At 45.8% G+C, this 72,089-nt stretch overlaps 1 protein-coding gene and 1 long non-coding RNA gene across 2 annotated transcripts in view; both read right to left on the minus strand.

Moving 5' to 3' along the window:
• LMO4 (LIM domain only 4) overlaps positions 1-1,608 on the minus strand; it is a 16,997-nt gene extending 15,389 nt beyond the window's left edge. Inside the window, exon 1 of the mRNA XM_002715878.5 lies at positions 1,067-1,608. The gene's annotated coding sequence lies outside the window, so the exon portion shown is untranslated. The remainder of the gene's footprint in view (positions 1-1,066) is intronic.
• A 49,147-nt stretch (positions 1,609-50,755) lies between these two features.
• On the minus strand, positions 50,756-56,981 carry LOC138850618 (uncharacterized). Its single transcript, XR_011390595.1, has 2 exons — positions 56,751-56,981; positions 50,756-51,070 (listed from the first exon to the last, which is right to left on the minus strand). It is a non-coding gene; the product is annotated as an uncharacterized lncRNA (long non-coding RNA).
• Between the last annotated feature and the right edge of the window lie 15,108 nt (positions 56,982-72,089).

Consider the following 72,089-nt stretch of genomic DNA (forward strand, 5'->3'; position numbering starts at 1 on the left):
CACTCCAAATTCCTTCTTAAAAGCGGCGAGGGAGGGAGAAGATTCAAGCTCTTCCCAACCCCCATCTTTGGTGAGAGGTAAATATATATATATATGTATTTTTTTGAAAAGGAAATATTACACTGAGAAAAGCATCCAGTAACCCCATTAGCTAAAGCTCTTAAGGACAAGCAATACCTTAATGCTGATTAAATCTAAAAGAGATGAATCAAGAGGACTGAGCAGAAACCGACTCCCCTGATAACTAAGGACGGCCCTCATCAAGTTTCATTTAGAGTTGGAAAAAAAAAAAGAAAGCTTTTAAGTTAAATAGGCTTATACTCTAGTAATTACATAGCCAAGCAATTTAGGTCCTGGGATACTCAGTGAAATAGAAAGCAGAACTGGCAGCTAGAGGCAAAATCTGCCCCCTTTAACAACGTCTCTGGTGTTTTTTAATGGAGACCAAGGGAGGGACAAACGTAGCGCTGGCAATTTGTAGTACAAAAATGGATGCTTAATTCATGTCTTGATTTTAATTAGGTGATTCACCGGATTTCTCCTGGATTGGAACAAAAGACTTATAAGCCAAGAGGAATTTTTTAAAAAGAACCAGCAATACCTAATCCTGGTCACTTAGATCCTTTCTGCCACTGTTTCAAAAACAGTGTTTACTAGAAGGGGGAGGGGGTCGTGCCTACCCCCACCCCCCAACGCACTACTTCTCCTACTTAACCCCGCATCGAAGCACCCCCCAAGCCACCCACCCACACACACACCACCCAGCCTTCCTCTTCGGACCTGGAAACATCCCCACCCCCGCCAGGGTCCCCGGCAGCCCGGCCTCCGAGAGGAACCCTTTTGTAAGAAGCAGGAGCCGCTACAAAGCGGGCGGCCCGGGGCTGCCCTCCGTGCCCTCCGCGCTAGCTCGCAGGCTGGCCTCGGTAGTTTCAGACTCGCGCATTATCTAAGCCGACGTATTGTTTACTTGCAATTTGGGACGGTCAAGGGAAGGAAGCCAAAGAAAACAGCCCCGGCCCGCCCGGGCCCCCTCCCGGCCTCCCCGGCTCCCCAGCCGCCCCCTTACCTGCTTCTCCCCTATACTGCGAGACTGCGGGCGGCGGCGGCGGCGGCGGCGAACGAGCGAGCGGGCGAGCGGGCGAGCGGAGCCGCTCGGCTTCCAGGGAAGGGGCGCCTCGGCCGGCGGCGCGGAGGGAGGGAGTTCTCGCAGATGCAGGAAAGGGGAGGAGGGGGCTGAGGGCGGCTGGGCGTTTTTGTTGTTGTTGTTTTTGTTTTTTTTAAAATCGCGCTGCTCTGGGGCTGGGGTGGGGGGGCCCCCCGCGTTCAGGGGCAGCGCGGCCGGGAGCAGAAGTGTCAGTGGCGGTGCCCGTCCTTCTCCTCAGCCTCCGGCTGCGCTCGAACAGCGGTGGGAGCCCTCGGCCCGCGCGGCGCGGCTCGAGGCGCGGCGCAGCGGCAGCAACTGCTGCAATCGCTGCTGCAAGTTTGGCAATGTGGCTTCACTTTGTATATGCCCCCGCCCCCGCCGCGCTCCGCCCGCTCCTCCTCCTCCTCCGCCGCCGCCGCCGCCTTCCTCCCTCCCGCGCGCTCCCTCGCTCGCTCCCTCGCCCGCCCGCCCGCTCAGGCTGCCGGAGGCGGCTCGGCCGCGCTCCCTGCACCTCCGGGCCGGGAGCCGCGGCGCAGACCACAGCCCCAGGAGCGGCGGCCCGCACGGCTCGGGGGGCCCCGGCAGAAGCGGGCGCGCGCTGGCAGCGGGGGGCTGCGGCCGGGCCCGGGCCCGGCGCGCTGGAGCCTGCGCCGCTGCCGGGGCGGCTGCTGCTGCTGCTGCTGCCCGGCTCGGCGGCTCGGCGGCTCGGCGGCGGCGCTGGCCTCTAGCCGGCTCGCTCGCTCCCTCCGCGGCGCTTACACATGTGTTACTGACAGAGCAGAATCCCAACTACTCCCCGGCTCTGCCGCCGACGTCAGCGACCCTCAGCCACTGGGCGGCCGGATTGTTCAGGCGGAATAATAAAACCTGCCAATCCGGGGGAGGACAAAGGGATGACTGAACCGAGCCTCGCGGGGCGGGGGAGAGAGCGAGGCGGCGGAGCGGGCCGAGCCAGCCGAAGGGAAGGGCCCGAGTCAGGTGGCGAGAAGTGAGCGGGCGCCCTGCGTCGCCGGGGACCGTGCCGGCCGCCGAGGTGCGGCCACCGCACCTGCCCAGGCGGCGCGGGGACCCCGGAGACCCCGCCCGCTGCTCCCTCGGGGCGTGCCCTCCCCTGGCGCCGTGGAGACCCTTAGGAAACTTACTGCACATCTTTCTCAGATACGGGTCTCTTCCTGTTTGGGAAGAAAAGTCGGCGGACTGCCTCTCTCTCTCTCTCTCTCTCTCTCTCTCTCTCTCTGTCGGTTTTTAAATTCACGGTGCTGGCGATTTATGAACCTTAGTGGAAGTTTAGCTCACGAGCTAAGAACAGTAAGGGAAGTAAGTATCGCCCCTACCTAGATTCTTGCCTACTTAGGCCCCTTCCATAACCCGGGTTTGAACCAAGTGTCCAGGAGGCGTTCTTGCTGTGGGACCACAAGCCCTGTTTTCACAGTCGAAGGAAACTTCCTGGAGAAAGCCTTGTCCCACTACCCTGGCCACTGTGGCCGAGAGCCGCAGTGTCTCCCAGCCCCCCAACGCAGTGGAAGTAATGGCAAGATTCGCAGTGTCACAGCCCCTGCAGAGGAAGCAGTGGAGCTCCTCGAATAAATCAAGAGCTGAGGAATGCTTTTAGGGCGCTAGGCTGGGAGTCTGCAGGGCCGCAGCCCAGCCAGGATGCTTGAATACCTAGTGGGTCCACTTTACCCGCTCTGCGGGATAGGTTTAATAAATCTCCCATCCAAGGCTCCTATTAGGTCTGATGATTATTAGTAAGTTCCAGAGAGATTTTTCTGGTGGAAATGATCATGAAAGTGCAAAGCCTTTCTACTAGGTATCATTAAATCAAACCAGCCTTGTGGGACAAGTTTTCAGATTGTGTTACGCACGGTTCGGCTGGATTGAGCAAAAGAACGGAAGGAAGGGGACTGTGGCAGGACAGTGTAGGTGTTCAGCTTCGCAGGCTTGGGTGTCTGGGGGCACGTCTGTCCTGTTTGGGACATGCCTGCCTTTCAAACTAAGGCTGCAAAAGAGAGTAGTTATCGTTTACTGAAATAGGCACAGGACATCTTAAATGCCAATTAAGATACTCACTAGTATTAAGTATTAAGATACTCACCTCAAATCCCTGGCATCCTAAAATTAAGTGAATGAATGTGATTGGTTTGTATTTAAAATTGCATTGCTACAACCAGTTCACCTCATGCACATATGAAAAAAAAAAGTTTTTTACAAAAATCATTGACACTGGAGCAGTAATCAAAATGTCCTGTAGACAGCTGCAGATGGGCATGAATAATGGACAAAAGGAAGGCCAACTTACCAAAGATGTGCTTTTCCCAGAAAGCTAGTCTAGATAACTCAGCTAACCCAAGGAGGGAAGGAACGCATGAACAAATAATGCATTTTAATTCTCTGGTTCATTTTCAACTTGTTAATAATTTATGATTGTCAAAATGAGATGATGACCCAAGATCTTAGCTACAATTAGGTAATGATTTGTTACAGATGAGTAAATATTCCCTGAACCTTAATGGTCCTTATTTTCCCTTTTCAAAATATTTATTTATTTATAGGACTGGCAGAAAGAGGAGGAGAGATGGAGAGCAAGTGAGCTTCTGTCCTCTGGTTCACACCTCAAATGCCAACAACAGTCAAGGCTGGGCCAAGCTGAAGCAGGAACCAGGAATTCCATCCAGGCCTCCCATGTGGGTGGCAGGGACCCAAGTACTCAGGCCATCAAGGGCTGTCTCCCAGGCACGTTACCAGAAAGCTGGATCCCAAGCAGGTGGTAGCAGGGACTCCACTTAGGCCCTCTGATACGGGATGTGGGCATCCCAAGCAGCAGGTGAATCTGCAGCCAGCACCTGCCCCAGTTTTTCCCTTTTAAAAGTGATTTGCTTAAACAGAGCTCGTAACACATAGATCTATAATGAATTGTGATAATGTTGGCATTTTCCCAGAGTGTGTCTACGTAAATGGAATTATACTAGTAAAATGAAAACGTTGGATTTTTAAGCAGGCACATGTTCAGGTGTCGCTGAGAGACTGTCTGAAGGAGAGAAGGCTAGATGGAAGTTTGAATGTGCATGTCTCCAGGCTGCAAGGAGCCCACGTCTTAGGAGGTGGTTTTGGCATTTTGGCTCCAGTTCTGTGTGGAATGAGGTCTTTACACATGTCCTGGTAGATCAGAGTGAGTATGACTGTATTACCAGTGTGCTTTATTTGCTGATGTTGTGGTTATAGAAATACAAAAGCGATAATGGCTAACAGTCTCTCTTCTGAGGAGTAGGAGTAAATACAGTCACTGTAATCAAAATGCAGGTGTACTTTAACCACAGCGCCACCTCTGGGTAGTCTTTATTTCTGCACCCCTTGCGTTCAGCAGTCTTTTCTCATCTGGGTGGTCTCAAAGTGCCTGCCTGAGTGAGGAAGCAGTGTCAATCTTCTATTCCCGCTGATACTAACCACACAAAAACTGTGTCAGCACGCACGAGTCGTTATGCAGAAAGGAGCTCTGTATTCTGGTTTTTTTCAAATACAAAAACAGTGCTCCATGTAATGATCGGGTTATAAAGTATAATTGCCTGAATTAAAATGATGTTATATTGTGTCCAGCAATTCTAGAAACCTCTGCTGATACCACACATTCACTTTCATCCTGCTTACCTACAATAAGAAATGAGAGTACTTTATTTTGGAAGAGAAAAATAAACTCAGTTGTTTCCTAAATGCCATAAAATGCGAGAACCATGTTGATCCTAAGTGATGTCCCCATCCCCCTCACTCACCCAAAAATGATTTGTGCACACCTTCCCTCCTTCTCATGGAAATCCTTCAATCATATCCCTTCTGTTCTCCAAGAGCCAGTTCTCTTAGCCTCTCCCACGCACAGCCAGAGGGTCAATGCCCTCAGGGCCTGGTGAAGACCAGACTGCTACACGCTGATATGGCAGCCTCCAAGACAAGCAGCCCAGCTCTTTCTTAGGGGAAAAAAAAGTAAGAAAAAGTTTTCCCTTTAATATCAATGCAAAAACTATTTTTGAAGGAAGTCATTTTTAAAGAGTTTTTTTTTTTTTTTTTTTTTTTTTTTTAAAAAAAAAGAACAAACTCATCTTTATGGGGGTTGTCACAGAGATCCCTTGGAGTCAGAAGATGCCTTCAAGGTAAATGGGGAGACTTGACTCCAGGGCAGCAATTTGGAGTGTAAAAGGAACCAGTGTGCTGCAGTGGGTTCAGCCACCGCCTGTGATGCTGGCATTCCACAGGGCCACTAGTACAGGTCCCAGCTGCTCCACTTCGGATCCAGTTCTACATTAATTCGCCTGGGAAAGCAGCAGAAGATGGCCCAAGTGCTTGGGCCCCTGTACTTACGTGGGAGACTGGGTTGAAGCTCCTGGCTCCTGGCTTGGGCTTGGGCCTGGTCCAGCCCTGCCATTGCAGCCATCTGGGGAGTGAGTCAGTGGTGGGAAGATTCTCTCTCTCTCTCTCCAGCGCTTTCAAATAAATAAATACATCTAAAAAAAGGTAGAGAGAAGAGGGGGCAACCATAGGTACTGACAGAGAAATGGCAGGTAGATCCTATGGCAGGTTTCTTTGTTGTTGACGGTGTTGGCTGGAGGTGAGGAGTGAGGGAGGAACTGTGCAGAAGAGAGAGACCAGGCACCTGTGCAGCATTTCAGAACAAGGCTCTGTGTTGAACCGAACATCTCTGAAAGACTGCATTGCAGAGAACCATATCTTGGCTGTAAAGTCTTGATAATAATACTGGGAATTTACAGATTGCCTTTTTTAGTATTTCTCAAAATTCTTTATAATATCTCACTAGACGTTTCATGTAATGAAAGGGTGGGTGGTTGCCTTGGTAGAATATTCTGGTTTTTCTTTTAAGCAATCCCACTAAACATGTTCATCGGTACTTGGGAAGTTCTATCTCAACTTCTCTTTCATAAGGGGAGAAAATAGTGAGAAAGGGTGTTATTGCAATGAAATAGAAAACTGAGGAAAACAAAGCAGCAATGACAGTGCTGTGGTCGGAAATACGACGTAAGTTGTAGATTTTGCTTTCACTTGTTCTGTGTGATTTGGACATTTAAATTTCTGGGACATTTCACTTCTGGAAAAAGTGAAAATGATGGTGTGAAAGAAGAAAACATGGCCTGACCTAACAAAGCCACTTAAAGATCATGGCAAGATATCTTCTTCATGCAGGTTTAGTTAGGTGGACAGAACTTTAGAAATCTCTAAACCTGCCTGAGAACTATGAGATCTTGATGTATGACTCTATTTCATAGAGAGGATATCGTGGGAAAAATTCATGTAACTTACTCATTCTAACTACAATACGTCTGGGACTGGATTCTGCCAGCAATATTCAAACACAGTGATATTCTGTATATGTCAGTGCAAAAAACTTCTCAGACTATATGCATGAGTATATTAGATGTTCATTAAGGTCTTTGAAATGATCTACTGGGCTGACAGGCAATGCTTATTAAAATTGAGTTAAATCTTGACGTGGATAAATTTAATTTTGTAATAGTTACAAAGAGGTTATATAGATGACTGGGCCATTTGTATATATGTGAGGTGGTTATTATCAAGAATATGTATTAAAATTATACATCCAGTAGAAAATAGCAATTCCATTTAAAATTAATTCCTGTTCCTCTACAGCTTTGGAAATGAGTGCTTATTGATAGAGAAACTAAAGCATTAAAACATAATTCATTCTCCCATATGTTCCCACTAATTTTCTTGGTAAAAGAAAGGCTAATAATTCAGAAATTTTGAGTGCCCCAAACCACAACTTTTTTAGTCAGTGTCACTTCTAATGATAGTATTGATATAATAAGATTTTTGCTGTGTAGATTTATAATAAAATCCAGTATTTTAAAGTAGAATACTAGTTTCTATTTGCTCCCCTAAAAAAGGATAATGAAAATAGGATAATATTTGTTCATCCAATTGTAATGAATGGCCCTACTGAAATTAGAGGATTACAATCCATAGCTGTCCATAGACTTGAAAAACACACATCTCTACTCAATACAGCACCATAAATTTTTTAGAAGAAAAAGAACAACTAGATATAGATTTTTTTAAATAATAAAATTGGATAACTCAATTGACTAAAATGTGTTCCCTCCATGCCGAGGTACACATTATAACGTCATCATTTATTTTTCTCAACATAAATCAAATTTCATAATAAAATTGTTTTTGATGAATCACCACTTCTTTTCTAGCTTCAAAACATTCTGACAGAGAAAGCAAATTTGTCAATTTCTCTGTATGATAAAAAAATCACTGGAAATATATTTAAGACTCTTAGTCTAAGATGATAATTTTTTTTGGAAGTTTCCTATGAAAGGAAAATATTGAAGTGAAACTATTTTCAAGTTTGGGGAAATAACTGAAGAATAGAATAAACTTTCTTTTCAGCATTTTCCCTGAGCCATCTGCTGTGGTCTCTGACAAGAAAGCCAGGAGAAGCCATTAGAGAACAATACTCTGGAAACAATTTGCTTCAAAAGGGAAAGAAAACTTCGGCAACATTACCTTTGTAGGAGTTTGTTCGAATTAGAGGGGTAACACATCCGCCAATTGTACCCAGATGCCTCTGTGGGTCCTGTTTTTATTGCCTTTCTCTGCTGAGAGAACATTTAACACTGCATTGAAATTCCTACTTACTGCTTATGTCCAGTAGTAAATCCTAGCACATTATTAGAATATCTGCCTGTTATCAGCTCCGTCAGGGAATGAATTATTGACTATAACTCATAGCTGGGAAGACTACATATGACACTCCAGTGAAGTTTTGATAATTTCTAGGAGTCATGGTAATTTATAGAAGGGAGTTTTGATTGATCTCCCACCACCTATTTTGCACCTATCAGTAAATAGGACACATATTGATGGCCTACAGGAGTGACATGAACAACAGGAGAGAATTCACAACTTAGCATTTCTTTTTTTTTCTCCTGCAGTATGATTTCTATTAAAACATTAACTCGGCTTCTATTAATTTCCTTCTGTGTGGTTTACTCATGGGAGTGGGGAATCATATATCTCAACTACTGAATGTATAATATCACTATTCTAATAATTATTTAGATAGATTCCTCATTGGTAGTTATACCAGCCTCTGACTTTCAGAAAGAAAGCCCTGAGACTATTAATTAGAACAGATGAAGGCGGAGCAAAACAAATACTGAAAGACTTGGAAGAGTTTCTGCAAGTGTTGGGATACAGCAGATAGAATAAAAGAGAATCATTTGAATTAATAGATAATGGGCAAGTTAGTTATGACATGAAAAAGTTTGTAATGTATTGATACAAAATTCACAGATAGGCTTAAAATGATGTTGGCATCACTTCAAAGTTTATTTGTCAGAATGTTAAACAGCAGTCACCTATACTCACAGCTCCCTTTTAGTCTTACATTTATTTTCCTTCTGACTCATTTTTGCTGTGTTTTCCAAATTCAATTATTTCTCAGGGTAAACTCTGCTAGACAAATGTTTCCTTTATTTCTTTATTGAGTTTTCATCATTATGATTTCATTATTGTTTTATTTACTACAACAATTGCTTCCTAGAAAAATAACAGTATTTTCAACTCTCATACAGCAAACAATATAAATAATAATTTTAAGTTTAATGGTTACTTCCTAGATGACATTTAAAAACCTGTCTAGATTTCTGGAATTTTCAACTTATACTCAAATAGTATTTAGTAATTTGATACCAAAATAATGGTGTCTGTTTTGCAAGATAGTCAAGATTGGAGGTCGGTAACTTGACTGAACATTTGGCTCAAAGAAAATAATTCTTTTTTCATTTTATCTTAATTTAGTAGCTTCTAGCAGTCATCTAAACAATCTTAAAATTAAAAGATAATGTTAATGGGAAAGACTGTTGTCATAGGATAATGGTTTCCTGCTGCTAGATTAATGCAGTGGCAATAATACTGGAGCATTTATTGAAAATAAAGGGAAAGACAAAGCCAGGAGATTTATTTTTAAAGCAGGTGTCACGGATCCTATGACACTGTTGTGTTACACTTACTTTGTTCCAATTTTGTCAAATGGCTGATGGCGAATGATCCTTTTTCCTGATGGATGTGGGGCGGCACCGACACCGGCTGGGATCCCCACAGCTGGAGAGTGCATTCTTTTTGACTAGAGGAGGTTTGTTGTGTGATTCTTCCAATCAGAAGGCAGCTTCTAAACTAAAGGCTGTGCCAGTTAAAGAAACAAATACAAAAAAAAAAAAAAAAAAAAAAAAGCACTAATAAATGTGTCCTTGACTTAAAAAAAAAAGCAAGCATCTACTTAATGTTATCCATCTTTCTAGAAACATGAATAAGCCCTGCATTGGCACCTGAATCCATTGCTGTCCACCCAGCCCGAGGAATGGCCTGCAGAACAAAGCCCTCAGTTCCTGGACGTCAGCCACCGTAGCCACCTGTCCTGGACTTGTCTTCTGTGAATGCCCGTGATTGTTTGGAGCAGAGTAACAGTGGCATCCTCGCAGGAATGGGAGGGTGGTAGTCAGGACTCCTAGATGGCCCCTTAGATTCCCACCCAGAGTGTGCACACCCTGACAACCCTCCTTGAATGTGGGTGGGCTGCGTTAATGAGGTAGCCCATGTAAAAGAGGTAGAACAGATGAAAGTAGTCAGAGAGTTTCAAAGCCAGAATGCTCTCCTGTTGGCCTAGGAGGATCTAACTGCCATCTGTGAGGGCTCCATGGAGGGAACACAAAGGAAAATACAACTCCTCCACCCCACAACAGCGGAGAGAGCTCCATCCCGCCAGTGGAAGGACTTCCATCCTGCCAACCACCAGAGCATGTGGACAAGGACCTTGAGTCTCAGAATCTCAGAAGAGAAGGCAGTCCCAGGTGATACCCTGACTTCAATCTGGTGAGACCCTGAGCCCAGACCTCAGACCTGCAGAGCCTGAGATAGTAAGTGAGTGTTGCTTTAAGCTGCTGAAATGGTAATTTGTTTTGCAAAGATAGAAAATGAATACAGATGCTGTGAGAAAAAGCCAAATAAAATATTTTGTGGCCACCTCTCTTCCTCTACCATGAATTACTCTATTTGCTTCTTCTTGTAAAATCTCCCTCCCTAGCAGAGCCGGGGGCAAAAAGTTGGCATGCCCTCACCGTGGTCCGGATGCACATCAGTTAGGACGTGGTTCATCCACAACAGATGCTAATAACTAACTCAGGCACAAGGGACTTGAACGGAAGATACTAGAGGGTTTTAGGAATAACACGAGGCCTGAGGACCAGACTAAGACAACAAACGCAGAGGCAGTGTCAAGGCTTGCAGAGTAGACATTTCCCCTGTGGCCTCCTTGCAGGAATGGGATGGTTAGGATGGTGGTGCCTGGGTTTGACTATTCCCATTCTTCCTGGACTACCTACTCAGATTGTGAAATTCCTAATGAGAGCTTCCTATTGGGCATTCTCAGGGGATGAGTGTGCCCCTTTAGAGACAAGAAAGAGCAAGCCTGGGAGAATTTACAGTGATGTCAAGCTCTGGGCATCCAGTCCCTCCAACAATCTCTAGAATGGGAGCAAGAAGGAACAGATATGAAACAGAAATGAATGAATGAATGAATGAATGAATGAAACAAGCGTCAGACAAACTGGCAGAAAGCAAAGCCTGGGGTCCTGAATGTGGGGAGGGTAGAGAGCCCATTAGACGAGCATATCCAGAACGTGTCATCAGAAAAGAGTCAGGAGTGGCAGGCAGCAGATTTCATAGCCAGTTGAAGGAGCAACCTCTGTAGCGCACAGAGGCTCACATGAGCAGATTCTAGATGCCAGGTCCCAGCTGGCTTCCTGCATGCCCAACACTTGGGTAGATTAGACCTGTGTAGAGCAGCTTGAACGTGACAGTTATCTACTCCTGCTGTGTCTACTAACCACTAATTTCTCACTTATTACCCTATCATAGACACCATATTTCTCGTCTCCTAGGATTTTAAGTGTCTGTAGCTATTAGGGGTTGAGGTGATGCTGTGCATATCAAAGTCATTATGATAACAAATGTTCAGAAGGCATTGGGGAAACTGGCCAAGCAAACAGAGGGTACTGAAGGTTCCATACCCAATGACTTGTACAAATGGGCTCATGGGTTTCTTTCTTTTTGTCTTTATCTTTGTTATCATCCTATGTTCATTCTTCCATTTAAAAAAAAGATTTGTTGAGAACCCACTCTGCTCAACCAGTGTTCAAGATGCCAGAGACACAGCCACACACAAAGCCTCTGTCCTCACAGTGTCCATAAATTACGTATGTGAGATGGTGGTGTGGGCTATAAAAACAAATGAAGCAGGGTAAAAATGACAGGGAGCAATGCAGCCAGGGTGGAACTAGTCTTGCTGTAGAGCACAATTTTACATAAGAGTATCGGGGAGGTTTCAACGATAAGACAGCATTTACCCAGAGGCATGAAGGAAGTAAAGCAGCCATGGTCAGAGGAAAGGAAGCATCATCATGACAATGACCTGAGGAGAGAGCAAGAGTTTGATGTAATTTAGATGCAGGAAGGAGGGTGGGCGGTTGGCCCATTGGTTAATACGCCACTTGAGACACCTGTAGCCCGTAAGCCTGCATGCCTGTCCTGGATCCTCTTCCAATTCCACCTTCCTGCTAATGCAGACCCTGGGAGGCAGCAGACGATGGCTCAAGTAGTTGGGTCCCTGCCACCCATGTAAGAGATCTAGATTGAGCTCTTGGCTCCCAGATTCAGCCTGGTCCAACCTTGGCTGTTGTGAATATTGGGGAAATGAATGAGCAGATGGAAACTCTCTCTCTCAATCTCTCTCTCTCTCTCTCTCTCCCTCTCTCCCTCTCTCCCTCTCTCCCTCTCTCCCTCTCTCCCTCTCTCCCTCTCCCTCTCTCTGCCTCTCAAATCAAAAGAAAAGAAAAGAAATGGAAGCAGGAGAGAGGCCAGTGGCCGGGAGTACAGAGGATGATATCAGAGTTCAGATTGGGACAGATAGGGACTTGGGCTTTTACTGAGTGCTCTTGGAGGGTTCCAAGCAGAAAAGAGATGTGATCTGATTTATACTTTAAAAGCCTCATTCTGGCTGCCTTATTGAGAACAAACTACAGAGAGGCCCAGCAGAAACAATGAGACCTCTAGGGGGGAGATTCTTCCAGTAATCAGGCAAGGGACAGGAGTGGCTTGATCTGTTGTGATAGCAGAAAGGGAGGTTAGAAGTGATCGGATTTTGGATGTAGTTTAGAACTGAGATGAGAGAATCATAGTTTCTATCTCAAAGTTTACATTGCATTCATACGCCTTTGACAAAATCTGTGTTTCCACATGTCAGGGCAGGTATAAGTCCCTTTCAGCCTCTGCAAAGTTGGACAGACAGCTCCTCTCCATCTCTCACCCCTGCAAGATCCCCCTTCTCTCAGGTGGTGATTATGTCAGAAATAGCCAGAATGTTGCTTTTCATTCAGAGCTTTCCATTTTAACTCAGAAGGGAGAAATAACCAATGCAGAACTCCTCACTGGAAGTCAAACCCGGGTAAGGTTCTTCTCAAAGAGCAGCTCACTAATGTCAATAACCACCTGATACAGTAGGCACCACCGCCTCAACTTAAAACTGAGAAACCTCAAATCGCCAGAGTGATGTGATTGCTTAAGATCAATGTCAAAACTGGAGTTAACCTTGGAATTCTACAACGCTTTACAGATTGATGAGACCTCCCATGATTGACTCCTATCTGCCAACAGATTCATATATGGGCTTTATCCGATAGGTTTCTACCACTCTAGCTTCTAGTCCAGTGAACATCAACCAGATACATGTGTCCCTTGGTGGACATTTGGCGACATCTGGAGACTTTTGATTGTCACCACATGGTGTGGAGGGTGTGGCAGAAGGAGGTATGATGAGGAGTGGCTACCGGCATGATGGGCGCATGCCAGGGTGGCTGCAGAACACATCCTACCAGGCAAGGGCATGCGTTCTACAGCAGAGAATTACACTGCCCCAAATGTCAACAGTGTCAAAGTTGAGGAACTCTTTTAAACCACTCCTTGATCATTGACTTGTCTTAGTAGAAAGAACATAAATTGTAAAACATTAGTAATCCTTCATTTAGATTTTAAAATGAGGAGGGGCTGGCCTTGTGGCACGGCGAGTTAAGCTGCCCTTGCCATGCCAGCAACCCATATCAGAGCCAATTCAAGTCCCAGGTTCTCTGCTTCCGATCCAGCTCCCTGCTAATGTGCCTGGGAAGGCAGCAGAAGGTGGCCCAAGTGCTTGGGCCCCTGCCACCCATAAGGGAGATCTGGATGGAGTTCCAGGTTCCTGGCTTTAGCCTGGCTCAATCCTGACTGTTTCAGCCATTTGGGAAGTAAACCAGAGGATAGAAGATCTCTCTCTCTCTCTCTCTGTGTATGTGTGTGTCACTCTGCCTTTCAAATTAATAAAATAAATCTTTAAAAAATTATTTTAATGAGGAGGTTTCTGTAGCCAGAACAATTTCAGTGTGTTGGCTGTGGTAAGATTTTTTCCTTTATTATTATTTTTTTGATGGATGCTACTCATTTTTTTTTAAAGATTTTATTTATTTATTTCAGAGGTAGAGTTACAGACAGGGAGAGGGAGAGAGAAAGAACGGTCTTCCTTCTGCTGGTTCATGTCCCAAATGGCCTCAACGGCCAGAGTTGCACCAATCCAAAGCCAGGAGCCAGGAGCTTCCTCCAGGTCTCCCACACAGGTGAAGGGGCCCAAGTACTTGGGCTATCTACCACTGCTTTCCCAGGCCATAGCAGAAAACTGGATGGGACGAGGAGCCACCAGGAATAGAACCGGTGCCCATATGGGATGCTGGCGCCACAGGCGGAGGATTAATCTACTGTGCCCCAGCACCGGCCCCGGCTGAAGTAAGATTTGCAGTCATCTGGGGAAATTTTACCCAGTTTGTTGTATGGTACTATGCTCGGTGCATATAAGTTTTCAAGCCCAAAAGTGTAAAAACAAAACTTTGAAATGGAAACAAAACTTATTAATTGAAATTAATAAGTATCTAGGTAGATATTTACAAAAAATAAATATGATTTAGATAGACAGTCCAAAAGTCAGATTTTTCTAGACTATCCAGAAATCAGATAATAGATCTACAGTCAACATTTTGGAAAGTGAAATCAAGAAACAAGGCAAGGCTGTACATGAATGAAGCTGGATGCCAAATGTACCAAGATTTGAATGAAATAGCAAGTGCAAAGGCTCTGGGGTGGGAATAAGTTGGGATGCTGGTGTTACAAGAATAGAGTGATAAGGACAGGGCTTGTAGCTGATGATATTGGAGAAAGAGCTGAGTCATTCGATTTTAATCTGAACATAGTGGGAAGGCATTGGAGGTGATCAAGTGCGGTTGTTTCATAGTTGGACTTCATTTTTTAAAAATCAACTAATTCTTCAGGAAGAATTTACTAAAGGTATGTGTGATAGAAATTTCTACCAGCTTATCTACAGATACACTCTTCCTAGAAATGGAACCCCATTTTAAACTATGGATATTGGTGTCTGGATCAAAAGAGTGCATTTCCTAAAGTTCTCTTGTACCTCCAAGGCCCATGTAACTAAGTTATGGCCAATAAAGCATATGTAAGGGAAAGTGTAGACAGGATATGGAGGAAAGTGCTTAAGGAGAGTGGAATTAGCTCTTCCTCCTTCTTCTTCTTGTAGACCTGAAATGTGGACCTAACGGCTAAAGCAACACCATGATAGAACCTTAAGGATGGAAATCATGTAGTAGGCCAAAGCCTTGTCCTGGGCGTAGAGCTGACAGGTTAAAGATGGAGGGCCTGGTGAAAGATAGGTTCTTGGCAACCCAGTGAAGTTGCCAAACAGCACTGGATTAGTCACTTACAAACTGATGTGAACAAGAAATAAGCTTGTACTTTTTGGGCCTTTGTTAATTTATTGTTGTTGTTAATGTTTTTTGTTGTTCTGAGTTGAAACCAATTCTAACTCACCCAAGAGGCAAAAATGGAAGTGAGAGAATAATAAAGCAATTATTGCAGTAGTCTCTGGTGGGAAAGTGACTTGAGGTGGACCCTAGGCAAATGATTGAAGTGGTGAGAAGTATGATATATATGACAAGCAGAGAGAGAGGGGGAGAGAGAGAGAGAGAGGAAAGAAGAGAGAGAGAGAGAGAGAGAGAATCTCCTATATGCTGGTTCACTCCCTAAATGCCCACAATAGCCAGGGCTGGGCCAGGCTGAAGCCAGGAGCCTGGATCTCAGTCTAGGTCTCCCATGTGGTAGCAGGGACCCAACTACTTGAGCCATCATCTGCTGCCTCCTGGGCTGTGCATTAGTCGGAAGGCGGAATGCAGAGCAGAGACAAGACTCAAACTCAAGTGCTCCGACTTGGGACATAGATGTCTCAAGCAGGAGTTTAACCCATTGCAACAAATGCCTGCCCCCAAATATGCATTTTGAGGATAATGTGAACATAGTGTGCCATTGCACTGTGAGAAGATTAGGGGAGAACAAAGTCAAAGATGTTCTCTAGTTAGTTGGCATGAGCAGATGAATGGCAGTTTGCCTTTCCTGAAGTTGGGAAGCCTGGGAAAGAAAGCTTATGGGCTAAGTCAAGAATCTTTTTTGGTCATAACATAATAAGGTTGAGATCCTCATTTAACATCTTTATGGACAAGTTGAGAAATCATGTAGATATCTAAGTCTGGACCTCATGGGAGAGGTCTGGACTGCAGAAGCAACTTGGAAAATCAGCAGCCAATGGAAAGCATTACATGCATGAATAAGACCTTATAGAGTGAGTCTCAGTAGTTAAAGAGCCAAGGATGGGGTCCTTGCATGTCCCAACTCTAGAGGTTGCAAAGATGAGGGAAAGGATAAGATAACAAAGTTAGAGGGAAGCCAGAGACCGCATGAAAAAAATGTTGCAAGGAGGACACTTGTTAAATTTGCAAACGCTGCTGAGAGGCTAAGATGCTAACTGAAACTAGGTCATTGACCTGGCAAGAGCACTGTATTGGGAAGGGAATTGCCCATCACATTTCCTTCCCCTTAATCACACTGGTCCATCACATGCTCAGCCCCAGATCTGGGCGAGAGACCTTCAGTGGATCTCTGCCTTGAAAGCATCAGGAATAGGATAAGCAGAGAAGCGTGTGTGCGTGTGTGTGTGTGTGTGTGTGTGTGCATTGTGGGGGTGAGGTGGGAGGCAGGATGGGGCGGGTGGATAGGCAGTAACAGTGCTTGACACAATGTTTTTTATTGTCATGTAAAAGATCCCAAACCTTGTCACAGTAGAGATGGAACTACTTGGGCCTATGTCATGGAGTGATCTGCAGTTCTGCTGCTGCTGACTTTGCTGTGAGGAACAGAGGGCAGGCATTTGTATATTAGTAATTGCAAAATAATCACTCCCATATTTAAGAAGTTTAACACACACCAAAGACTTTTAAGACTGAAGATGCTGCCAATTGAGAAAGGAATCAACTATGCAGATTTTTTCCCCCTTTAAAAGACTTGAATTGCTTGCTTGTGAACCTTGGAAGAATAAACACCATTTGATCACATGTAGGGGAGCTAAAAAGTTACTGCTGACCACATTTTAAGGAAAAATGATGCTAGAGGTTTTGAAGTGTCCAAGAGAATTTTGTAGGTGGACCTTAAAATGTCAGGTTCTTCAGTTTCTGTGTCTCCAGTCTCCAGTAGGAACCCTCTCACTTGCCTGTATAAAGTCCCTACAATGAAACATTCCATTGCCATTTGTCTGTAAGACCAAGGCGGGTTATGGGGACCGGTCTCCTTACTTCCTCTAACTCTGCTGCCATATATGGAAACTGCTTAGAAAACTCATGGGCGGTACTAGGGAGCAGAGAGTGCTGCCTTAGTCACAGACATTGTCATCCTGAGTGACTAGGCCTGGCTTCATCCTCATAATGATAATAAATTCAACATACTTCCACCTCATAAATGCTACTTTGCCTGTCTTAAGAACATCTAAAGACAATTCAAAACCAATTAAGGCAATGATGATGGCAGGCCCACTATGCGTGTGCTAAGTACAGTGTGCCATGCACAGAGCCAGGCAGGCGCTCAAGAAACGTCAGCTCAGTGAACACAAGCATGGCAGAGCATACGGAGAACTCTCTGTCTTGTCTGAGAAGAGAGGGTGGTATCTAGTCTTTGAATCCGATCTGAGAAGAAAGAGTTAAAGAATAAGAAATATCTGAAGGCAGGGAGAGAATTTTGGCATGCCGTTCAGATCAGCTGGAGAGTAAAGAGATGAAGAGGAGACGGACCAGATGGTAGTGAGTAAAGTGGAAAATCCATCGTTCCAAAGTGAGAAGCGATATTAGGGGTCCTCTCGTCCCGCCCCCCCCCCCCCCTTCACAGCGATGTCAGGGACATCTGAGGAGGACCGGGACTCAAGAGCAATCCCCTGGCAATTTAGTGGCAGAGCCTGCTCTGGTCCCTAGGTCACTCCCTCACTCTCATCACGCGGCCCTCTACACCCCTTTCAATGCCAAGACATGCTCCCCGTTATTGAAGGGTGACCTGTCTCAACAGGCGTGAGAGCCACAGCAGGCTGAACTCGCTGCTCAAATTTGTCTGCTGGCTTCCCAGCAGACTGGGATAATAATCCAGTGCATGACAGACACTGCTGTTTACCTTTTCAGCAGATGATCGCCACCATTCCTTTTCTGCTGTCTAGAGGAAGCACGGTTTTGTGCGGATACATCAAGAAGCCAACTGCTCCATAGGAACCTGGGACTCCCCAGGAACTCTGGGAGTGAATTGTGATTGCTCAAAGCCTGGGGCAATCCTTTCCACATTTGGGTTAGGAGAAGACTTTGACCTTGTCCTGCCCAATAAGATGTGATAGGAGGTTAGCTGTTGGTTCCTGAGAAAGATTTCCCTGCTCTGTATGACAACAAGAAGTGGTGGAAGCAGCAGCCCCATCTCTTGGGCTTGTTGTGTGAGGATAAGATGCCCGGCCTTCCTGCCTTGCCCATCTTCTGTCCAGGAAGGGCACACTGAGGCAAAGGAATGGGAAGACTGGTATGAATCTGTGGTTTTTTGTTTTGTTTTGTTTTTCTTTTTTTTTTTTTTAAAGATTTATTTATTTTATTTGAAAGTCAGAGTTACAGAGAGAGAGAGAGAGAGTGAGAGAGAGAGAGGTTTTCTATCTGCTGGATCACTCTCCAGATGGCCACAACGGTTGGAGCTGGTCCAACCCGAAACCAGGAGCCAGGAGCTTCTGCCCTGTCTCCCACATGAATGTACAGGCCCAAGGACCCAGGCCATTTTCCACTGCTTTCCCAGGCCACAGCAGAGAGCTGGATCAGAAGTAGAACAGCTAGGACACAAACTGGCACCCATGTGGGATGCTGGCACTGCAGGTGGTGACTTTACCCACTACGCCACAGCGCTGGCCCTTGAATCAGTGTTTTTAAAAAGATTGGTAAGTGCCTGAATTCAACCAGAAACTTCAGAACTCTCACTCCTTGTTATGGGAGGAAATAAAACCGCTATTTTCCTAGACACTTTAACTGGGATTTCTGACCATTACAGCCTAAAGCATCCTGATTGTTATGCAGTTGAAATCGACCTTCAGAATTTCCAATAATCCTGGGACCAGCATTCAGCACAGTGGTTACCACGCCCGCATCTCATATTGGAGTGTCTGGGTTTGAGTCCCCACTCCGCTCCTGATTCGAGCTTCTTCTTAATGCATACCTTGACAGGAAGCAGCAGGTCAGGGCTCAAGTAGCTGGATCCCTAAAACACATGTGGGAGACCCTGAGTGAGTTCTCAGCTCCTGGCACAGCCCAGGCCACTGTGGGCATTAGACATTTGGAAGATGAATGAGCAGATGGGAGCTGTGTGTGTGTGTGTGTGTCTGCTTTTCAAAAACAAAAGTAAAAATAAAATTATAAGGACAACAGAAAAAGAATTTCTAATAATCCTGGAGAGTTTTATTTTCTTTCCTGAAAACAACAATAACAACAAAGAGGTCAGAATATTTCTGCAATCGGGCTTTGCTGGTCTCAGGGCTGCCCCCGTGGCAGAACTCCACCACATGCTCCCTCTTAACACTCTTGTTTCCAGAATGCCTATTATTTTTAATGTGGGATTTTGGCCTCAGCCAAGCCTTGTTTATACCATTAGGATTTAATATGCCTCATGCTTCTATTGGGTTTCTCCTGTTTCTTACTGCCTCTTTCAGAAGGCCCATGGTAGTTTGGGAAAAAAATGTAGACACTGAGAGAGGAAGCAAATTCTCAATATCAGTCTTACGGGTCCCAATATCTATTTCCCACCAGATGGAGGAGATTTCAGGGCCTGGCAAGTCCATGATGTATACACAATGGGCGTTTATAACGCACTCCCGTTGTTTCATGAGTTTGAATGAGGGCAGTAATGATATTCCTACACTGTGTATAGTTATGAAGAGTACTTTGCTTATGTTAAGGGGACTTATGGAAGGTTTCAGCCAAACACAAAACCACTTATTAGGACAAACAGAGCTTTTAAAAGAATACTATGCTCTCATGAATAAACTAGTTTCTGATTGGCTAGAGTTGCCATTTAGCTTTTATCAGTAATTAAGGGCAAGCGTGGAGCGAACTCGTTAGTTGACACCAATTACAATTGGTCAGGAACTAATGAGTCCAAGAATAAAGTTATTTATTTCTAAACTTTTGAAGCATAATTGTTGTGTAAATCGGACAGCAGGCAAATCTTTTCCATACGTTTAGGCTGGTAATTGAGAAATAAAATGGTTACCAAATGTACTCTTTGTCAAGTTTTGTTCTGCAGTCGGGCTCTCTCTCTCGGGACTCCTTAAAGTGTAAGGAAAAGGTGATGTCAACAGCAACGTACCCTGGGCCAACGGAGCCAGGATTAATTAATGGAGATGAAAGGGAAACACTAGACCTTTCTTAGCCATCGCCTTACAGTCCCCACTGCTAGATACTTGCTGTTTTGCAGATGACCAAACACGGGGCGGAGGATGAGGGCCAGGGCCCAGAGCCTGCCTCGTGTTTAAAAAACAAAGCAGGAGAGCGAGAGCGGTGGAGGGGCCTGTCCCCTTATTTCCAGCATGTCGTCTTTAACAGGAGGAACTCTCGAGAGCCTTTCCCTTTGAAGTTTAATATGTGGGGCTTTACATCAATATAACATTTTAAATGTGTTAAACAAATTAGTCTCTGGTTACAAAAGTTTGGAGACATTTGCAAGTCGCTGTTTAACTAAATTGAATGTGTGCCGGCGAAGTTGCTAGTGGTCGTTCATCTAGAAGAAGGCCCACTTGGAATGATTAATAAATAAACCAGCCTCGCATGGCTTCAACCTCTGTGTTTATTTGAAGGCAATTTACTTTAAAAAGACATTAATATTCTTGGAATTATTATTAGAATAATATTATCAGAACACATATTTTTTTCTCATTTCCCTTCAGCACAGACAGCTTTTCACTCAGATATAAACTTCCCATTATTATTCCCCATCCCCCCAAAATGAAGAATAGGAATTATACACTTTTCACTAAGGAATAATTAATTTGTCTCAAGTATTAGAACAGAGAATTGGAGAGTGACTTTGAATGGTAGTCTCTAAGGAGTAGCATTGTTTGTTCTCTCCAGTCCTTAATGAGCTTTAGTAAATGGCCAGGAAAAATTACCTTCTCTCTGTAATATGAGAGAGGCAAAGAATGAAGGAAGCTATAGAATCCCTAAGAGAAAAGAGAACACACACACGCACACACACGCACACACACACACACGCACACACACTAGCACGCTGTCTTCCCAGCAGCAGGCCAGGCAGTTGGGAGTCCACAGTTCTGTGGCCGCATCCGAGGACGACAGATCTGGTTACTGAGTGCATTGAAACAGAAGCATGTCCCTAATTTGTATTGATTCTTGTTACCGTTACTGCTGGGGAAGCCAGCCCACCTAGAATTCCGTGGGGCTGGATACTTGTTTCACTCCCGGGGCCAGTCCCTCTTTTTCCTCTTCTGGGACTGGAAAAGAAAGAGGACCGGAGCTGTCACAGAAGAGTAGCTGTCCAGGAACTGCCCCTCCCCCACAGGTCACTGCTGTCCATAAAAAGAAGCCTCTGGACTGTGGAGGCCCTACCCCAATGAAGATTGGCCAGCGCCAAATGCCTCCCACAAAGAGCCATGTGGCTTTTCCCCATGGTTACCCTAGGCCGTGGGGCCCATACTTACAGGGAGCTGCTTTGTCCTCAAGAGACGGAAGTATTTTTAGTCCTAACATTGCTCATATGAAAGAGATGGAAGCTTTCACACTGGTTTCAGGCTGGCCCCACAGGCAGAAGGCTCAGCTCCCTCTGCCTTCTGTCCCCTCAACCTGGTGCTGGAGCCAACGGGCACCATGGGACAGCAGCCTTTCTCCACGCCTATGTCTGAATCAACAGACACACAGCATGCTGGGACAAGGCAGAAGGGGGCCCCAAGATGGCTCAGGCTGAAGAAGCCATGTCTGCGTATGAGGCTTTGGCTTCACCTGTGGGCCTGAAGCTTTAGCACAGCACGTGTTCTGCCTGGGCCACCTTCCTCTCTTGCCTCTGCAATGCAGAATGCTGCAGCTTAGCAGGGGGCAGGGCAGGGCAGGGCTTGGCCTCAGAGGAGAGGGATGCTGGAACTGTCCTTCTCTTCCCAGGCATCCAACATCACCGTGCGTGGTGCCCAGAGCGGCCCGCTCTGGGGTCAGCCCAGTTCAGTCTTCGCATATGTTCCTTGGATTCCAGGCATCTTCCTTGCCTCATCAATCATGACTGACCTGCAGTTTTATTCCAACAACACCCTTCCAAAAGTCTTAAATTACTCTTCCTAAAATTACAGTGACTAATAGAAGTTTAATTCATGAGCTGCTGTCACAAAGGATGCAGGGACCCATGGGTTTTAGAATCAGACCAACCTGTGTGAATTTCACATCCACCCCTGACCAGTTATGCACTCTTGGGCAATTTCCTTAACCTCTGTGAATGTCGTCAGCTGTAAAATGGAGCTCAAAAACCATTGTTGACCTTTGCAAGTCAAGGTGTTGGCATGATGCCTTGCACTTGGTAAATGTGCATGCCCTCCATTCACCTTCAAACGTAAGATGATCACCACGACAGCAATAGTTTCTAATGACAGGATGTGCAGAGCTGCTTCAGGCTTTCATATCAACGCTCCATAGGAGCTGGGAGGATTGCATGGTGCTCACACAGTTCCCAAGGCAGATGAGGAAACAAGAGCAACAAGAACTTTCTCAAGGTCCTCGAACTGGAAATTAACAGTATTCATGCGTGAATAGGAGTTCCCTGCCTCTAAAGCCTACATCCTTTCTGCTCAGCTAATCAGTCATTACCATGTCTGCAAAACTAAAGACTGTATCCCTACAGTAAAGGAGGCAAACCAGCAGCCCAGGGGCTGGGTCTTGCTACTACATGTGTTTGTTTAGCTGACAGAGCTTTTTAAACATTTGAAATTTTGGCTAACATTTATTTTTTAAAAATATTTTTTAAAAATTTATTTGAAAGGCAGATTTACAGGGAGAGAGAGTGAGATAGATAGCTAAATAGTCTTCCATCTACTGGTTCACTCCCCCAAATGGCCACAGTGGCCAGGGCTAGGCCAGGGCAGGCCAAAGCCAGGAGTCTGGAACTACATTAGGGTCTCCCATGTGGGTTGCAAGAGCGCAAGCTCTCAGGCCATCTTCAGCTGCTTTCCCTCATAAGCAGGAAGCTGGATTGGAAGTGGAGCAGCTGGGACTTGAACAGGCACCCAAATGCAGGCTTAGCCTGCTGCACCACAACACCACAACACCTAACTAGCATTTAAAAATTGGGATATTCTTTTAAATTACATGTAAATATAAAATAATTTATAGATTCTTTTAAAAAAAGAGAGAGAGAGACCTGGAATGTGAATGCCCACCACCTGCTGGGCCTGTGACCTTGAGAAAGCCATTCCTCTGCTCTCCCTCCTCTGTGGGAGAGAGATGGCTCCTGCCTCTAGGACGGTTGAGAATTAAATGAGATAAAACATTCAAAATGTTGGGAACAGCCCCCAGCAGGTAGGTAGACCTCAGTCCACCTTTGGTGTTATTTTTATTCCATTGACTACATCTGCTAGCACGATGGAGGCTGGAGATTGTCCTGGAGACCTTCAGACTGTACTTTTTACATCGGGAGAAATGCAAGATGGAAATGTTGCCTTAGTCTGACATACAAAACCAAAGTTGGTCTTCACACTCTAAGTGCAGCTTAACCCGGCATTAATGCCTGAGCTGTTCCAGCTGAGGTCCTGAAGAAAAGATTTGTCATGTCTCCCACTTATGATGGCAAAAGCAAACAAGGAAAACCTGACTCTGAGCTGCGTGTTGCATGGGTTTACTAGGAAGGAAGGGAGGGAGGGAGGAAGGGAGGGAGGGAGAAAAGGGGGGCGAGGAAGAATTCCTGGGTTCTGTGTGATCTATGGACGGGATCAAGGAAGGAGGCGAGGGAGAGAAGGAAGGAAAGGAGGGAGGGAGGAGTGGAGGGAAGGAGAGCACAGGAGGAGAGTGGAGGGAGGGAAAGGAAGGCAAATTCTTCTGTGTATCAGGGAAGGTGACTTTACTGGGGCTGCCAGAATATTTTAGATATGCTATGCCCTCTGGAGCAACTTGCATTCTGCTTTGTTTTGTTTTTCAGAAACTTCAAAGTTTCTCAAGGCTTCATCCTCAATTAGAACAAATGTCAGTAACATGCTTGAAGAAAATTTGTTTAGAGATGTGTGTATGGTTGGAAATTGCACATTACACATGCCCCGTGCATGATTTTCCACTAAATTTTTAACGATGAGCGGAGGTACATGGTCCCAGACAGACGAGTGAATCTGAATGTATATATCTGGTGCTTTGCACGTTGACATAAACACAGCTGCTTTTATACATTTGAGAACATTTGTGTTTATTTGAATGTGTGATGGGGAGGTCATCAAAATGAACACACTCGTTGTGTTTATTTGAATCTCACATCGCTCATAAGAATACATGCCGTGTTTGAACATACAGTCAAACACCAGCTTCTCTAAAAGGCAAATCAAACCCCAAAAGGCAACTCAGTGCAAAACCCCATTAATGCTGCATTAGAGGTAAAATTCCATTCACATGAGAGGCAGGCAATTTAGAGTTAAAGGGTTTCAATGGCAATGTTGCTTCTACCAGCTCGGGAGCAGTCCACCATTTATTTCCATTACTTTATCACAGTACATAGAATTTGTGTTTGGTAATCCAAATAATTAATAATAATAATAAAAGAAAAGGGGGAAAAAAGCAATCTCTGGCACTACAGTACCAGAATGTGTGCAGGGTGCTGAGGAATGAGATACACTCTCATAATATCAGTGACACACAGGGCACCTAAGTACACGCGCCTGCTGCCCGTGCCCATAACCAAGGTCAGTGAGGTCACAGTCCCCCGTCAGCAGGGCTGGGCTTTGAGGGTTTGGGTTATGGTGATGGTGATGAATTGAACGCATGTTTTAGTATCACTTCTCTAAGCAGCAGGTTGTTCTGGTCCACGAGAGAGACAGACAGACCGGCAGGTAGGGACAGGTGTGACACTGGGAGAGGGAGTTACATGGAAGCATGCTTGTTTAAGTGTGTGAGCAGAAGCTATGGCCAGACAAGACAGTCTGTGGGTCACAATCTTTGGGCATGCTTGGGAGGAAGGGCAGCATTAAAACTCAGCTCTGGTACTTTGAAGCCAGGCATTCTTCCAGGAGCTTGGGAGGATGGCTGCGAATGGCCAGGTTCTCCACTGTTACTCTGGGGAAAGCCAAGGCCCCCTCCAAGACGCCAGGGTAGCCTTTTCCCCTCTTCTCCCTTCCCTGCCACCATTTGGAAAGAGTGTGTAGGTTGCCGGGAGCGAGGCCTCTGCCTTAGAACCTTCAGCACAGATTCTCGGTACCTGGGGCTTGCTTTCAGAGAGGAAATACGAAAAGCAAATAAACAAACAGAAAGGCAGAGCGGGGCGCGCAGAACAGCCGCGCGAGGCTCCTCTGGACATTACACAGCATATGCAGGCGGCTGAACAAGTCAAAGCGTGTGTTTCTGTGTGCCTTAGGTGAGCTGACAAGATTACAGCCCATAGTGGTTTGGCCGGAGAGTGGGGATTTTATTGATCGAATTAATTAAAGCCGGAGGGAGTGGGAGACCAGGAGCGGGAGGTGAGCCCACGTTGCTAGAGAATGCTAGGGCCTGGCCACCAAGCAAGAGTTCAAATATGCGAAAAACTTTCAAAATACAAACAAGCAAAGAACTTGAGAAACGCCCATGTTGTGACAGAGTGTGATGAGAATAGCGTGACGTGTCCCCTGGACTAGAACAATTACAAACTCAAGCGGCTTCCCGCGTTAACGTTGGGTAAGGTCGGGCCGATGGAGCGCAGCAGCCCTGGCGGGGACTCGCCACTGCCACGCTGGCTCGCTCACTCCGCCAGGATGTGGTCCCGCCTGCCTAACATACTAGCAAAGCGTGGCGGTGTGGCACTCCACTGGCTTTCACACTCAAAAAAAAAAAAAAAAAAAAAAATCAGAAACGACAAGTGGCAAAGAGGAGAGAGAAGTTCCATTTTAAATCAAGCAATTTGCTGAGTTGTATGCGGAAAAGAGGCGGGACTGTCTCAAGCCTCACCCTTTGATGAGGCCTCAGATGTACTGAGGGATCACACTCCGTGGAGACAAAAGGAGTCTCCCCTGACTTTGGGGCGGCATCTTGTTGCACTAATGGCTCTTGACAGCCATCCTAAGACCCTTCATTTACAATCTGCAGAGCTAGGAAAGCTACACTCTGCTTAAACCTCAAGGTCTCCCAATCAGAAACAAACAGGCTGCTTCTCAGGAAGACACACAGCAGTGAAGGCGCGCCCTGGGAGACAGCAGGTGATGGCTCAAGCCGTGGGGTCCCTGTCACCCTCGTGGGAGAGCTGGATTGAATTCAGGGCTCCTGGCCTCTGCCCAGAGCAGACCCAACTGTCACAGGCATTTGGACAACTCTCTGTCTCTCTGTCTCTCTGCCTCTGATACAAATTTTTAAAAGTTGTAAAGGTAATATGCCCTATCCACGAACTTTTATTTTAAAGATTTTATTTATTTATTTATTTGAGAGGCAGGGATACAAACAGAGAGAGGGAGAGACAGATAGAAAGGTCTTCCATCTGCTGGTTCACTCCCCAGATGGCCTCAATGGCCGAAGCTGGGCCAATCCAAAGCCAGGAGCCAGGAGCTTCTTCCGGATCTTCCATGTGGGTGCAGGGGCCCAAAGACTTAGACCATCTTCTATTGCTTTCCCAGGCCATCAGCAGAGAACTGGATTGGAAGAGGAGCAAGCCGGGACTCGAACCGGTGTCCATTTGGAATATGGGCACTGCAGGCAGAGGCTCAGCCTACTACCCCACAGTGCAGGCCCCTTCATGAACTTTTTGAAGACCTTGCCTCAAAGTTCAGAAAGTTTAGTGACCAAGACCTTAGGAATGGTGCTTCATTCCTGTCAGTTAGGTTTACTGCTTTCCTATCATAAAGCATGCACTACCCTCATAACATGGAGATTCAACTATATTTTTCAATTATGAAGGTTTTAAAAATTAGCGATAGGATGATATTCAGTTTCACTCTGAAAAGACTTCAAGGCCACAGCTTAAGGCCATGTGAACTGCCCCAGTTTCAGCATCTGTAAAATGGAGATAGTGATAGATCTGTCTTACAGGGTTGTTTCAGATTTAAAAAGTTAATGAGGACTGGTGTTGTGGCACAGTGGGCTAGGCCACTGCTTGCAACACTTGCATCCCGCATTGGATAGCCAGTTCAAGTTCCAGATACTCTGCTTCTGATCCAGCGCCCTGCTAATGTGCCTGAGAAAGCAGTAGAGGTGATCCAAGTGTATGGGTCCCTGCTACCCACATGAGAGACCCAGATGGAATTCCAGCTCCTGGCTTCAACCTGGCCCTGCCCTGGCTGTCGGCAGCCGTTTGAGAAGTGAGCCAATGAATGGAAGATCCATCTCTCTCTCTCTCTCTCTCTCTCTCTCTGTGTGTGTGTCTCTCCCATTGTCATTTTCTCTTTCAAATAAGTAAAATAAATCTTTTTGTAAGAAGCGGGGTTAATATACAATAAACAATTTGCAGCCCCTGGTAAGTGTCACATAACTCTTGCTCTTACTATTAAAAAATAAGGGGACAATTTTATTTTTGCTTACCTTAAAGGAATTAAATAAAAGACATTCATTTAAAGGGAATTAATACAAAAAGGAATAAACAAAAATAAGAGTGTATTCATAAATCCTTGCTCTGAACTGTGACCAGTTGAGAGCTCTGAGGTTGAGGCCTACCCTCTGTGCAAAACGAAGATGAACTAAATTATGAAAAAGGTGTTAAAGATACATAGCACCGATTGAGACAGTCTCCTTGAATTAATTAGAAGGATTGAAAGAATTTTAAATGGAATAATTTCCTCACTAAATGAAGCAATATACTTTAATAATGGTGTCCATGAGCCAACCTCAAATCACCTTAAAAATGAGACGGTTGCACCCTAAGGACACACTGATACACCGTTCCTGACTCCTATGAAAACTGTCCTAACAGGGCACTGCGCAGCCTGCTCCAAGTACAATAGGGATCAGCTGATCAGTCAGACATACGACCCTGGACGTCCTTCCTCTGAGGTCACGGGCCTTTGGGTAGCATCGTGCTCTCCCCAGCAGTGTGGCAAGATGTGATGGAATCGTACTCGTACCTGCGGGGCAGCCACACCTTCCCGTCTCCTTACACTGCCTTTCTACTTCCCACTTGAGGACAAGGTGAGCCAGCTCCCTGCGAGAACAGAACTGCTTCCTGTCTCTGGCCCTTTATGTCCACCGTGCCCTGGATCTACCCTCTCCAGCATCACAAAGTAGCACCCAAAACAGAAGCCTGGGTGCTAGGGCCCAATGCCAGCAAAGCCCCCAACCCACTGTGGTCTGGGGCAACCCCAAAGGGGCCGGAGCACAGGGGCACTACCCTGCCTGTGGTCTAGCCCATGGCACCAGGCCTGCGAGGGGTCTGCAGGCCAAAACCTCAGCTAGCAACAAAGCATCATTTGTGTTCCATTTTTGTTCTTTCTGTCCTCAGAGAGAGGATGGGTAGCAGACTGGAAGGATTTCAGGACCCCTTGGATCCCTAATAGAACATTTTATAATACTCATCCCCTCCAACCCCAGCACTAAATAACCTACTGGGGCTTTGGGGGACTTTGCAGAGGTAGCAAATAGCCCTTGGATTTGTCTCGGACACGGGGAGCATCAGGCCTGGTGCTGGACCCTTGCAGGTGGCAAGCCGTGGTTCTGTGGGGTGGCTTCGTTCAGGGCCGTGAGCTTGCAGTGTGGTTTGGGAGGAAAGCTTCCTGAGAGGGCAATTCTGGTGGTTCTTTCACTTTTGCTACCCATTCTCTGCCTGGTAGGAGGACAGTCACGTCTCCCCTGGTGTCTGACAGAAGCGCACTGGGCCTAGGCACCAGCCTGACCAGTGTTGTCAGCATTGGAGGGGCCTCATTCCGAGTGTTTGTCAGTGCCGGGAAACTGATGCAATGTTTACAAAGTTCACCGAGTTCCTTTTGTATTCAAAATGAAAACAGTTTTATTGTGTGCCATGGAGATGACATATAGTATTTCAAGCGAGGTAGGTTATGTGCTAAGAATGTCAATAAAAGCATTGGCACTGCTTTCACTGGGCACATCCGGGTGTCTCTGGGGATGATGTGTCTCTGTTGCTTTAGAACTTTTCCATGACTTCCTGTCGTCCTTGGGACGAAGCTTAGAATCGCCACTGTACCTTCCTCTCCAGATTCGCCGCTCCCCCGCCTCTTCTCCTGTTACTGCCAGTGCTGACAGCAGAACTGGTTCACTCCTCTCAATGAAACATGCAGCAAGAGCCCTCCATTTCCCGTGTGCTTTGGGCCAGGCTCGTCACCGTGCGCCTCTGCTCGTGTGGTTGAGGACTTCTGCTTAGCTGGGCAAGCAGGAGAGTCCCATGGCCTGAGCCATGCAGCTGTGGTTGGTTTTCCAGGAGAATCCACAGCCAGGGCAACACTGCGTTCAGGTGGCGCTTCCTCCCATCAGACCTGTCGCCAGGTGTTCTAGAAAGCTCTTCCCTATAGTTGCACTTCAAACTCGAGTCTACATCTCAGCAGAAGGCAGACCCAGGCCTGAGAAAGGCAGGAAGGCAGGGGATGCTGCTTAGCGTCAGGTGACTGTTCATGTGTCCAGAGGCTTAGCGGGGGGTTCGCACCAACCTTGCCCATCTGCCTGGCCAAGAAAAAGATGCGGGCAAGAGCTGCCACCTTTCGTGTTGTCCACACGCTCACTGGAAGCCTATTTCTAAGACAGGCATGGAGAGGACCTCAAATGTCCACTCCCCAGAAATGCAGTCTACCGAAATCCTCAGTTTTCCATACGGTTACTATTAAAAAATATAAACAAACACCCCCGGGGCCAGCTGTCCAGTGCCCTGTCTTCCCCCCCAGAATTTTGCTGTCTGACTGTCGGCCTCAGACATACCGAAAAACTCCATCACTGAAAGATGGAGAGTTTCATTTGTCCCCATGTTGTTAAAGGACGGTAACTTAGAACTACTGGCTTGGAACTCATTAACAGGGCAGCCTGAAGGAGTCACGGCTGCATTTGAAATCCATTTCTGGGGGGCGCCCGATGGCCCCAGCAGGGACTTTCTCGTGGGGTCACTGAAGTCGCTGCCTTTAGAAAACAAAGTAGTCTATACACCAGCTCCGGGCTCTGGCCGGCTTCCTTTTAGGTATTTAACAGAGGATTGTATGAGGTCCAATAACTCAATTAATTAAGAGGAAAATGAAAATGGTGACTTCATATTTCTTTGGTCGGTGAGAATTTTAACATTCTCACAGCCCTTTTTATCCCCTCTTCTCTTTGTGAATGCTAATGGGAAAAGCCTTTTAAAATGGTATTTTGTTAGCAGGGGCTGTGCCGACAACGCCGCAGTATCTTCCCACAGATCACTGCTCACATCATTCAGATGTTGAAAATTTTAAATGAAATCAATACCGGCCTATTCACGTCAACAGCACTATCTGCGGCCATGTAAAAATATAGAGAGAAATTGCAACCCCAGCGACTTAACCCAGCGCTCTTTTCATTACAGGTCGCCAATTAAATTATTTCTACAATACCGTATCCGTCCACAGAATGTTGCGAAACATTCATGCGCATTACTTCAGCTACACAGAATCTCCGTAAAATAAACGAGGGCAGGTGAGAGAACTGGAGAGACCTAGTAAACTAGGAAGTGGACCAGAAGTCCACTTACATGGCTGCCAAAACTGCCCCCCCTAATGATGCTTTTATTATCACTTAGGAAGCACCAATGGTCCTGGTTCCAAACGAGCCCACAGCCTGGGAAGGAATATTCTCGAGAGATCTCCTCTAACAGTCGGTGGTGGCACAGGTTTGGAGGAATTTGGGGAGCTGGAGTATCTCCTCTTCTGCGATGGATCAGGCTGATGGGCTCTGCCTTGGGAGACGATGGATGTGTCTCTGTTTCTAGATTTGGCGGCAGCAGCTGGACTAAGAACCAGGAGGCCATTACCAGTCAAGTCCTCCAGCATTCATTGATGACACCCCAGGAGGTTCTGCAACTCCAATTGCCCCTGGCGCTGAGCAGAGGAGCCAGCCGACTGTGTGAGGCTGGGCCCGAATCAGTGATCCAGCCAAGATGCATCCCGGCAGGAGGATAAACTGATTGAATCAATAATTTCAATCACTGCCTATCCCTGATTGGAACCAGGGAGGCCAGAGGAGGATGGGGGAAGGGAAGAGCCACAAGCCAGGAGCAGAGTGGCAGGGGCCAAACCCAGCTGGAGCTGACAACAAAGAAGACACTGCCCTAAGGAGGGAGGTGCCCGCCAGCAAGAAGGGAAGTGGACCGAGTGCACGGAGCAGGTGCCTCGGAGTTGTCCTCATGCAACGGAGCCAACCTGCAAGCGGTCTGCTGCTGGAGAGCCACCTCCTCTTTCCACAGGCGTGAGGTTTTTATCCTTTTGATCTAAAGAAGATGATTGCTAAGGGCTGGGGAATGGCTCCCCGAAGCCCTCTGCTCCCTGCACCCCCACTGGCCTCAAGCCACAGGCCCAGGCTGGAAGCTTAGCTCTGCTATTGCCTCTGCTTTGGATGGCTCTGTCAAGCCATGTGGTCTTTTTAGGTATATTTCCTTAGAAGGGCGGGCTGCACCAGGAAACACTTTGAATGGCATCCTCCCAGAACTCACTTGGGAGGGTTCTGTGGGCCAGGGCCATGGGCACCTATAGGTAGGAGACCAAGGCAACAGACGCTGGGAGGAGCTGGGACTGCCTCCCTTCCCCAGACTGGCTGCTTTTGATGAGTGCTTGCCACCGAGGGGCCCACTGAAGCATTGCTCTTTGTGTGCAGAGGAGTAAAGAGGTTGCACAGGATCTCTGAGCCAGCTCCTAGCAGAGTCAGAATGGCAGCTGGGGTCTGGGTGGCCCCAAAGTCAGAGCTTTTTTTTTTTAAGATTTATTTATTTGAAAGAGAGAGATGGAGAGAGAGGGGTGGTTCACTCCCCAGATGGCTGCAATGGCTGGGGCTGAGCCAGGCTAAAGCCAGGAACTCCATCTGAGTCTCCCACGTGGGTGGCAGGGCCTCAAACACTCAGGCCATCCTCTGCTGCTGTTCCCCAGCCATTAGCAGGAAGCTAGATAGGAACTGGAACCGGCGCACCCATATGGGATGCCACCAGCTACACCACGACTCTAGCCCCAAATCTGAGCTTTCAACAGCCACTGCCTGTCTCCCTCTCTCTCCTTAATGGAGCAATGCAGGAATGAAGTTCTAGTTCCTTGTTGCGCACAGCATTCTTCATCTGCCAGCTGGAAATGCAGCAGCGGCCTGAGGACTACAAGGAAGCAGGGGGTCCCAGCAAATGTCCCCCTCACCACCCATTGTCTGTCCTCCAATCTCTGTGATTTGCTTAGGATCCTCAGTGTCTTCCCCATCTTCCATGGCCTGGCCCTCTTTGCTGACACCATCCTCTGCCTACACACCATCTACACGTAGACCCTATGGCAACAGATGCCAGTTCTCTCTGCTGTCAAGCTGCCGGCGAGCCCTGTCCAGAGGTGTTGGGCTCAGGTATAGCGTCTTTGACAGGGTGTCCCATGCCCCCTTTCTTTTAGAACACTTAGGAACATAGTGTTCTTGACCCGAGTTGTAGGTCAGAATTTCTGGGTCACAGAGAAGGTCACTTGAGAGGGACCAGGCAGAGCAGTCGGTCTGGTACCTCTGCCACCGACCCAATCGACCAGAGACGGGTCTTAGTCTGTTCAGGCTGTCATAACAAAATACCACACATTGGTGGCTTAGGGCCCACTGATATTTATTTTTCATGGTTCTGGAAGCTGGGAAGTTCAAGATCAAAACACTTACAGATTCCACATCTGATGAGGAACCCACTTCTTTCTCTCTCCTCCCTGAGTAGAAGGAGCAAGGGAACTCCCCAGGGCCTCGTTTATGAGGGCACTGATCCCATTCATCAAAGACTCCACTCTTATAAAACCAATCACCTCCCAACAGGCCCACCTCCTCATATCATCACCATAGGAGTTAGGTTTCAACATAGGAATCTGCAAGAGACGTAAATTGATCACTCGCCGGACTCACAAGACCCAGCACGGGGACCTTTCAGGGCATGTAGCAGCAATTGAACAAACCAAGAAAAGAAAGCTTTGGCCAGGACAGCTGCTGGTGGTTTCTGCCGTGGAGAGCAGAGCGGGAACAGGTAAAGCAGGAAGCGGCCTGGCTCTGTTTCTAAATCACCATAGGGAGCGACCCCAGCCTTACCCAGAGATCTGCTTGGTGCGTGTAGCACATAATGAACGGAGTCCACAATTCCAACACATTGTGTTGCAATTCAATTCCCCAGTCTTTTTTTTTTTTTTTTTAGAGTCTGAGTGCATAAGGTCCTGGGCTGGCATCTGGGGACATGGAGATGAGTAAGACATAGACTGTGACCCTGAGAACCGCGGAGTCTGGTGGGAGAGACAGACACACACAGAAGTAAGTGCCACACAAAGCAAGCAGCGCTTACTGCTAAATAGAGATACACACAGAGGGCTGGGGGGCTCGGAGGTCAGCTGATTATACTGTCCACGGAAGGAATTTGCAGAGGAAGGGACCTTAATGGGGCTTTGAGGATAAGAAATGCAAAAGCTTTGCCTCTCTTTGAACGCTTAATGCGTACACACCCAGCTTTTGACCTGCGTGGCACTGGGCAATCATCAGAGCTGGTGAAGAGGGAATTTGGCCCTCCTGACAAATAGCGAAAGCTAAGGAATAACGCAGGAAAGACCAGACCCAGGCCTGACTGCCTCCAGAGCCCAGGAGCCTTCCACAGGCCCGGAGGACAAGAGGGAGCAGAGGCTGTGTGTTTGAAAGTGCACAGTGGGCTTGCAGAAGAGAAAGGGGCAAACTCGCTGTGGCTGAGGCTCTCAGGGTGGCGCTTGGGATGGGACAGGGAGTTAGGGAACTGGAGAGGGCGTGGCAGGGACTCTGCAGCCCAGTGCTTGAGGATTGTCCCCGTTCTACCACTGTCCAGCTTCAGAACCTGGAGAAACCTGTGTGACCTCCTTCAGCCTCAGCTTCCTCATCCACAAGGGGCCGTAATCAATGGCACACTCCTCATGGACGTGTTCGCAAATAAGTGACAGCAAATACGTGTTAGGGCAGGACAGTGCCAGGAGCGAAGTAAGCGTGGTGTTCGTTGTGTCCTTGAACTGGGCACGTGGACACTTGCTTAGAGCATACATTTTGGAACTAAAGGACCTGGTGCAAATCCTGACTTGGTTACTAAATAGCTGTGTGACCTTGGTCAAGTTGCATTACGTTTCTGTACCTCAATTTTTCCTTATTTGCCAAATAGGAACACCAGTGCCTAGCTCACAGGGTCATTGTCAAGGCTCCAGGAGACACCGTTGGCTGAAACAAATCTACTGCACATAAGAAATTATTTTCTGAACCCTACCCCCACTTCTGCTTTCTCGGCTTGCGGGTTATGAGCTAAAAAGTTTCTTCCCAATCAGTCGTGCAAGTATCCTCATGGGAAATTCTATGAGCTCAACAGAAGAATTGTAAATTCTTAATTGTGGAGGATTAATAAAGCTTTATGGCAGTGAGTTTACCTCACACATGATTTAACAGGTCAAAACTACGTTTTGTAATTAAAAACCCAAGAAATCATGGACGCTCAGGATTACAACACACAGAATTTAGTCTGAAACAACTAACTCAGGGAACCATGAAAGACAAAGCAGTGGGTACAGATCGTGGCTGGGAAGAAGAGAGGTTTCAGGAGGGAGGCACATCTATTTGGGGATTTCTATCAGCTTCCTCAATACAACTTCTCAGCCTTTGAACACACGACCTGTCCAACCAGTACTGATGCACGGGTCAGTCTGAGGCAAAGCAGAAACAAACGCATGCAAAGTAGTGGCCCTGAGAATGTTGACCCCAGCCTCAGTTTCCCATTTGGTGCTGAGTCTCCTGCTTCCCGTAGTTTCTGAAGCAAAGCCTCCAAGCGCCTTCATTTAAACCACAAGATCCGCCAGTCATCTGAGTGAGGCCTATGGGTCTTTTTTGTTGAAGTGGTGAGAAAGGTCAAATTGTGATAAAGTTCTAGAAGATTCTCAGGGTAACAGAACATATTTTAATCGGAAGACAGAGCAGCATAGTGGTTAGGCAGACTGGGAGAAGAGACTGACCCATGGCTCACGGCAAGAAGGGACACATTCCCTCGGCTCTCCAAGCTAGTGTGCAATCATAGTTCCTTTCTCTTAGGGTTGTTGTGAGCATTACCTAACATTCTAAAGTCCCCTGCCTGGCCCACAGTGAGCACTTCCTGTTTCTCATGATTCCTGCTTAATTTCAGGAGAAGAAGGACCGAGAGGAAGGTGGGGTGCAGAATCAGGACCCCTAATCCCTCCTCGTCCTGTGCCTTGTCCTGAATCACAGATGTTTTATTCTCTGAAAAAGGGAAGCTTCTCTGAGTTAGAACACAAGGAAAAGAATCATTCTAAAAGTCAATAAATCATCCAATAAGTTTTGGTCTTGGTGTTAAAGGTTGAAGCTGTACTTAATGTTGTGTCTGACATTTCTCTTTACCAGAGAGAAAATTAGAAAAGTTTATTTCCAAGTTATTTTGGAAAGAAACACAAAGGAGAGGGTTAATGGGTTTGAAAGCTTTAGTGGTGAGGCATCTACAAGTTGTATTTCTAGTTCTTTTGGTTTTCAATCACATTTAGAAAAGTATATTAGTGGGTATATTATTATGCATCCACATTTGCACTTACAAGTCTGTTTGATGTCATAGAGTATACCGTTCTTCATTCATAGAAAACGCCTGTACGTGAACAAGAAGGGAAACCCCCTCACACTGTAATTTTCCTGGGATCAGGGTCATGGAGCTTCCGTGAGACCTAGCACCATGCCCTTGACCTCAGCCCTGGAGACCATTCACCGTGTCCAATGGTGGGTGAATAAATAAGCCTCCAACTATGTGACAAGACTTCCAACTGGGGTGTCATCAAATGTCACTCACTGGGGCATTGCTGTCTCTCCCCACCACCACCACCACTACCACCACCACTCACAGCTTCTGAGCTGAGGGCCTGCCTCCCCACCAGAGGACGACTGTCCCACTGCTCTAGTCCCCTTGTGCTCAGAAAGCTGTACAGGTGTGCCCTCATCTGCCCTGGCTCCTGGGCAGTGATAAGCAAGGTGCCCAGGCCATCACTGGGAAGGTAGCTCTCCTCTGCATGGCCAGCAGCACCTGTGGTAACAACTAGTATCTCCATTTCATCTAGAATGGAGAATTTTTGCTTTTGGGGGCATTCTGCAAGTAGTTACATGAGACTGGTCAAATGGACTCCAGTCATGGCTCCAGTTTTGGAGTCTACCACCAGGAGTTAATAAAATTAGATTAATTAAAGAGCCTGGAGCAGACATTTAGTCTAATAATTAAGACAATATTGGCCAGCGCCACGGCTAACTTGGCTAATCCTCTGCCTGTGGCGCCAGCACCCCGGGTTCTAGTCCTCTTCCAGTCCAGCTCTCTGCTGTGGCCCAGGAAGGCAGTGGAGGATGGCCCAAGTGCTTGGGCCCTGCACCTGCATGGGAGACCAGGAGGAAGCACCTGGCTCCTGGCTTCGGATAGGCACAGCATGCCAGCCGTAGCGGCCATTTTGGGGGGTGAACCAACGGAAAGGAAGATCTTTCTCTCTGTCTCTCTCACTATCTAACTCTGCCTGTCAAAAAAAAAAAAAAAATGCCTGTGTCCCACATCCAAGGTTCAATTCCTGGTTCTGGCTCCTGAACCCAGCTTCCTGCCAATGCAAACTCTGGGAGGGAGCAGATGATGATACGGGTACTTGGGTCCCTGCCACCCCCATGGGACACCTGGATTGAATTTCTGGCTCCTGGTTTCAGCTCCAGCCCAACCCTAGCTGTTGCAGATATCTGGGGACTGAACTAGCGGATGGAGGAGCCCTCTCCCACTCCCTCCTCCTCCTCCTCTCCCTCTCAAATAAAGAAATAAAAGTGTTTTTTTTTTTTTAAAGGCCTGGAGGCTCAGAGAGTTATAACTTACAGGAGAGAAAAGAACTAGGGGCTAAATGTGACTTCCTGTAGCAGCATCCTTGCTAAATAAATGCCAGCCCTGTGTATTTGTCTTCATGAAGGGTGGGGAAATGCTTTCAGTGAGGGGGTGAGCAGGGAGTCCACAGGATTAGAACCATCCGTGAGGAGGCTGGTGGGCGCTGGCTGCTTGTGTCAAACATTCAGGCGCGAGTACTGCACAGGTGTCTCTTCCTGAATTGACAGGCTCCTGCCCACCCCTCCCCCACTGCCTGCCTCACCCCAGCCCTGAGCACGCACCCCTCGGGGCCTTGAACCCTCACTCGGGTTTGGCTCGGACTCTGGCTATTCTTTGGCATCGCCGTAATTATGTTGGTCAAGGCCAGTGTTCTTGACAAAGAAAACATTCCTCTAACTCAACCTGAGTAATCCTTAATGAGTCCTTGTATCTTGTGATAAATTTCATAATTATTCAGCCCCTACCACTAACACCGAAATTCATCAGTCAAAGCAAATTAGCCGAGATTCATTAGAATAAGACATCTAGTAGGCACATGTACTTTATTAGCCTCTTACACCAATAGTTTTAATTAGGTACATATTTCACAGCTCTTGAGCTACTCCAGTGAAGGGCTGCCTTTATCTCTTTTATTTACAGTAACAAGCTATCAAACACACACCACCATAATTAAACTTGGATATAAAAAAAAAACTTGCTTTATTAATGGCAGTCTATTCTAGCCTTGGATTTCTGAGACCTACACTAGACAGATATTTTTATTAATTAAATAAATAAATACTATTCAATTACACTGAAGAGACAGGGTGATGTGAGAGGGGGCTGGAGCTTGATTTGAGAGTGAGAGTCTCTTCTGCCTTCCTTGCTGATGTTTCCTCTATCTCACCTTCAGCAGAGGAAAAACATCACTTCATCAGATATTTTAGTGATGAGAAAAGTGATTAAAATCCAGAACATTTTTAAATTATTAATAAGGAATTTAAATGATGTTATAAAAAAGGGAAATACAGGAGAAAATGTTACACATTCATGGAATTTTGGCTCATGCATAATAAACAGTTGAAAACACTTTACTTGTAATATTACCCGCATGAAAGAGGCAAGAAGCCAGGACATGCGCTTTTATACATGGGTAATAGTATCAATAAATGACAAACAGCGCCATCTGCTGGGCCCCAAGTTAAATACTTAATTCAGAGCCCACTCGTCAAAGCCGGCCTTGATTCTTGGGAAGTAAAAAAAAAAAAAAATACAGTGTGATAAACTGTGCCCATGGATGCTTTCATATGGTTAGACAAGAGATTGCAGTATAAGAAAGGCAAAGGTTACATTTGACTTCTAAAAGCCTCATCCAGAGGCTTCAGACAAGATGAGGTTAGGGGGATATTGCTGGCTGTTCTTGTTTCTTGAGCGTCAATGTGAGTTGAGCTCTCTTTGAGGTGTGTGCATAAGGCTCACAGCCAGATCCTTGAAAGGTCGCATGGAGGTGGGCGTTGTGCAGCGGTTAGGCTGCCCTGGGATGGCTACAGCCCGCATCAGAGTGCCTGGGTTCAAGTCCTCCGTCCATTTCTGATTCTGCTTTCCTGCTGATGCAGAACCTGGAGGCCAGCAGGTGATTACAGCCCAAGCACCGGGTCCCTGCCTCCCATGTGGGAGACCTGGATTGAGTTCTCAGCATCTGACTTCAGCCTGGCCTAGCCCTTGCTGTTGAGGGCAGTTGGAGAACTGAACCAGCAGATGAGAGCTCTCTGTCTACTTCTCAAAAAAATGAATAAATAAAGGCAATGGGACAGGACACGGACACTGCACAGCGCATCCTCAGTTGAGGGAACGATGCCGGTGAACCTTGCGTTCCCAGATCACTGTCCCACAGAAAATCACAGAGCTCTGGGAAGCTACCTCTTTCTCTTGTGGATTCTGCGACACCATAACCATCACTCCCCCAAGTCTTTCTCTGGAATGTTTGTGTCTTTACGTCCACTCCCACCTTGCTCTTACTTGTTTTGTGTCTTTGCTGCCTGAATACAAAATTCCTCACTCTTCAGATCTCCTGGGGGCTGGTGTGAAGCCAACTAAATAATGTCATTTTAATATAAATGATTTGTATTGATTAACTGAACCAGTTTATACAAATGATTGAAGAAAAATATATGTGCAATAATCTTGGAGCAAAATCGTTTGAAATTAAAAGAAGCTCTACCCATGATTCCGACCTCTGCTATGGGTCTCCAGTGAAACAGGTCTTCAAGGCCCAGGTACTTCTGGAAAATTGAAAAAAAAATCTACATTTCCAGGCACTACAGCCACTGCGACCTTTCTCCCTGGCTGCATTTTGGTGTAAAAATGTGAAATTAGATCATTTTTAAGGTTCCCTTATTGTTGTCACATTTCTCCCAAGTAACAGATAGTGGAGGAAATAATTTCCATTTTTATAGGCTATCACTTAGAGGGTATTGTGAATAAGAACGTTATTAACGGAACTTGAGTAAGCTTGTATTGCCCCTGCTCTTTCTGGTAGGACTCCGAAAAGCTCCTCCAATGGGACTGCTGTGAGCGAGTAATGAGAAGTCACCCCAGCCATAGGCGACCAGATTATAACGGGGGCTCAGCACAGAGAGCGGGGTGTGTGCGAATGAATTCCTGCAAGTCCGCCTTCTTTGGGGCTTATGTCTCCTATGAAAATAGAAAACAGCGTGGGAACGCTTCCTGCCGGCAAGTATCACCTGCGCCTGAAAATCCTCTTCACTGTGGGCAAAAAGTCCCTTTGAGGTCCACAATTTCCCTGCCAGGGTTCTTCCCGAACAGCCTTCCACCTTGATGAGAGGCCCAAAAGGACCTGCTGCGGGGGGTCCCACTGGCCCCTTCCTGACTCCTGGGTCTCCTTGGGCTTTGCTCAGTCCACTACTTTCGGAGTCCTGGGTCCTTCCCAGTCCTGGGGACTCTAGAAAGCCACTGCCTGCTCTCTTCCATCAGCAAGATCCCTACATTCCCTTTCTCCTTCCCTCATTACCTTACTGCCTCCTGACCCCAAGCACTGCCTTTAATTTTCTTTCGTATATGGGCGATAGGGTGACGTATGATCTAGGCCCTGCACTTCAAGGAGGTCCTGCCCCTTCTCAGCTCAAAGGAACAGACGGAAGTGAAGTCAGCGGACAGCACTGAATGGAGTGGACGGGAAGGAGAGGGGCTCCTGTGGGATGAACACCTGGTAGCTGCCGGCTCTGGGTTTCCTGCGGCTCTGTCAGTTTCTCATTGGAGCCTCCCATGTGTTGTATGTAAATGTAATATTATCTGCATTCTATGGACCTGGGGGCTGAGGCTCAGAGATGGGGAAACTCAGCATTGCTGAATCTGAGTTCCAGGTCCCTGCTGCTCTATGGTACCACACCTGCCCCCCGCAAGGCTCAGCAGCGAGAACTGTTTCTAGCAGGGACCCTCTGGCGAGGCTGAACACCTGCTCCTTGTAGCATTCATTCTCCCTGCCTCTTGCTACCCTTTGCCTGCTCCTTCTGTTGGGTGCACTCCTCTCTGCTACACTGGTCCTTAAACACCCGGGACCCCGAGTTCCAGCCACAATATCTGCCCCTCCACTCTATGAGCTCTCCCTGAGTTGCCTAATCCAGGCCCATGGCCAGCCAGCCCCTCCCAGACCTGATCTTCTCACACATGCAGTCAAGTTTCTGCTCAGTCTGTCTATTGGGGCCTATCACAGGCATCTCAGACCCAGCGTGTTCAAAAGGGCTCATCTTTCCACAAAGCACCACCTCCCTGACCAGGGCGGTCCATAGCCCAGCCCTCCCCAGCCCCGCACCAGGGAGATGGTTCCACTCTACTGCTTCTTGGGCCTCCAACCCAATCTGTCACCCTGCCCTGTTCACCTCCCAAGCTGGCCTTCAGTCCCATGCCCTTCCCTCTGTCCCTGCCTGCCCACGTCACACAACAGCCACCCCTTTCTCTGTTGTATTAGGTTCCTAACGAGATCTCTGCCTTGAGACTCGCCTTGTCAAATGCCCCCATTCACAGAGCCATCAAAGAACTCCTTTCAAAATGCAAATCTTTCTCTACCAGTCTGTATCTTCAGGACTGTCTTGATTGCTGGTGTCAGAAACTAGTCCCAAACTGATGCATGCACAAGGATTCATGGGTTGTTGTTCCAGGGAAAGTAGACTCAGGACTCCGGTGCTCAGAAGCCCTCCCTTTTCACCTCTGGCTTTGGTGTTGGTTTGTCCTTGTGATGGCAAGACAGCCACTGGCAGCCCCAGATGGACATCTAACTCTCGACAAGGTCAGCAGGGAAAACCTGGTTCCCGCAAGTTCCACCATCATCCCAAACTGGTTCTGCGGTGGTCCCTCTTGGCTCCTCTGTTAATCTCAGAGCCAGTCCCCGTGGCCTAGGCGATGGAACACTGTTTGTTCAAGGGCTCAGTACATGCTCAACACCACTGGACTTCACCTGTCCACAGGAACTGAGACAGCAGGAGCAGGATTCTCTGAGGAGTACCAGAGGTGTTCCCAGACAAAGGGAAGATGGGTCCTGGATATTCCAAGATTTCAACATCTCTCCACACCAAGACACACTCATTTCAGGTAGGAGCACCTGCTCCACCTCCCATTGCAGCTTCCTGCTGTGCACACCCTGGGAGATAGCAGGTAGCTGCCTAAGTACTTAGATCCCTGCCATCCACCTGGAGACCTGGTGGACTTCCAACCTGGCCCAGCCCACAATGTTGTGGAAATTTGGGGAGTGAATCAATGGATGGAGGATCTCTCGATCTCTTTCTCTCTTTCTTTCCCTGTCTCTTTGCCTTTCAACTTAATAATAGTAAAAAACAGTTTTGAAGATAGTTATTTTCAAAACAAAAACAAAAAATAACAAATGTTAGCAAGGATGTGGAGAAACTGGAACACTTGTGCACTATTGGTGGAAATGTAAAATAGTGTGGATGCTGTGGAAGACAGTACTATGGTTCTTTAAAAAATTAAACACAGAATTGCCATATGATCCAGCAATTCCAACTCTGGGTATATACCCAAAAGAATGAAAACATGGACTCAAAACAATATTTGTAAGCCAATATTCATAGAAGCACTATTCACAATATCCAAAATGTGGATGCCACCCAAATGTCCATCAATAAATGAATAAATAAACAAAAGGTAGTATATATTTGTACACACAGTGGAATATTATTCAGCTTTAAAAAGGAATGAAATACTGATGCATGCTATGACACAGACGAACCTTTATAAGTCAGACCTAAAAGGATGAGCATTGTATGGCTCCACTTATATCAGGTCCATAAAATAGTCAAATTCATGGAAAAGAAAGTAGAACAGTGCTTCCCATGGGTTGGGGAAGGGAGAGGGGGAGGTATTGTTTAATGGGTACAGAGTTTCCATCTGGGTAGAGGACACATCTGGAGATGGACAGTGGGGATGGGTGCACAGAAATACGAATGTACTACCATTGGATCAATCACTTATAAAAACTTAAAATGGCCAAATTTTGTTCAGTCTAATTCATCATAATCAAAAACATCCTGCCAACATCCCTCCCTCACTTTCTGGATGAAGTGTGAGCTCCTAAACACATTATACAAAGCCCTTCTTGACCCAATCCATGCCAGCTTCTTTTTATTTTATTTTATTTGATGGGTAATGTCATAGACAGTGAGAGAGAGAGACAGAAAGGTCTTCCTTCCATTGGTTCACTCCCCAAATGGCCGCTATGGCTGGTGCTGCGCCAATCCAAAGCCAGGAACCAGATGCTTCTTCCTGGTCTCCCATGCTGGTGCAGGAGCCCAAATACTTGGGCCATCCTCCACTGCCCTCCTGGGCCACAGCAGAGAGCTGGCCTGGAAGAGGAGCAGCTAGGACTAGAACCTGGCACTCATATGGAATGCCGGCACCGCAGGTGGAGGATTAACCAAGTGGCCCCTGCCAGCTTCTTCAATGTATGCCTTCCATACTTCACCCTAGGGAGCTATCCCATGGAACTTTCCATCATGATGAATACGTTCTATGTCTGTGTCATCCTCCATGGCAACTACCATCAGTATTAGCCATTGGCACTCTAAGTGTGTGGCTAGTATGACTAAGAAACTGAATTTAAACCTTAATTCAACTTAAATAGCTGCATTTGGACAGCATGGTCCTAAAACCTGGAGTGACATCAGGTTATGTTATAACCCTGGATCTTTTCTAATTCTCTTCTTTATCTTGATTTCATTTGCTGGCCTTCTCATTCCCAATCCTCACCTAAATACAGATAGCACCAGGAAGGTGGGGCTGGGGACAATGCCTGGACGCTAGGTATCCTGATAACTTCTCCCGTGCTTGCTCTCTTTCAAGCATTTATTCACTCATTCATTCCTACAATTTTTTCTAGGCACTGGGGATGCAAAGGCAATCCAGTTCTTGCTAGCATCCCTCTTCCAGGGACCCTGACTACCCTCATTCAATCCATTAGCCAGATCCCAACTTCCCCTTCCTGCAAGAACACCAGTAATATTGGATTCGGGCTCATTGTAATGGTTATTTTTTTCTTAATTCCCTCTTTAAAGACACAATCTCCAAATACAGTTACATTCTGAAGTATTGGAAGTTAGGACTTCAACATATGTTTTTCTCTCTTTATTTGAAAAGGAGAGAGAAGAGAGAGAGGAGAGAGGAGAGAGAGGAGAGAGGGGAGAGAGGAGAGAGGGGAGAGGAGAAGGGAAAGAGAGAGACAGAGAGGGAGAAATCTTCCATCTGGTGGTTCATTTCTCAAATGCCTGAAATAGCTGTGGTTGGGCCAGGCTGAAGCCAGAAGCCTGGAACTCCATCCAGGTCTCCCACATGGATGTCAGAGACCCAAGTACTTGAGCCATCACCCGCTGCCTTCTTAAGTGTGCACTAACAGGAAGTTGCATCAGAAGCCAAGAAGTCAAGACTTGAACCCAGGCACTCCATTCTGGAATGTGGGTTTCCTAAGAAGTGGCTTAACTGCTACACCAAACACCACCTCTGCACAGAAATTTTGAAGGGGACACAATTAAGCCCATAATACCACCCTACTCTAAGCACAAACACAATGCTTCCTTGCCCAAAGTCCATAGAGAGTCTAGGTACCCAAGCTCACCCCCACGGCAGGTTAAGCACATTTCTCTAACTTTTTCCAGAAATCTCTTCTCCTTAAGCCTGTCAAGGCCATCAAACACAAGGGAGGTCTGAGAAACTGTAAGAGATGTGGCCAACAAAGGTAGTGTGGTGTCCTGGATGAGATCCTAGAACAACAACCAAACAAAGGGACATTAAGGAAGACTGATGAAATCCAAATAAAGTATAGACTTTTATGACTAATCAGGCATGAATATCAGTGTATCAACTACGAAAAACATACTGTACTAATCCATGGTAGTAAGGACAGGGAAACTAACTGTGGGGTATGTGGGAAATGTCTGTACTATCTTCAATAATCCTAAAACTGTCCTCAAAGTACAACTTGACTTTAAAAAATACAAGGAGACAAGATGTTGGGGGACAATTAGCAGTCTTTGTCTCCACCCCAAATCCATACCCCGAAATCCAAGAGATGCTCAGGTTGAAAGGAGCCCTCTTTCCGGGAGATTGGGAGCAACCCCAACGCTGGCAAGGGAATTCCTCAGAGCCCCTGGGGAGGGTTTGCCTCTTGTTGGCCAGGCAGCTGGTGGGCAGAACCAAAGCCACGTGGCTTGACGCAGAGGCACAGGGCTAAGGGTCCCCGCCACTCTTCCCCACCATCTCCTATATTTCAAATCCCAGGAGGAGGAGGAGACTCGGTCCCCTTCATCTCTCTGTGCAACAATTTCCTCACCTTGAAGGCAGAGATAGCGCTAACTGCCCTGCTTATCTCCACAGAACCGTTGTGAGCCGAAATCTATATAAACGCCTGGCATTCCTATGTTGTAATAGCCAGCGGGAGGTGGGGGGGTGGGAGGGGGCTCTTGAAATTTCCTCACCAGGCCACGGAGCAGCCTCGGGCGTCACACGGGCTTATTCAGCATGGGGGCAGCACTGTGTGCCTTTCAGATTGGAGTACAAATCTGACCGCGCTGCCTGTACCTGCTCTAATTAACAACAGGGCCTTATTTGATGCAGGGCATTTCGATGGCTCTGTGGGACCTCTCTGCTCCTTGGCCAGCTGTGCAGGGACCCTGGATTCCCGCACAGCCAGGCTCACTCACACATCCAGTCAACCAGCAGTGACGCAAAGACATTTTAGCCATCTAAGAGGGACCCTGGGGTGATTCCCCCTTCTGCTTTGAGGGAAAGGGCACGGCTCCACCATGGCAAGGAGACTTTCCCGGCCCAGGAGGAAAGGTACAACCCTCACTCAGGGAGCAAACAGGTGGAGCCTGGTTGTGACATCTGGCGAGGCCTTTGGCTATGAGCAAACCAAACCAAACTGAAGGCCGACAACATCCCAGGCATTGTGTTGGCACAGGGAATAGAGAAATTGGACCTTAAGGAAGTGACAGCCCAGGAGAAGAAGCAGACAGGTGATCAGCATTCTGTCCATAAGTACCGCAAGAGGCTATGGGGGACGTGGTGCTAACACACAGGAGCGGCCACAACCAGTCTCGCTGAAAGCAGTGGAGGCCTGTGAGGGTCGGCGTGTGGAGGGGGCCCTTCTGGGCACAGGTGACGACCTAGGATTCAGGCAGAGGCACAGAAGTAGGTGTGGGGCTCTTCTGAGCACTAACAAAAGAGAAACCACGTGAAAGCAGAAAAAAACACAGGAAACAGGGAAGATCCCTGCATTACCCTCGATTCTCTGAGTTAAAAGTGACAGGGACTGGCGCTGTGGCATAGCGGGTAAAGCTGCCACCTCTAGTGCCAGCATCCCATTTGGGCGCTGTTCGAGTCTTACCTGCTCCCTTTTCAATCGAGCTCCCACCTAATGTGCCTGGGAAAGCAGCAGAGGATGGCCCAAGTGCTTGGGCTCCTGTACCCACGTGGGCGGTGCAGAAGAAGCTCCTGGGTCTGACTTTGGATCGGCCCAGCTCTGGCCATTGAGACCATTGGCGGAGCGAACCAGCGGATGGAAGACATTCTCTCTCTCTCCTTCTCTGTAAACTCTGCCTTTCCAATAGATAAATAAATCTTAGGGAATAAAAAGTGACAGGAGCTTGAATCCAACTAGTTTAGGCCAGTCAGAGAATTCAAGAGTTCACCATGGTCAGGAATTAGGACAGCAGCCAGGAACAGCTGGAGGTTGGCACTGAAGCACTGCCATGTCTCTCCGTCATCTTCCTCTCTCCCACAGCAGGACCAACCTCACACGGCAGGATGCATGGCACAGAAAGCCCCCGAGGCCAGCGTCCAGGGGCCGCGGCCATCAGAGGGAGGACACTCTTCCCTTGGTGCCAGTTTAGAATCTTTGAGGAAAGATTCAAGTCGGCCTGCTTGGGGTCGGTGTCCACTGCAAGGACAATAAGCCCCGGCCAGGGCTTGGGGAGGGGGTAAGGCGGTGCCATTCAGGAAGACCAGGAGGACGCTTGCTGGTGCCAGTCCTGGAGAGAAGTCAGCTGGCAGCCAGGAAGCATCCCAAAGATGACTCCTGCTCACAGAATGCTCAGGACACCAAGAAGGGAGTGAGCACTCTACTAGGAAACCGCACCCTAGGGTGTTTCTTTTTTATCATCTCATCGTGAAAATCCTAAACAAACTCTGAACTTTCAACTCAAGTAAGCTGAACCCACACAACTACAAGCATACGTGGACACTTTTCCAGTGATTTTCTAGTCAACAGAAAGTTGAAAGTGGTCAGTAAACGTGAACTGCTTACATGCATCTAACATTTTGCTAAACATTGCAGGGATGGAATGGTTGGAGGAATCAGATGAAATAAGGTTCCATGCCTGCCCCTAAGAAGCTTACTCCCCAGGGCCAGCGCTGTGGCATAGCAGGTAATGCTGCCGCCTGCAGTGTTGGTATCCCATATGGGTGCCAGTTCGAGTCCCGGCTGCTCCTCTTCCGATCCAGCTCTCTGCTGTGGCCTGGGAAAGCAGTACAAGATGGCCCAAGTCCTTGGGCCCCTGTGCCCACATGGGAGACCCGGAAGAAGCTCCTGACTCCTGGCTTCGGATCGGCGCAGCTCCAGCCGTTGTGGCCATCTGGGGAGTGAACCAGTGGATGAAAGACCTCTCTCTCTCTCTCTCTCTCTCTCTCTCTCTCTCCCTCTGCTTCACTCTTTGCGTAACTCTGACTTTCAAATAAATAAATAAATAAATAAATCTTAAAAAAAAAAAGAAAAAGAAAAGAAGCTTACTCCCCGATGGAGCCACCTTGGACCAGAGCAGGCCATGGGAACCATGTCATCCACAGTTTTCCCAGTGAGTTCTCAGGAGGCCAGCAAAGAGCCGGCGGGAGGAGTGGCAGTGGTGAGGAGGACAGGTCCTACGAGGCCAAGCAGGAGCTCTGAGTGCCTTGGCCTACTTCTAGAACATCTCTTGCTACACCCGCTCTGTATAACTTCATGTAAGACAGCGTATGTAGAAAACAAAAAAGATTTGTACTCCTATAAAAATGTTTGGACACCCCAGGTACGCAGCAGCACCGTCCCTCGGCTCCGGGAGATCTGCTGAACAGGAAGCACTTTTCTCACAACCATGTTAAGGTCTGGCTGGCTAAGGCACACCTGCTCCTGGAGCCCTCTCCTCCTGACCCCCTGCCCAGCCACTGTTCTACCACCCACCCACCCTTCACTGGCATGAAACAGCTGGGGAAAACCATCACCCAGAGGTCTCATAGGAGGATTCGGAGAAGAGAGATTATTCTCTGGAATTTTTGCTCACTAATCAGCAGTGGGTCAAACAGCACCGCTTTTTGGGGGGTGGGCCAGATGGAGAAGTGGAAGGAGAGGGATGCTGGCACAGCTGAGACTGTGCACCACGCATGGCGTTAGGGGCTTGGCATGTGAAGGTGGGTGAGAAGGCAGCTCGGAGAGGAAAAGGAAGGCTGCGGGGGCGGGGGGCGGGGTGGAGCAGGGCGAAGCGTATGCGAGAGATTCGGAGGTGAGGCCAGCCAGGCCGTTTCTTCCCTGGCCTTTGTGTCGCACGTTTGAGGCCCCGAAGCCACTGACTCCACATTTGCTCAGAAATTCATAACCAGGCGCTTTACAACAGGTTGCTCTCTATGCAAATACAGGTATTCCAGTAGTAAACGCGAATTGGGAGTTACTGTGCGGTAGGCACTGCGTCTGCGGTCAGGCAGAACAGGGGCGGCTTGGGTTGGCTCCGGCTGGCGTCCCTACAATCCAGTATCCTGTGGACCTCCAGTTGCTTGCTGAGGGTGGGAGGAACTGGTTTTCTGCTGATATAATTCATACGTGTCTTTTTGGGTATTCAAAACTGGAGAATTATTTCATGCACTGAAACATTTTAACTTAATTAGAATTGCCTTCCATCTCACTTATTTCACTCTCATAACTGAATAGTGTTTCTTTCAAAGCAGAGAGATAACTTATCTTGATAGAGTTGTTAAAATCTTGTTCGGATTTTGCTTAAAAATCTAATTTCTTAGACTTTCAGGCTGACAGAATGCGGGCCATGTTTCATTCTTGTTGTCGCTTACGATTCTCTAAATCAGACACTGCTTAGGGAACCAGGCCTCAGGATTCTAGTCTAGATAACAGCATAGTTCTTCAGAATACAGCCAGGGGACCGGCGCCATTGGTTTCGGGTTTTCAGCTGCCGATAGCTGCTAGTTTCGGTAGGTGGTGGCAAGGCTCCATTTGCACCCTGCAACCCAGCAACACTCGCCAACTAGGATACTTTTTGTCTCTCTGAAGCTCACTGTCTGCTCATGCAGTTACATCAGGCTGGTGTGTAGAAACCTGAGTTACTGGAGTCACATTGGTCACTTCTTTCCGAGGTGTTCGGCAGCCTTAAACATGGACCCCCAGGTAGCTGCCCTGATGGGCCAGCTCTTCATATGGCTTCTATTGTGCCAATTGTTCTCATGCACTTAATCCTCATGAGAATGCTAAGAAAATAGGTAATATGATTATACCCATTTTACAGATGAACAAATTGAGGCTTAGAGAGATTATATAACTTGCCTAGGGGCAAACTAACTGGAAAGCAAAAGCCAGTTTGACCCAGAATGTGTGATTTCACAGCCTGTGCTCTGACAGTGCACTGAGTCCTCTGGCAAACACACTGCGTTTATATTCATGGCTTAGAGTTTCTGCCAAAATGGCTATTTCAATGTTTAGTGATTTATGTTTAATTTACTTGAAAGCAGTGTAATAGAGAAAGAGACGTAGAGAAAGAGATCTTCCTTTTGCTGGTTTACTCCCCAAGTGCCCACAACGGCCAAGGCTGAGCCAGGCCAAAGCCAGGAGCCAGGAACTCCATCCAGGTCTCCCACATGAGTGGCAAAGACCCAAGACTTTGAGTCATCATCTGCTGCCTTCCAGGGTGTGCACCAGCAGGAAGCTGGATCAGAAATGGAGCTGAGACTTGAATCCCAGCACCCCATAATGGGATGCAGGCATCCCAAGCCATGACTTAACCATCATGCCAAAACGGCTGTTTTCAACTTGAGATGTACAAGGTCAAACGTCCTGAATTTGTGTTACTAATGCTTAATTTTCCCAAGGTAGCACTGTGTGTGCTATAGGAAGAGCATGGAACTAAGAGGCCTAGTCTGTGCTTAGGAAACACTTGTGGAATCAAGAAAGCACAGCTCACTGGGTACTTTAACAAAAAAAAAAAAAGGATTTGATTGATTTATTTGAAAGGCAGAGTTATAGAGAGGAGGAGAGACAGGGCTCTCCCATCCACTGGTTCACTCCCCCAGATGGCCACAAAGGCCAGGGCTGAGCCAGGCCGAAGCCAGGAACTTCATCTGGGTCTCCCATGTGTGCACAGAGGCCACTTTGGCTATCTCTACAGCTCTTCCCAGGCCATTAGCAGGGAGCTGGATTGGAAGTGGGGCAACAGGGACTCAAATCAGCATGCATATAGGCTGCCGGCTTTGTAGGAGGTGGGTTTACCCACTATTCCACAATGCCGACTCCTATCATTTGGGTACTTTCTCCTGGGTATTCAAGGGGACATTTTAGTTAATGACCCCACAGTTTATGCCACATCACAAGGGCTGTAAAACATTGCAGTGTAAGCACCCAAAACCACCATCACCGTTTACTGAAAATCTACTTAACTTGCTTCACATGATAGACATCGGGGAGCAAGGATTATGGGGAAGACTTTTCGCTCAAAGCAGCCTCTGCCTCTAACTGCTATTTTGTTCAACTTGTCTTCCCTTCTAACTTTGTCCCAGAAAAAATCCCTAGGGAAATGGAATTAAGCTGTTTCCCAGATTTACTTTTCAAAATTAGGCCTGGGCTGGCCTTCAACACAGCAAACACATTCTGTGTAGTCACAGGGGACGCCTGCATTGAATTCCTGGACCAGCTACGAAGCTTTGGGGGCCAGGCAGGCTGAACAAGCTCAAGAAAAACGCAGAGGTGGGCGTTTTGTGCCGTCGCCCACCACGCGGCTCTGTCCTTTCCTTTGCTCTCGCCCTTCCCTGCTCTTGGGAACCCTGTCTGTCTGTAGCCTGTGCTTGGATCTGGGGCTGGGGAGCTGGCAGCGGCGGTAACTAAAGCAGGCCACAGCGTCCCACGGGCGCCCGGGGACCATCAGCAGAGTGAGTGCAATGGTCCTCCTTCTCGGAGCTGGGGGGCGGCGTGGGGTTTCTGACACTGGCTGCTGCCTGCTGTGGTGACTCATCGGAGCAGAGGGCCCATCTGTAAAAGCTAGACATCGTCAAGGACTTGGCTTCATCATTTGCTTGGGAACGAAGAAATTCAATTTTAAATCTGCATATTCATCATTCTGGGAGAAATAAACACAGTGTGAAACTAACTAAAATATTTAATAGTCAACATTTAATAATTCCCCAATCATATGTGGGACAAGATTTCATTCTAAGGAATTGTAGCTCTCATACATATGTAATTATACAGGCAGGATTCGAGAAAGCTCTCTTTCTTTCCCATAATAGGTTTTCTTTCATTCTGTGTGGGTTTTCAACAGATTGCCCCCAAGAGGAAAATCCTGCCCACAATGTCCTTCCCTCGCAGGGCTGAGGTCATGGTGTTTTAAGCATCACTGGAATTTCCTTTGCATCCAAGCCTTTCTTATCTTCTCATCCTTTAAGTCGTGTTTTCCTTGCATTCTCCTGAAAAACAAGCAATGAGAAAACAACAACAAAATCTGAAAAGAAGATGCAGAACGTCTGTGCGAATTCCGGTCCTGTCGCAGTGAGAGCCACTTCAGCAGGAAGCCCTCGTCAGTGGCCAGCTCTCCTTGTCTCTTAGCCACAAGGAGATGGCTTCGGCCCTGGGAGAATGTAATCTACTGGTTCCAATAGTTGGGTGCAGGGAGGACATTTTAGGAGTCGAAATACTAGTGATAGATTTCGCCAATAAAATTGTGGATTTCACCAAGTCTTCTTAAAATGTTTAGAATGGGGTTGATGTAGAAGCAGGGATGTGGAACCTTTTTTCGGCCAAGGGCCATTTGGATATTTATAGCATCAGTCGTGGGCTGTACAAATTGATCAGCTTAGAAATCAGCCTGCTAGGGGCTGGCGTTGTGGTGTAGGTAGGTACCGGTTCACATCCCAGCTGCTCCATTTCTGATCCAGCTCTCCATTTAGTGTCCTGGGAAAAGCAGCCAAAGATGGCCCATGTGCTTAGATCCCAGGACCCACATGGGAGACCCAGAAGAATGCTATGGCTCCTGGCTTCAGCCTGGCCCAGCTGTGGCCATTGTGACCCTCTGGGGAGTGAACCAACACATAGTGCATCTCTCTCTCGCTCTCTCGCTCTTGCTCTCGCTCTCACCCTCTCTCTATAACTCTTTCAAATAAATAAATGACCCTTTCTTTAAAAAAAAAAATGATCCTGCCTTAGAGTCCTTGAGTTCTGCGTGCCTCCTGTGGTTGCCTTGGCAGGGCCAGGTCAGGTGATTTTGCTGGCCCCATCCGACCCACAGGCCCGACATTCCCCACTCCATATGTGGAGGGTGTGCCTGGAGCTAGCCTTTACAGAGTATCCACAAGTGCCATTATTTCCTACCACACAAGAAATTAACAAAATCTTAACCAATCCCTCTTGCAAAGACATTATTCAGTGATAACAAGTCCCAGTATGAAGAATCCAGGTTTCCTTCTGTCTGATCATATGGCCGTTTTCCCAACTGTTTCACACCTGCTAATGGAGTGTGACAAGCAAATCGCATTTGGCTGAGTACATGGCCCCACACGAAATGACTCCACAACGATGAAGCTTCTAAGCATCGGCCCCCTAATCTACCACTGCTTTGGGGCTTGGTGCCTTCCCTGTCATGAGCGATTTCAGTGCCCTGATCAGGGCAGACTTGACAGATTCTTTATCAATGTCAAATGTTTTTTGTGGTTAAGTCCAGTAACGCTAAAACAAAAGGCCTCCTAGATATTAGATATATGGGGGCATTACGGAATTCTCTTGCAGGCAATATTTTTTGGTCAACCTATGAAAAAGAAAAATGGAGTGAACGCTGAAGCGAAAGGAAGATGCCACAGAAGTCCTGGCAGTTGTTTTCATGGAAGTCAGACAACGTGAATGGCATGGGCCCATCGTTCGTCCCTCCTGTGTTCATGTTAAACTAGAACAAAGAGAAATGGCCAGCAAAGAAAGCAATGACCTAGGGGGAGGCGACTAAGTCTCAACAGACTTTTGATTTCAGGAAACAAGGTAGCATTGCTGAAAAGCACAGAGCCCCTTCCCCAGCTCACAGGCATACTCGCGTGTGTGCATCCACCCTACTGATTAAAATCATACATTTTCCTCATGGGTTTTTTCTTTTGACTTGTGAGGTTAATCTCATAGGCCTTGCTGACTTTGTCAACTCTCCCAGTATCTAATAGTGATGCAAAATGCCTTAGAAAAAGTACAATCCAAGCCTCTCTGAGCAAAATTCAGTCTCTGATGAAAGATGCTAAGCTTTCCTTTGGGGAACAGACTTCACAGTGCCATCAAGGTACATGCTAGCCCTGGCAACCTCATGATGGAGAGAGGTCTCTCTTTTGAATTCAAAACAATGCCTATCCCACAAGCAAATTCTTTTTTTTTTTTTTTTTTTTTTTTTTGGACAGGCAGAGTTAGAGAGAGAGAGAGAGACAGACAGAAAGGTCTTCCTTTGCCATTGGTTCACCCCCCAAGTGGCCACTATGGCCGGCGCGCTGCGCCAATCCAATGCCAGGAGCCAGGTGCCTCCTCCTCATCTCCCATGCGGGTGCAGGGCCCAAGCACTTGGGCCATCCTCCACTGCCTTCCCGGGCCACAGCAGAGAGCTGCACTGGAAGAGGAGCAACCAGGACAGAATCTGGCGTTCCAACCGGGACTAGAACCCAGGGTGCCGGCGCCGCAGGTGAAGTATTAGCCAAGTGAGCCACGGTGCCGGCCCGCAAGCAAATTCTTAAAAACTCCTCATATGTGCACCCATGAGGTCAAAATGCGTTCATGAGAAAGATGCCAGTCTCTGCCCTCCCATCCAAAATAAATGGATTATCCCAACCATTTGCTGAATCTGACCTGGGCTACCCCGATATTTCAGAATGGTCGTTGTCCAGATGGCATGGCACACAAGAAGCTTCGTGACCTTTTAAGAACTCAAAGGCCAAAACTCATCAAACTCATCAAAGCTGCAAAGGGACAGCAGGAAACAAGTCCTCTGAATGTTGGGTGCTAAACTGGAATTGGTATGTGTTGCACTGCCAAAGTGGTGAATTAATATGGACGAACAAGCTGTAGTCCTACACATCCTGAGTCATCAGCCATCGGTTCCTCTCCCATACAGCCGAAGGCCGAAGCTATTTCAACGTTTTATCTGATTTTTTTCTTTTTTGTACTAATTTAGAAAGTTGGTACTTTAATGTAATTGAACTCACTGAAGCTAAAAATGTCCAGACCTTTTTAATAAGGTACCTTTCAGTATTAAACTTTGGGGTCTGTTTTCCTCCTAAGCAGGCACTTAACTCCCATTAGCACTAATGGCAGTTGTGCACAAACATTGAGCAGGAAATATATATCTCTTTGTCTGTTTGTACTGAGCTCTAAGAGGGAAGAAAAATAAAATAAGGGAAGAAAAGGAAAAATAACTTGGAGGTTGAATAAGGAAGATAGAGCTGTAGGTTCATTTACAGAGGTGAAATTAATGACCAGCGTGCCCCCACCTCAGGGGCCACACATCTTTAACAAGATGAGAAGAAAATTTCTAAATCACTTTGAAAAATACCCAAACCCTGCTTTTCTGAGAAATCTGTTTCCCCTCCATCCCCAGCATATACATTAAACCCATTTTGCACCTGTTATGTACATAATGGTTCTAGACAACATAAGAAGATTTCATGATTTTTTTCCTTATCATTTTTACTTATCTACCAGTGAGCCAATTTAGGCAGCTTAAACCATTGCTAAAGAAGATGCATCAAAAATTGTCTGTAATCATTACAAATAATAGCACAAAATGTTCACAAGAAGCTGTTTTCTTATCATATTTTCATTAAAACATCTTTCCACCTGCTTTGCTTTTCCCACGTCTGGAACCTGCGTTGTAATCAGTCTTATTAACTAAGAACATAAATATGATTTATTATGGTCTGATAATGGAAGCTACGTGGGCCCAGAGAAGGGCTATATTGTCCTTTGATAAAATGGCTCTTTTCTCTCAAATGGAGAGCTCTATCATGAGAACATGCAGAAGGTAGTGAGTGATTATTTCCTCGGGGTGAGTGATGGAGAAGCCCGACAGAAAATCTTCTTGTTGACCATGACAGCCACAGAGGGTCCCCAAACCTCCCTGAGTTTGACAACCTGCAGACACTTTTGATGAACTGTATGCTTCTGTCAGAGACAGCCTGTCTGGGAGGAGAAAAGAGACCTTTATCGTCTCATCGGCTGTTATTATCTTGATCTTTCATAAGCAATCTCCAATGCACAAGACTATAATATCCTCTCGCACAAGTGCCAGGCATAATAGAAATGTAGTTAAAGGACCCTCTCCCTGGTTATGTAAATGTTCTTGCGCCGTAATTAAGAGAGATGGTTGGTGACTGACAGAAGTAGGAAAGAATAATCAAATTGTTTTAGCATTAGCTCCCTGTTTTAAGGACCTCAACCAGAGTAAATAGCATTTATGGTAGATATAGGAAAGCACGTTATTTTGAAGGCTTAGCCTACAAGGAAAAATTGTTTTGAATATGGTATTGGTGTTATATTTTTATTACACATGCAAATGGCAGCTGATTTTCAGCCAAGAGTGATTACTACGCTGATATGACTTAGAAGAAAATGAGTATGTCTCTCAAAATCCTTGTCTGAGAGTTAGAGCAAGAACAAAGACCTATTAATAAGGAATGTGCTTGCACAGATGGATCCTGGAGACCAAGTCAAGTTCTCCAATAATTTCTCTGTTATCCATTTCCAAGAGACTAAATATGGCAAAAAAAAATTTTTTCAATTAACAAATGTCTTTGCAGGCAAAAACACCTGCAATTATCAGGCAATTACAGCCATTTCTTCCATGGCCTCTGGGAGCTCCCCCTACTCTGACTGGGGGAGGACAGCTGTAGACGGAGTTTGCTTGGATTTTGGTGGCAAAAGCTTTCTGACCTTCCAGAAAAAAACCCAACCAGACTTGTAAGGAGGAGACCAGCTCCTGACCAGACTGCTGGCAGAAACAAGAAAAAGACATCACCCATTTTTAAAAGTTTAATCCCACCCCCCAGAAAAATGCAATACTTAGTTTTTCATTAACCTTTTGACATCTGGACTCGGAGTATCTCCACACCAACCACTAATGGCCTTTGCATTACCAATTAGTGGAGAGAAATGGGCAATGCTGATGCCAAAGGGTTAATCGCACCACTGGGTGGTCAGAGTCTGAAGAGCAGCCCTGAACCCAGAAGCCTTGAGAGTTGGGGGCCAGGGGCCGGGGAGCTCACTCCTTATTAAAAAACATGCAGCACGCAGGCACCAGCCTCCCTTTTCCTCTCAGGGCATCTTCCCTAGAGGGGGATTCGAATATGAACACACAGGCATGCACACACATCTATGCACACGGCTGGGCCCAGAACAAATCACGTCACCATTCTTGACTGAGCCTGTTCCATCAAAGGTGGAGCAGACCCGTGGAACTGTCTCTCTCTCAGCACCTCAGCCTGAGTGCTTCCTTAAGCAGTGACTTTCCCATGGGAATGAAAAAATTTGCCATTTCAGAGGGAGTTGGGTTTTGAGACGTGTTTGATCTCCCTTAAGAGATCCTTCTCTGAAGTTCTGCCAGCCCTCGATTATTGGTACAAAATGAGGCTTAGAGAAAGGATGGATAGATTCGATTCACAGATAATCTCTAAACTCCAGTTTGGTCTATATTTTAGTTTCTTCCTGAACAAACTGTACCAGAGCAATTAACAAACAAAAGTGATTGGGTGCTTCCTTTCTCCTTTTATGGTCAATTTTGTGGATGTTAGCAGAGTAAGGAAATTGTCAAAACACTGGCATCAAGAGAGGGGAAGAGGAAGAAACAAAATACCCAGATAGTCTGCGAACTGGATAATCTGCTCCTGAATAATTAAGAATCTAATTTCAAAAATAATGCAAAAACGGCCCTGAGAGCAATTCCATCTTGCAAATGCACAGCTTCTTTCCCCTAACCCCAAAATAGCGACTAGTGAAATGAACAAAACACACACCAAAAACCCAAACCTGCGATCCTCGGCCGCATTTGCCTCCATCTAATCCATGCATGCTCTAAGTTATGTTCTAAGGAGGTTTGGGGCAAGGAGGAGCTAAAGGCAACACAAAGACTTCTCTTACTCGCATTTCTGGCCGATCCAGCTTCACATGCAGGCGGTGGTAGCAACAGGGTTGCTTTCAAATCCGTGCTGTCCTAAAACTTCAGAAATTGATCCACCCCGTTTTAACTTTTTTTTTTTTAAATGAAAACCAACAGCCAAGTCAGGAACAACAGTGACTCAGCACTTCATTTTTTTGGGTGTGGGGGAGTCCCAAATTTGTGATTCCTCAGACAAAAAAATGCTTAAGTGCATTTGAGACGGAAATGAGAAACTGTTATACTTGATTCTCCACGGTGCTTCCACATGAGGCCAACGTTTTAGAGCTTTGCAGTTAGGGGCAGAAACGCTCTTAATGAGCCTACGTTTGCACATGTTTTGGCCAGAGTCACCGACTGACTGCACTCACTTAGTTCTGCTTTAGAAATGAAAATCTAATAAAGTAACTGGCAGTTTAAATGTCACCGAAATTGTCTCCAACATCCCAACTGGAATTGTGAAAACAGGCTCAAATTCCTCCCATCTCCCCTCTTTCACCTCCAAATGCCAGGCTTCTGAGGCAAACCATTTCCTAAGAAAGAGCAGAACTCAGGGAGGTTCAGAGGTCAGTGGTGCGGGGTGGAGAGGAGGAAAACTCTTTCTTCGAGTTGGAGGGGATTTGCTTTTTTCCACACACGCAGGCAAGAAGGACCGGAATCTTGAGGCTGGGAATGGTCTGCCTCTTGCAAAGGAATTCAAAGGAGCCATTGTGTTTGATACTTTGCTTCCCAATCAGTCTCTGACAGCAACATCAGAAGCATCAGATACTTCAGTTCTACATCTGGAAAGAGGCCTTTTTTTTTTTTTCCCCAGAAAAAAAAAAAAAAAAACTCTCCTGAAGACATTGAAGCCTAATTACTCCACACCCCATAGTCTCAAAGATTGGTATCTCTCTGATAGGCGGTGATAACCCTGGAGAAATGAGAGCAGCCCCCTTAGGACCTGGGCAGATAACATTTCCGTGCTTTATCCTCAATAAAACGCATTGGCAAGTAAATGTATTAACTGGATGCTTTCGTTCCCCCTGCCAATCAAAATGTAATGATCACTGTGCAGGATGCAACAATGCTGTGTGTTAAGTGACCAAACAGAAAACCTTCACTGAAATGTGGAAGGGATTTAGAACATCCAGGAATAACGATCAAGGAATTGGCTCAGGTCAACCGCTGTCCCCCTTGCTTTTCTAGAAGATACAGACATCAGGTCCTCCTATTTACCGCGAGGCATTGAAAGTTCTCATGGTCTGGATCTTAGCATTTTGAATCTATTCTAAGAAAGTGGAAAGCACTCTAAAGAGCCTGGTCCTTATTCTCAATGGAATTCATGACTACTATACCCTAAACCCTGGAGAGAAAGTGCCTTCATTTCTCTTGCTACTGTGGACTAGACAGAGATGACCTAGAAGTAGGAAAAGAAGAGGACTGTAAGCACTCATCTGGGAAGAATGGAGGGAGGTGGGGAGGTGGGGAGGTAGACAAGAAGAAGGCACTGGGTGGTGGAGAGGAGTTTATGGACACTTAGCCGGGTAAGGCAGAGAAAGCCAGTCACTGCGACAGCATCCAGGTCTCAGATTTTAGCCACAGTTGAAGAACGCTGGGTAATTTAGCTGATCCGCCAGCCAAATCAAATCCTGGGCCTTTCCTACGGCATTGGAAATGTCTCAGGTTTTCTCATTCTGCGTTTTTGATGGAAATTAAACTTGTAAATCAATAAGAACAGAACCAAGTCTGTATAAAAAGCACTCCTCTTTAGCCCTATTCCCCAACACACTACATTTCTGATTTCCTGCCCAAATGATTTAAGATTCCCAAATGCAAGCAGAAAAATTTAAGTTTGAGATATGCTTGTAAAACCACCTAAATTTCAGCCTAAGTCCCTTATGGAAAGAATTTTTTAAAGAAGACATAAAGAATAATTGTACAATACTCTTATACAAAGAAACAATAGAAGTATACCCATGAAAAGTTCAGGGACTATCTCAAAAGTACTTGAAGTGATTGACAGATGCCTCCCATGGGAATTTGATGAGTCTGCTATAGACCCAAGCAACATCAGCAAACTCTTCTGCAATTTGCCCCTCTACCTCTGCCCCTCCCTCTGGGCATATTTGTTTTATTTATTTTAGCCTTCTTATTTCTTTTTAACCTATGCCATCTGATATCCTTTCCTCTACTTTTTTTTTTAAAGATTTATTTATTTATTTGAAAGAGTTACGGAGAGATTTTCCACACGCTGGTTCACTCCCCAAATAGCTACAACGGCCAGGACTGGGCCAAGCTGAAGCCAGGAGCCAGGAGCTTTCTCCGGGTTTCTCATTGGATGGCAGGGCCCAAACACTTGGCCCATCTTCTGCTGCTTTTCCCAGGCCATTATCAGGGAGCAGGATTAGAAGTAGAGCAGTGGGGAACATAAACCAGTGCCCATATAGGATACCCGCATTGCAGGTGTGGCTTCATTTGCTACATCACAATGATGACCACTCCTCTGATTTTTTTTTTTTTTTACTGTCAGTTATTCAGGCACTACACTAGAGTCTTACTACAGTCAACTATGTTAATTCCCACTATGGAAATGACCGTGTTCCTCTACTCTCAACTTAGCTTTCTTTCTCTGCCAGTTAAGATTTTCTATATCTGGAGTAAGATGAAGAGATGTGCACCCATTGCTGGCCTATTCCAGGTGCAGAAATATTCTCAGTGGTGGCTATTGGGAAACTCTGAAAAAAATGCCAAGCAAAAAGAAAGTATGACATCAACAGGATTCAGAACCAACAGTTAGGGCGAGTGTTATCAAATCCGAGATCAATGAATCCTAATCCCGAGACCCCAGAGACACCAGGACAACCACATCTCTGAAAAGACTCCAGTCCTTGAATCCTTTTTAAAATTATGTATCTAATTTGTATTTATTTTATTTTAAAATCAGAGAGAGAGAGAGAGAGAGAGAGAGAGAGAGAGAGATCTCATCCATTGACTCACTCCCCCAAATATCTGCAGTAGCCAGGGTTGGGCCAGGCCAAAGCAAAGTCAGAAAGTCAGTCCAGATTTCCCAAGTGGGTAGCAGGGACCCACATACTTGGAGCATAAACTGCTGCCTTCCAGGGGTTGTACTAGCAGGAAACTAAGAATTGGGAATAGAGCCCAGATTCAACCCAGACACTCAGATATGGGGTATGGGTGTCCCAAGTGGCACCTTAAATGCTATGGCAAATATCTACCCCAGTTCTTGTATTCTTAACTCTATGCCTTTATGTACAAAAAATTAGGCTGAATTTGGGACTATCTCATTTCTTAGTCCCTGGAGTCACTCTTTCGCATATCTCTTTGGGGCCTTGAAAGCATCCTCTATTTTCACTCACCCCCTTCATAAAGGTTTCTTTTGAGCTATGAAGGCTCTGCCAATTAAAATGCATTGTGTTATGCTCTTGGATTCTACCAGTCTTTGCTGTATGACTCTGTCCTCAGGAGTGAGCAGTGTCTCTCAGCCAAAATTGCAACCTCAGAGTATTTCATTCCCAACACTGTCTTTTCTTTTTCACAAGTGTTAAAATATAAAATATTTGAGCAAAATGGTCTGTGATGGAGCATCTCCTGTACTAATCATCTGAGCTGAAGTTAAGAAGGTAGAACCTTCATATATTTGTCAAAGGTCAAAAGAAAGGATGAAAGTATGGGCAAGGCGATTTCTCTCCTGAGATTATCTCTCAGGTACAGAAGGCAACTCTTGTGAGTCCTGCTAATGCAGGAAGCATTAGCAAGAAGAGAAAGCCAAACCTTCAGTTTCAACTTCTCCCACCATCCTGGTGCTCAATGTAGCCAAAAGTACCATCTTTCTCACCATCTCTTACCTTTACTTTACTCTGTGTTGATTTCAGTTTCAGGCAAGATTTTTCTAATATGGGTAAAGAAAGCCACTGTAGCTCCAAGTTTACACTAACCTTTTTCCAAGGGATTCTAGGAAAGAATATGTCTGCATCTCGCAGAAATGGTATCCAATGGTCATCTGATCATTTCATGGCAATCCTGACCAGAGTCACAAGAAACCTGGGAAGAGCAGATCCCAAAGCAGAAAAGAGAATGGATGCAGCGTGGTTAAGGGCACATGTCCTCTAGGCAGTGCCATTCCCATCACTTTGAACCTAAATCCATTGTGAGGACCTTTGAAACTCATTAACATCCCTAGGCTTAATGGGAACACAGTGCTTCACCTTCCTTCCACATTTCCCCTGTGCTTTTCATGTCGGAGTGGAGAACAGACCTTAGCAGTTTATCCGCCCAACTACGTGGAGGAATAAGATCTGCCCAGTAGCTTGCAATGGTTTCTTGACTGCCGTTACTGACGTCATGTAAATAAGTAGTCACTGACTGAAGAACTTGCTATTTACTCAGTAACCCTTGATCCCTTTACACACTATTATAGAAGCACATAATTATACACTTTTCAAATGACTATTTCTTTTAGGCATTTGCCCGTAATAGCTCTTTCAAAGCTGTTAAGCTTTTATCATGTGAAGACCCAAGTATATTTTGTTCACTCCTCATTGACCTAATAGAGAGCAAACTTGCCTTTAAGATGGTGGTAGCTGCAAAGAACACATGGACAGCCTTGTGTGGCTTGGGCTATTTGGGCAGGAAAGCAAATTGCTATTAGATCACGCTCACTTCATTTAGTAATTAAACATTGATACTGAAGGATCGTCAGTCACTCTTACTCAAGTCCTCCCTTAGGAACTCTTGTCACACTCTCTTACCCTGACTTTGTTACTATCCATACAAAATGGATCCTAGAAAAACCAAAATGGCAGATGGGTCATTTATGGCAGATGACATAAGTTTTCTATGCATACTCAGCATATTGGTCTCACCAACCAGTGTCAGGAAATTGAGAGAGGTTTACTCCTGTCATGAACTCAAGAAAATCACATAATATATAATGCAATGCAATGTATGCGTCTGTTCAGGCTGTTATGATTACACACCTTAGACCGTGTGGTTTATAAACAATGGGAATTCGTTCCTCCCAGTCTGGAAGCTGGGCAGTCCAGGAGCAAGGCACAAGTAGATTCAGTATCTGAAAGGGCCCCTTCCTCATAGACAGCATCTTTGTAGTGTCCTCATGTGACTGAAGGAGAACATGGCTCTGGCAAGCCTCTGTGTTTTTTTTTTTTTTAATATTTATTTATTTGAAAGGCAGAAGCAGAGAGAGAGAGAGAGAGAGGTCTTCCATCCACTCTCCAAGTGGCTGTAACTGCTGGAGCTGTGCTGATCTGAAGCCAGGAGCCAGGAGCTTCTTCCCAGTCTCCCACACGGGTGCAGGGGCCCAAGAACTTGGGCCATCCTCTACTGCTTTCCTGGGCCATAGCAGAGAGCTGGTTTGGAAGTGGAGTAGTCGGGACTCAAACCAGTGCCCATATTGGATGCCAGCACTGCAGGCGGTGGTTTTACCGATGGCAAGCCCCTTTTACAAGAGTGTTCCACCCTTACGATCTAATCACCTCCTAAATGTACCACCTCTTAATATTATCACTTTAGGGATTAATTTCCAACATAAGAATTATGAGGGGGCACTAGCAGTCAATCCACAGCAATAAATATATCTGAAACAACCAATATATGCAATGTATATCAAATTACAAAAATTATTGAAGTACCATGTTCAAATAGATCTCAAAATACATCAGAAAATTAATAAACTATTGAACGTTTATAGCCCTGCCAAAGGTACTAGGCTAACTACAGAACTGAAAAGATAGAAATAAGCTTGCTTTCATGTTTGCTCACCTTCATGGGAACCTTCTTTCCACTTCCATGACTCCCTCCTTGGAATTCAGCACCTACAACTTCTCTCCACGTCTCAGATAAGTGCAATTCCTTTTCAACTTTCCTTCTTTGCATGTACTGTTCCTTCTAACTAGAATTCCCCATCCTTTCTTCTGCCTAGGGTTTACCAAAATGTCACCTCCTCAATGAAGCACCTCTGATTCATCCAGGCAGAAGTGGCTACACACTATCTCTGCTTCTGATTTACATCTATAAGCATCTATATGGTACCATTAGTATTGGTTTATGTGTTTTTCTCCACTAATTACACTGTGAGCTCCTTAAAGGTCAAGATTCACAACTATCCCTTTGGGACCTTCGCAGAGTCCTTGGTACAACAAAGTACCCAGAAAGATGTTGAGTAATGGTCATCTATTTGATTTCATTCCTTTTGCAGAGAGAAGCTACTTTGCTGCCCCTATATTTCTGTTCCAGGTCTTACAGGTGGCTAGAAGAGAGATGTAAGTGCAAAATCCAGGATTAAAGAAACTGATGCCAACACTGCAATGAAATTGGAACAGCAAGCGATGGATGGAAGAGAGCTTGGAAGTATGGGGAAAAGAAGGAAGAAGAGAGGGAGAAACAGTGAGAGCATTGTAGATGGGTCGGGGGACAGCATGGACTGAGGTTTTGATTGATGAGAGGGAGGTGACAGAGCGTGACAAGGAGAGGGTATAGAAAGGATTTTCGTGGAGGGAACATGGGCATGGTGTGGCAACTGTGAGGCTAGTACATTAGCATGTTGGATCAAGAAGGTCAGCTAGGGTGGCACTGAGAGTTCAGTTTGGATTCCCAGGTGGAGAAATTTGCAGTTTGAACTCTGCAATGGTGATGACTTGTGGAGGGGAGAGGGTGTCATGGAGACCTGTGATCCTCACCTGGGCTTTGGTGAAATCATGAAGATTTGGGTGCTCATTCTTAGAACCAAAAATCTCAAACCACTCACTTCTAGAATCCAGCCTCACAGGCAGTGTTAGTGAAACACAGGCTTGTTGGCATGTGGTGGACGAGAGAGCACCTGGTTGGTGACCAGTTCTGGCATTCCTTAGCCTCCACATCCTCAAGTAAGTCCAGGGATGTGCTGTGTCCCATTCCTGGGACTCCTCCTGGGTATTTGCATGTGGCCCCTACTTTCACTAATGTCCCTGCTCAAATATCACCTTTACAGAGAGGCTTCTTCTAGCTGCTAGGTCCAAAAACCAAAGCCAAAAACAAAATATTCTTATACCTTTATGCTTTTGTCTTCCTTTATTTTTCTTCACAGCACTTATGGCTACTTGACATCATATGAGGTATCTATCTGTTCACTTTCCTGTTACCTGTATCCTTCAACGCAGGAGTCATGAAAAGTTTTCTATAGACAACTACATAGTGAATATTTGAGCATTTTCAAGTCATCTGGTCTCTGTTGTAACTAAACTTTTCCGTTGGAGCAAATGGGCAATGATTAAAAATTCATAAATGGGCATAATTGTGTTCCAATAAATCTTAGTTTACAAATAGAGCTTACAGTCCAGATTTGACCATGGACTATAATTTGTGAATTCCTTCTCCATTCATTAGAAAGTTGCATGAAATCAACAACACTGATTATCTTCTCATTGTTGGATCCATAGGGCTTGGCATGTAGTAGGCAATTCAATTCACCATTTTTAAAGAATGTTTAAATAAATGGAGTCTTACAGAAAGCAGAGGTGCAAGAATATTACACCTGTGATGGCTAATATCCTGTGTTATCTTGATTGGATCATGGTGCCCAGGTATGTGGTAAAACATTATTCTGAATGTTTCTGTGTTTTTGGAGGCAGTTGACATTTAAACTCATGGACTATGAGTAAAGGGGATAGCCCTTCATTATGTGGGCAATCCTTATTCAAGCAGTTGAAGCTCTGAATAAAACAAAAGGTGGACACACGCACCATCCCCACATGCCTCCATGCTGTCCTTTAGGAAGGAGGAATTCTACCAGTGGATGCTACTTGGACTTGAACCACAGCATCAAAGTTTCAACTCGCTAGCCCTTCCTGCAGATTTTGGACTTTCCAACCTCCATAATTTAGTCAGTCAATTCCTTAAAAATTAATCAAGCAGTCAACCAATAGATAAATAAAAGTCCCATTGCTAAAGAATGCTAACAAACACATAACTAAACAGCAGATTGACGTCATCAGTAAGCAGGGAAGCAGTTGGTTTCATAGAACCAGAAGCCTTATCCTTGATCACTCCCAAATCCCTATCACAGCAGCTTTCAGCGAATCCCTGTGCCCTTCAGGGAAACGTGCAAACTTTCCTCACCCCACAAGAACCTTCCAAGCCTGGTTTGCACCCACTTCCACCTCTACTTGCTTTCAAGTTCATGTACATCATGCACAAGAGCCATGCTCACTGGCTGTTCCCAGGAGGTTAGGCTCTCTCAAGTATCCACACCTTTGCATTCACTGTAGCTTCCATCTAGAGTAATATCCCACCCAATTTTCACCTGGATAATTCCTGATCATTCTTTTTTTTAAAGATTTGTTTTATTTATTTGAAAGTCAGAGTTACACAGAGAAAGGAGAGGCAGAGAGGTCTTCCATCCACTGGTTTATTCCCTATTTGGCCACAATGGCCAGAGCTGCGCTGATCCAAAGCCAGGAGCCAGGAGCTTCCTCCAGGTCTTCCCACGCAGGTGCAGGGACCCAGGGACCTGGGCCATCTTCTACTGCTTTCTCAGGCCATAGCAGAGAGCTGGATTGGTAGTGGAGCAGCCGGGACTTGAACCAGCGTCCATATGGGATACCGGCACTGCAGGCAGTGGCCTCACCCACTACAACACAGCGCCGACCCCTCCTGATCAGTCTTTAAAATGCGTGCCTCTACAGGTCAGGATTAGGTAAGTGTCCCTGCTTTAAACCATTGCCTCATTAAAGGCGTCCCCTGCATGACCTGTGTTGGTTTGGTTCTGTCTTCCTCAGGAGCCCCACCTCAGGACTACTGAGAATCGGTTCTGCTGGCCTTGACTGCACAGAACTCCTGGTGACCTGAAGAAAGACGGCTTGGAGGGAGCGCGGGGTGGGATGCACTGTAACAACCCTCTCGGCTCTGCATCATTTTATCCCCGGACTTCCTGATGCACTACTGGAGTGGGAGGGGAAGGAGAGCAGAGAGACGGAAACGCAGCCTGAGCCTGCGCAACCACTCAGCTCTCCCACGTCAAACTTGTTCTCTTCTACCTATGGGAGGGACTTGGTGGGGGGTGGGGGAGTGTGCGTGTGTGTGTGTGCAAATATTGCTAACTTTTCAACAGAAGCTCATAGGAAAATGAGATTTGCTTTATAGTGATGAAGAGTCTATGCAGCTGAAACACATCTGATCATAAAGGCAGGCAACCCAGGTCACCGAAGCTCTCATTAGCAGCCTTGTCCTTAGTGGATGGCTCCTAATCCAACTGTAAGGCTCTAGGCCTCCGGATTCTATCACTGACATCTGTGTCTCGCGCTCAGTGCCTCAGTTTCTGCATCTGTAAAACAGGAAGAAGGGTCCTCGCCACCTGGGACAGCAGAGAGGGATGCAAATGAGCCGCAGCATCTGTAAGGCACTTTGCATTCCCATTCGCGCCTCTCCGCGGATCTGCAGCAGTATTATTATTACTTCTGAAAATGTCAGCTATCATCTGAAAGGGTTATTTCAATCAAAAGGCTTTCTTCGGGAACACTTCATAAAGGAAAAGTGAAAGCGTGCACATTCTCCTTAGAACCATCATAATTAGTCCCAGTAACAGTTGGGCCATTTTTTTTTTCAGTTCATTTATAGTCAGATTTTGCAAAATTGAAAACATCCAACATCTGGGCTGAAAAACTTGTACAAAGACGGAAGCCCCCCAAATGGGCATGGGTGGGCTTCACTGGCATAGGAGCCAGCTGTACTCTTCTCCTCAACTAGTCTTTTCAACCTTTAGGAAAAAAGAAAAATCACAATTGAATTTTCATGCTTACAAAACCTTTTGGTTTTTATCCCTAATTTTTTTTGAAGTATCTTTTTTGACTAGTGCTGAATTTAAGCTTCCCCAGACAATCAGAAATTTCTGGAAAAGGAATCTTTTAGTGATGCATAAAAGCAGTTTTGGTTCCAGTTGTATTAATGCCAACTTTTATTTATTGTTTTCAATTTATTGATTTGTTAATTTGAAATTTAGAGGTACAGAGAGAGGGGGAGAGACAGAGATTGATCTTGCATCCACTGGTTTATTCTCCAGATGGCTGCTATGACCAGGGTTGGGCTAGGTCAAAGCCAAGAGCCAGGAACTTCATCCAGGTCTCCCACATGGGTAGCAGGGGCCCAAGCACATGAACCATCTTCCACAGCTTTTCCCAGACCATTAGCAGGGAGCTGGATTGGGAAGCCGAGATATGAACTGGCACCCATATGGGATGCTGATGTCGTAGGCAGTGGCTTTACCCTCTATGCTACGTCACCCTCTTAATGCCAACTTTTACAGGAAAAATAATAGTTAACATTTATTGCCCCCACCTTATGGAGAGGACCTGTTTTAAGCACTTTATAGGTTTTATCTCCTTGACTTTTTGCATCCAATCAATGAATTTGGCACTATTATTTTCTCCATTTTACAGGTAAGGAATTCAAGCAACAGAATTTTCCCCAAGTACCATCACCACAGGAAAAAAGCAAAATGTTTTGGTGGATGTTGCAGGGAAATGTTCACTTAATTCAACAGGAAGCAAGACAATCTTTGATAGAATAAAGTTATCAAAGCAGATTAAGCCACACCCTCTCCTGGGAAATGCTGCTCAGAGCCTTTAGTACAAATTCCTGCGATCAGAGGGTTTGGGGTGCAGCAAATAATCCCGGCGACAGAGTTTGCCCCAGTGTCTACCATCTTCTTTGATACTCAGGGTAGGGGAAAAAAGCACATTTCCAATAACTTGTTTCAGCTACTTGCTAAAGAAAAACTGTCTTTCATTCCTGTTGTTTTCAGCGTGCCACTCAACAGCATCTAGAAGTTTCCTCAGGGAAGCAAGGGAATTTGCTGGATTGCCAAACAGCCTCAGAAAACCTGCGAGGGAACTCATGGAAGGGTTTTGTGAACAAGGATAAAGAGGGCACACTAGCGTCGCCTTGTTTCATGAAAAAGGGAACACATGCAGCAAAACTTGATTACAAAATCTCATCTTGCAAGCCCTAGGTAAGATGCATCGCCCTGGGGTGACGGCACAGCCCCTGCCCTGTCCCTCTGCCATGTGCTCTCCGTGCAAAGACCTGATTCAAATCCAAGGGCTGGGTTAGATGAAACCGGAAGGGCTTATGTGCACAGCATTTAACTTTCAACATTTCTTCATGGAAATTTACAATGCACATAATTTACATATTCAATACCAGTGACAATTTACTTCTCCCATCTGAACAGGGCTTTCAACTATGCCACTTGAACTAAATTAATAAACAGTAATTACAGAATGTTGTGTGAGCTAGCTGTTGATGTTGAGCAGATTCTAATCAACACCTTCTTTTAAGGGCCAATTAAAGCTGAATGTATGCAATATAAACATCTTCGAGTATTTAGACATGAACCGCAGAACAAGGTAAAAAAAAATTTAAATCTGAACAATTAGACTGAGGATGAGCCAGTGAAGCCTGGAGAGATGGACCCTTTTCAGCTGGTCTCCAAAGTCATGTTAATTTCTTCAGATCATGAGATTTTTGTGAAATGGGCAGGGGCTCCAAGGACTCCGTAGACCAAACCCCATCCGTTCAGAGATTTCTCCAACATCTTGTACTATTTTCCATATGCTTTAAGTTTCATGGCATTTCTTTTTAAATTGCCTCAAACACTTTTCTCCTTAATTCATGTGCATCTTAGCGAAAACTTAATCTCCATATTTCTGACTCATTTATGTATAAATCATCTACGTGTTATTTGATGTCTAAGAGGCCTTGCCCTAGGCCCCAGCTTTGGCCATCCAGGCGCTACACAAAGCACTGAGGGCACCCCAGGTCTGACTGTGAGGCTGTATATCACAAATATGTACCATACACACACAGTTCTCTGAGCAACTGAGTTAGACGCTCTAGGGAGGAGGAATTAGACAGCTTCCCAATGATCAGTTGTCTTCAGACCCCATTGCCTTTGCTTGCTACTGTGGCAAGCTTCATGGCTTAGGGAAAGCATGCAAAGAGAAGGTATTCCAATAACAGTAAAACACTCTGCATAACGTAGAGAACCACACCAGTGACCAATGTGTGTGGTAGAGAATGGATTTCCCCAATGGCTAGAAATAATTCATACCTACACTTCTTCAACATACGCATCACTAAAGGTTGGAATGGGAGTGCTCATCCCTTACTCCCCCTCCTCTTCCTCTCCTTCCTTCCCTCTCCCTCTCCCATATGAAATCAGTCATTAACTACTATCAATCATGCATCTTAGGGAACTTCTGTCTTCTCCCCATCTCTACTCATCTTATCATCTCACCTGCAATAATTCACAATCCAGTATTTTGCCTCTGTTTCCTCCTCTAGTCTGTTCTGTGCTACCAGTTATCTGAAGATTTAACTCCCTTATATAAAATCTACAACTATTCCTAGTTTGTTACAAGAGGGAAAGCAAAGTTTTTGGCAATATATTCATGGTCCTCCATAATCTATCCTCAAATTACATTTCCAGTAGTATCTCCAACTAGTTCCAGAAGTTCCCCAAGGTTTCCGCTAAGCTGACATTCCCTGGTCATGCTGTGTTCTTTGATGCCATTAGATCTTCATGCCTGCTGTCCCCTTTCCCTGGAATCTCTCCCACTCTATCCAACATTCACAGCCTTGTCAAAGCTCTGCAGAAATTTCCTGACTTTGGTAAAATGTGACTTCCCTCTTGAAAACCTTCTCTGATACATACGTGTGCTATTTAGGCAACTACCTCAGCTGTCAAAGGCATAACTAATTGTAGTGTGTTGCCATCTTTCCACTCCTATGTTCCTTAGGTCTTGGGTTTGCCTCCTATGTTTGCACATCCTTTACCAGTGGGATCCTCCCTGAATTTAAATGTCTTCCATTCTAGCATTTTCTGCCTGAATATGAGCCTATTCCATAGTAACTCTCCCCTGTGACAGCAGAGTGTTAACTTTCTAGCCTGGGCTTTGGTATCAGAGTATCCAAGTTTTCAGTCTCAGCTTTACTACTCATCAATTGTATGATCTTGAAGAAAATACTCAACTCCCTTAGCCTTTAACAGTATCTTCTTCATATAGCTACTATAAAGATTAAATGACTGGTATTAGGATAGACATACAGGTCAATGGCATAGATTTGAGAGCCCAGAAATAAAACTTTACCATTTTTTTATGGTCAATTGATTTTCAACAAGGATATCAAGACAATTCAACAGGGGAAATATAGTCTCAATAAATAGTGTTGGGACAATTGAATATCTACCTGCAAAAGAAGGAAGTTATACCCCTACCTGACATGCTATATAAAAATAAACTCAAAATAGATCTTAGACCTAATTACAAGCTAAACTATAAAACTCTGAGAAGAAAACGTAAGAGTAATTCTTAATGATCTTGGATTTGGCAATGATTTCTTAGATATGATATCAAAAGTACAAATGGTATAAAAAGAAATAGATAAAATGAACTTCATCACAATTAAATAATTTTGTGCCTCAAAGGACACCTTCAAAGTGAAAAAATAACAGAATGGGAGAAAGTATATAGCTCTCATCAAAGATTTATATCCAGAACATACATGTAAAGAACACTGACAACTCAATAATAAAAATGACAGTAACAAATAACTCAATTAAAAAATAGGCAAAGGGGGACTGGCTCTGTGGCACAGCTAGTAAAGCCACTGCTTGTGACACTGCCATCCCATATGGGTGCCAGTTCAAGTCCCAGCTGCTCCACTTCCAATCCAGCTCCCTGATAGGGTTCCTGCAAAGCAGCAGAAGATGGCTCAAGTCCTTGGGCCCCTGCACCTACATGGGAGGCCCAGAGGAAGCTCCTGGCTCCGGGCTTCTGATCAGCCACTTGGGGAGTGAACCAGTGGATGGAAAACCAATCTCTCTCTCTCTCTCCTCTCTTTCCCCCTCCCCATAACGCTGCCTTTCAAGTAAATAAATAAATCTTCTTTAAAAATATGCAAAGGATTTGAATAAACACTTTTCAAAAGAAAGATACATATGGTCACTAGAACATGAAAAGATGCTCAACATCATTAGTATTAGGGAGAAGCAACCAAAATCACAGTCAGATACCACTTCACACCCACTAGGATGGCTAAAATCAAAAAGACAGACAATAATAGCTTAGCAGTTGCTCGAAAAGTTAAAGATAGAGTTAGCATATGATCCAGCCATTCCACTCTTAGGTAAAATCTGTGAGAATTAAAAATATATGTCCACACAAAAACTTCCACAAAAATGTTCATAGTAGCATTACTCATAATAGTTAAATGTGGAAGCAACTCAAGTATGAATTGGCTGACAAAGAAATAAAATATTGCACAATTATACAAAAGAATATTATTTGATAATAAAAATAAAGTACCAATACATATTATAACATGATAAGACTGTGAAAACATGCTAAGTAAAAATAAGTCATAGGCACACAGCCATATATTGAACACTTCCATTTATATATGATACATTTCAAGTAGGCAAACTCACAGAGCCAGAAAATAGATTAGTGGTTGCCAAGGGCTAGGAGGATGGTGGAAATATGGAGTGACTGCTGATGGGTAGGAGTTACTATTTGGGGGTCATAAACATGTTCTGGAATTAGACACTGGTAATGGTTGCCCAAGTCTGTGAGTATACTCAAAAGCACTGAATTGTACTCTTTAAAGAGGTGGATAGTATACTATGTGAATTAAATCTCTGTAAAGCTGTTATAAAAATAATTAAGATTAATTAAAATTTTAAAAAGAAGAGTCAACGAGATACTCGGCACATGCTATGTGCGCGATAGATGCTAGTTACTAGGAGAATGTGTGCTTCTTTTGTTGCTGTGTTGTGCTCATTGTGCTGCAATGTTCAGGTTGACTTAGTTTCTCTTCTCCACACAACATGAGTTTCTTGAGATAAGGACAATGCCTTGCTTAGCACGTGTGCCATGCTGATTTCTTTCTTTCTCACCTTTAGAGAGATGCTTGACATGGAGAAAACTGTATATGACACAATCGTACATAGATTGAAATGAATGAGTGAGCAAATGGAGTCTTCAGAGACATATTCAGCACCTCCGTATTTTTTCCTGGGTTTAGGCTTAGGCATTTTCGATGTCTAATCTGCAGGGATGCTCTAACAGTTCCAGGGACCTTCCATAGCTTTTTGCAGCTTTGCGTTTGGAGGGATAGAGCGAAGGGAGAAACCAGGGATGGGTGAATCCTAGTAGTTATCCTTAAGGCCTCGCTTGCTCTAAACCATTCACTGAGTTCCTATGCATTCACTTGGGTTAAAGTTCTTCAGAAAGTAACAATCCAAACCTCAGTGTTTAGAAAATTTGGTG

This window comes from Oryctolagus cuniculus, chromosome 7 (genome assembly GCF_964237555.1).
Source record: "Oryctolagus cuniculus chromosome 7, mOryCun1.1, whole genome shotgun sequence".
In the NCBI taxonomy this organism is placed as follows: domain Eukaryota; kingdom Metazoa; phylum Chordata; class Mammalia; order Lagomorpha; family Leporidae; genus Oryctolagus; species Oryctolagus cuniculus.